Source organism: Spodoptera frugiperda, chromosome 29 (genome assembly GCF_023101765.2).
Source record: "Spodoptera frugiperda isolate SF20-4 chromosome 29, AGI-APGP_CSIRO_Sfru_2.0, whole genome shotgun sequence".
NCBI lineage: Eukaryota > Metazoa > Arthropoda > Insecta > Lepidoptera > Noctuidae > Spodoptera > Spodoptera frugiperda.
The window spans coordinates 5,952,235-6,017,004 of record NC_064240.1 but is presented as its reverse complement, the minus strand read 5'-3'; the positions used below and the strand labels follow the sequence as shown (position 1 = coordinate 6,017,004).

The 64,770-nt window shown below is 36.6% G+C and overlaps 6 protein-coding genes across 9 annotated transcripts; 3 read left to right on the top strand and 3 right to left on the bottom strand.

The window, feature by feature from the left end:
* The first annotated feature begins 139 nt into the window (after nucleotides 1–139).
* Nucleotides 140–2,005, top strand: LOC118268391 (NAD-dependent protein deacylase sirtuin-5, mitochondrial-like). The gene is made up of 4 exons (XM_035582862.2): nucleotides 140–592; nucleotides 895–1,089; nucleotides 1,461–1,620; nucleotides 1,797–2,005. The coding sequence occupies exons 1-4, from the start codon at nucleotides 353–355 to the stop codon at nucleotides 2,003–2,005; spliced, it is 804 nt and encodes a 267-aa protein (XP_035438755.2). The 5' UTR covers nucleotides 140–352.
* Nucleotides 2,006–4,393: 2,388 nt separating this feature from the next.
* Nucleotides 4,394–11,310, top strand: LOC118268117 (cell division cycle and apoptosis regulator protein 1). The gene is made up of 15 exons (XM_035582402.2): nucleotides 4,394–5,229; nucleotides 5,553–5,710; nucleotides 5,816–6,041; nucleotides 6,128–6,423; nucleotides 6,831–7,086; nucleotides 7,391–7,544; nucleotides 7,637–7,923; nucleotides 8,027–8,197; nucleotides 8,316–8,564; nucleotides 8,933–9,168; nucleotides 9,321–9,423; nucleotides 9,502–9,616; nucleotides 9,701–9,936; nucleotides 10,043–10,158; nucleotides 10,239–11,310. Exons 1-15 carry the CDS (start codon nucleotides 4,579–4,581, stop codon nucleotides 10,429–10,431), a joined length of 3,447 nt encoding a protein of 1,148 aa, XP_035438295.2. The 5' UTR covers nucleotides 4,394–4,578; the 3' UTR covers nucleotides 10,432–11,310.
* A 71-nt stretch (nucleotides 11,311–11,381) lies between these two features.
* Nucleotides 11,382–16,468, bottom strand: LOC118268118 (abl interactor 2). Its single transcript, XM_035582403.2, has 9 exons — nucleotides 16,297–16,468; nucleotides 15,698–16,140; nucleotides 13,741–13,929; nucleotides 13,456–13,580; nucleotides 13,118–13,193; nucleotides 12,956–13,023; nucleotides 12,250–12,375; nucleotides 12,069–12,165; nucleotides 11,382–11,991 (listed from the first exon to the last, which is right to left on the bottom strand). Exons 2-9 carry the CDS (start codon nucleotides 16,128–16,130, stop codon nucleotides 11,828–11,830), a joined length of 1,278 nt encoding a protein of 425 aa, XP_035438296.1. The 5' UTR covers nucleotides 16,131–16,140; nucleotides 16,297–16,468; the 3' UTR covers nucleotides 11,382–11,827.
* Nucleotides 16,469–17,072: 604 nt separating this feature from the next.
* Nucleotides 17,073–20,342, bottom strand: LOC118268236 (striatin-interacting protein 1). Its single transcript, XM_035582633.2, has one exon. The coding sequence runs from the start codon at nucleotides 20,175–20,177 to the stop codon at nucleotides 17,712–17,714; it is 2,466 nt and encodes an 821-aa protein (XP_035438526.1). The 5' UTR covers nucleotides 20,178–20,342; the 3' UTR covers nucleotides 17,073–17,711.
* A 242-nt stretch (nucleotides 20,343–20,584) lies between these two features.
* LOC118268431 (uncharacterized) lies at nucleotides 20,585–29,580 on the top strand. Of its 4 annotated transcripts, none has more exons than XM_050706372.1 (6): nucleotides 20,585–20,678; nucleotides 24,409–24,606; nucleotides 24,953–25,146; nucleotides 25,671–25,882; nucleotides 28,485–28,732; nucleotides 29,315–29,580. In XM_050706372.1, exons 2-6 carry the CDS (start codon nucleotides 24,413–24,415, stop codon nucleotides 29,433–29,435), a joined length of 969 nt encoding a protein of 322 aa, XP_050562329.1. In that variant the 5' UTR covers nucleotides 20,585–20,678; nucleotides 24,409–24,412; the 3' UTR covers nucleotides 29,436–29,580. The 4 variants fall into 4 exon arrangements, with proteins under 4 accessions (XP_050562329.1, XP_050562328.1, XP_050562327.1 ...); XM_050706371.1 differs by lacking the exon at nucleotides 20,585–20,678 and adding an exon at nucleotides 21,079–21,224; XM_050706370.1 differs by lacking the exon at nucleotides 20,585–20,678 and adding an exon at nucleotides 23,248–23,493 and having other exon boundaries at nucleotides 24,953–25,140.
* A 209-nt stretch (nucleotides 29,581–29,789) lies between these two features.
* LOC118268309 (homeobox protein engrailed-2-B) lies at nucleotides 29,790–37,695 on the bottom strand. The gene is made up of 3 exons (XM_035582751.2): nucleotides 37,003–37,695; nucleotides 35,150–35,263; nucleotides 29,790–31,323 (listed from the first exon to the last, which is right to left on the bottom strand). Exons 1-3 carry the CDS (start codon nucleotides 37,493–37,495, stop codon nucleotides 30,953–30,955), a joined length of 978 nt encoding a protein of 325 aa, XP_035438644.2. The 5' UTR covers nucleotides 37,496–37,695; the 3' UTR covers nucleotides 29,790–30,952.
* Between the last annotated feature and the right edge of the window lie 27,075 nt (nucleotides 37,696–64,770).

Below are 64,770 nucleotides of genomic sequence, written 5' to 3'. Positions count from 1 at the left end.
TAGAAAACAGAAAAAATTAGTAATGTAATAGGTACATACCTACTCAATAAAACTCTTTTTTAATTATTGAAGATTTTGGGTCTGTCTATGATTTTGGCTGAACTTCAATATTATAAATGTCAATAGAGGTACCTACGCACTTGTCATTTTTGGAAGTTGAGTTGTTTACTTTACAATATCGCCTACTTATAATGTAGATTTTCACAACAACGCCATAATATATTCGTACAACGAATCTAAGAGCCAACTAATTTTTGTCTCCTCAGCTCTTAGGCAATGATCCTCACAAAAAACACAATTTCTAGTCACAGAAAAACGTTGAAATTCTTTCCTAAATTCTTTTCATTAAAACATGGATGAGTTAGCGAAATTTAAACAGCTCTTGAAAGCGGCGAAACAAGTGGTTGTGTTGTCTGGAGCTGGCATTAGCGCGGAGTCAGGTATCCCAACATTTCGAGGCCCGGACGGATTGTGGAGGAAATTAGAACCTTCAATCCTGGCAAGCCCTGCATCTTTTAGGGATGATCCCGGCTTAGTTTGGGAATTCTATCACTATAGACGGGAACTGGTTTTAAAAGCAAAACCGAATGCGGTGCGTAGACATGAGATACAATAAACATTACGTAGGTACCTAAGGTTCCCTTTGTAAGCTTAAATCTTTAAAACTACGCAACGGATTTTGATGCGGTTTTTTTTTTAATAGATAGAGTTAGGTATTCAAGAGGAAAGTTTATATGTATAATACAACCATAATAGACCACCAATGCACCCATGCGAAGCTGTGGCGCTAATTAAATTATAATTCCAATTTGATATGATAGCTCAATTCTGAATAAACTGTAGTTAGGTACATTAAAAAAATGACAAATTACTATCCCCGATTCCTTCTTTTAGGGTCATATAGCAGTAGCCGAGTATGAAAAAAGGCATGCAAACGACAAATTAGTTACAGTTATCACCCAAAATGTGGATGGTTTGCACACTCGAGCTGGTACCAAGAATATAATAGAGCTTCATGGAAATATCTTCAAAACACGCTGTACTCAATGTAATGAGGTTCTGGAGAACACTGACAGTCCTATTTGTCCAGTAGGTTATTTAGATGTTAGGTATGAAATATATCTCATATTTGTTTTTATGTTTAATGTCACCCCTTTTTATCCCCGAAGGGATAGGCAGAGGTGCACATTACGGCACGTAATGCAGCTATACAATGTACACCCACTTTTCATCATTTGTGTTATAAGTCCCATGTAATAGGGGGTGAGCCTATTGCCATATACTGGGCACAGACTCCATGCTACTACTGAAAAACCGAAAAAACCCCAGCAATACTTTGCCCGATCCGGCAATCGAACCCGAGACCCCTTGTCCGGCAGTCGCACTCATATTTATTTTTGCTAATTATTTAACGATGGTCTGTGAGAAACAATGACTGTACTGACTTATTAAATACTTAGGCACTGGCTGGTACCGGTTCTCCGAAGTCTGATAAGCTGACTTCTGACATTAAAGAAAAAGATCTCCCACACTGCAAAAAGCCTGATTGTGGCGGCTTATTACGACCGCACGTAGTCTGGTTCGGTGAAACCATCGAATTTCAACTTTATGACAAACTGGGTAAATATTAAATGTGAGCTTATATCCTACTAAAGCTTATTACACATGATTGCCATGTAATTATGTTTAAGTAGCGTTTTAGCTGATTTATTTTTGTTGCAAAAATGTTCGCGTGTTTGGAAGTACGAATTGCATTAAGAAGTGCTAAATATCGCTTTTATCATTTTTCTTTCTAGATATCGCTATATCAAAGTGCAACGTGGCCCTTGTCATTGGAACATCGTCTATTGTTTACCCTGCAGCTGCGTTTCCAACTGTATTGTCAGCTTCGGGTTCAATCGTAGCAGAATTTAATATTGAAAAACAATCACCAAAGGCACGGAAATTCGACTTTTATTTTCAAGGACCCTCTGCTGTCACGTTACCACAAGCATTAAACGATTAAACTAAAGTACTTTCTGCTTTTTATTTATTTAAAATCCTCAAAGATCTAGAATTGGATGAAATGTACTAATTCGACTAAAGAATTTACGAATTGTACATACTAATGGGACGATCATAGGCACCTATTTAGATAGTCCTCTATACAGGGTGACTTTGAATTCGACGTATTCCTCTCGGGAGGTGATAATACAACTAATTTCCTACAAAATTAGCCCTGAAGTCCTTGGGCGGAAAGTGGCTAGTTTCTGAGATATTCAACATTTTTGGTTTTAGTAAAAAAATCCCGAATTGATTACAAAAACATCAATAAATAAAAAAATACTGGTTGGATTTTAGTAGTTTTAGTTTTAATCAGTTGCCAATACATCAGTTATCATTTATAAATACTAATAATGGCAGAAATATCATGCGTTTCAAAATAGCAAGTAATTTCTTATCAAATTTTGTTTTGTGTCACTAGTTCGGTCAATAGAAAACTGGATTTATTTAAAAAAAAATATATGACACTAAGCGTATAAACTACTAGAAAAACTTCCTTGGTTTATTAGCTACCCAGAAACGTAAAATTATTTACAAAATTCTCAAAAACAAATGAATTAATTGATGATAACTAGAGTGTAAAGAGAAAAGGGCAATTTCAAAAAAATCTTAATTTGCAAAATTTTCTTCAAAGTGATCTCCCTTACGACGAATACATGCCTGAACACACTTCCTTATCACTATGACGTTCACTTTTCGGCTGAATATGCGTCTTATTTCGTCATAATCTTCAAGTATGTTTCGGAGAAGAATTTCAATACCCGGCCAATTCCGTTAGTATAAACCAGGGACTTCATGAATAAATCAACCGGCGTTAGATTTTGGACACCGTGCTTGCCATGTAGTTGGACCCCCGTGCGGCTATAACGCCTGATAACCAAGGTATCCAACCATTGCCACACAGTAGTTCGACAGTGCGCTGGATAAACTATCACAATATTCATTATTAGCCCCAAAAAAGTCAAACAAATCCGAAAAAAGCAAAACCATCGGGTTCGCGCATACGGTTTTAATTCAAATGTTTGCATGGGTATCATAAATGATTACTTAATTGGACCCTACTTTCCATCCAATAATTTAAATGGTGAGAATTATGAAGAATCTTTAAGGAATGAGCTAGAGTCATTGTTTTAAATTTGAATTTAGAAACAATATGAATCAACTTATTCTACTTATTGAATTACATTGACGAATTTATTCCACACAACGATTGTCAAGTGCATTATCGAACTACTGTGCGGCAATGGTCGGATACATTGATTCTAAGGCATTGGATTAGAAGGGCTGTCCAACTACATGGCAAGCAAGGTGTCCAGAATCTAACGCCGGTTGATTTTTACATGAAGCCCCTTGTTTATGCAGAGGGAATGGGCCGTGCATCGAAATTCTTCTCCGAAACATATTTGAAGATAATGACGAAATAAGACGCATATTCAGCCCAAAAGTGAACGTCATAGTGATAAGGAAGTGTGTTCAGGCATGTATTAGTCGTAGGGGAGATCAGTTTGAACAAAATTTTACAAATTAAGATGTTTTTGAAATTGCCCTTTTCTCTTTACACTCTACTTATCATCAATTAATTCATTTGTTTTTGAGAATTTTGTAAATAATTTTACGTTTCTGGGTAGCTAATAAACCAAAGAAGTTTTTCTAATAGTTTATACGCTTAGTGTCATATATTTTTTTTGAAATAAATCCAGTTTTCCATTGACCAAATTAGTGACTCAAAACAAAATTTGATAAGAAATTACTTGCTATTTTAAAACGAATGATATTTCTGCCATTATTAGTATTTATAAATGATAACTGATGTATTGGCAACTGATTAAAACTAAAACTACTAAAATCCAACCAGTATTTTTTTATTTATTGATGTTTTTGTAATCAATTCGGGATTTTTTTACCAAAACCAAAAATGTTGAATATCTCAGAAACTAGCCACTTTCCGCCCAAGGTCCTCAGGGCTAATTTTGTAGGAAATTAGTTGTACTATCACCTCCCGAGAGGAATACGTCGAATTCAAAGTCACCCTGTATAATATATCCACCTATATACAAATGTGGTTTGTATATAATTCAAAAGCCACATCAAAAATTAAGAACTGTATTGACAACCAACGTTGAGTACTAAGATAAAAGTCGTAGGTAAAATCTGGGTAAACCTCATATAGGCTCTATTAGGTTCATACATGCAGTAATTATTAAGTAAAGTTTCAAACAAAACTAAATAATCATTTAATCATTGTACACTCAATCAAACCGTTAGTGTAGTCTTAACCTTATTCTAAAAGTTGGTATGGCAATCTTTATATTATTTTTACTCTGTGCTATTTTGCTTTATGATTTATGAGTTTTGATGGAATCTCTATGGTTTTGGCGTGTTTTTACGAGTGCGAATAGTGCGAATCTTTGTTGTACTTTTAGCTTTAAGTGTATTTGTAAAAAAGTATAATATACATTGTTAGAATAGTTATCTAAATATAGATAACGTAATTCAATCGTTGTGTTTATGTTGTGATCTACGTATAGTGATAATATGCAATCGGGAAGCGGTCCGAAAAATCCGCCATGGGCTCGGTCAAACGTGAACACCAACATGACCGGCATGAATCCGCAAATTATGGATCCAAATGCAATGATGACCCAACAGGGGATGATGCAGTTTCAGCAGACTCAGGCGGTTTTTAACCCAAGTATGATGCAAGCGCAAAGCGGCATGGCGATGCCAATGGCAGGACAAATGCCAATGAACCAAATGGCTCAAGGTCAAATGTATCCTGGTAATGTAGTGGCTTATCCTACGCCTCGAGCTATGAATCCAGGGATGTATCAAAACTCACAGTCGAATCAATCATCAAGCAATACTGAACAGCGTGTGTTTACCGGTACTGTCACTAAAACACATAATGACTTCGGTTTTGTTGATCACGATGTATTTTACCAAACATCAATATGTGCCAAGGGTATTATCCCTAAAGTGAATGACAGAGTACTTGTAGAAGCAACTTTCAACCCGAATATGCCTTTTAAATGGAATGCGACTAGAGTACAGGTGCTTCCAAAGACTGGACCTAATCAGAAGTCAAATCCTCCAAAGAATAACAATTACAATGCTGTGCCACCTCCTGCTAACAAAAAGTCAATGCCATCTCGCCGAGATGATCGTCCTCCTCGCAGAGATGATAGGGTATGTTCTTACACCTTATATTGTTACTATCAATATTTTTTACACAAATATAAAACAGTCAAGTTAAATAGTTTCCTCCTTTTGTAATCAATCCTCTTCAATCAGACTATTATAAATGTAATCAACACAACTAAAATATTGATCTATGCTGAAAAGCTATTTTTATACCTTTTTTATTAGTTTTTAATTTCATAGAATTCTTTCCCAGATCAACTTACTTAGAAAATTGTTTGGGATGCAATGACATGTAGACAAAAGCTGATTTATTTGACTATTTAATTACTTGAAAGAATAAAAAGTATAATCTTTTTCTTTATTTGTAGTTCACACAGAAAAGGTCACGGTCAAGAAGTCGCTCGCGATCCCGTGATCGCCGCGACAGTCGCAGTCGTCGAGACTCTCCTCCTCGCAAGCGTCCTGTTGTTCACCAACCATCACCTATCAAATATGTTGTTAGAGTGCCTAGGATACCACTTGACATGTAAGTTTAATGTTGAATACATACTTTTGTTTAATGTAATATAGTAAACGTCAACTCGTCAAATGTAAAAAAAATTTAAAATACATTTCCGTTTTTTTTTTCCAGACAAAAAATGGATGTGCCTGCCTTGTCACAAAGATATACAAACCTATATGTACCATCTGACTTCTTCAATGCACAAGTAAAATGGGGAGAAACATTCCCACCACAGACACCATTTTCCATCAACAACCCTTGTGCCTACCATATCATGAACAAAGAAATTGATAACCCAGTTGATAATGATGCAATTTTAGAACCACCCGATGCAGATTACAGATTTTCAGCTAAAGTAAGTTTTCTTATTTAATCTTTAGATGTTTAAAATGTTTTATATATGAATCTATTGTATTACTAAACTATAAATTTTATTTCTAGGTAATGTTAATCAGTATGCCAACATTGGAAGCTCTATATCAGAAATGTGGACTTACCAAAGTTGACGAGAAGGATAAACGCTCCAGTTCTAACAAAAATCCATTGCATCCTACCAGGCTCATCAAATTCCTTGTGGGACAGAAAGGGAAAGGTGGTGAAAATTTTGCTATAGGTGGACCTTGGAGCCCTTCATTAGATGGCGAAAATCCTCAGTCTGATCCAAAAGTTTTGGTAAAGACTGCAATACGCACATGTAAAGCTCTCACTGGCATAGACTTGTCTTCGTGTACTCAATGGTAAGTGTACTTATTGTCTTTTGTTTGGTCATCTTACTGTCCCGCTGTGCTGACATTTATGTAAGATCACATGGGTCAGGAGTTTCTTCTGGACATACTGTTGAAGCTGGTGCAGTATTTCAGAGTGAACATAGTGACTACTTGGTAAAGTCACCAACAGACAGAAGAAGCTTTAACCCCTTTTTTGTATTGGTCATGGTACACACATTCCTTAAGTGAGAGTTAAGTGGAGGCGTTAGTACATCTTGGATGGCGCAACTGATTGGATGCAGACTCGATGTACCACCTACCAAAACAGCAGTTTGTTTTACTCTCGTAGCGGATGTGTCGTGTCCATGTCTGCAGTCGGGTGGGCGACGCGCGCGTTGCGCTGTGAGTATACCACTATAACTGTATTACCCATGCAGGTACCGAATGGTGGAGTTTTACTACTGGCGGGAGGGCAGCGGCGGCAAGTCGCGGCTCGAGTGTGTGGTGTTGTTCCTGCCAGACGTGTGGTCGGCGCAACCGTCGCGTATCGACTGGACCAACGTACAGGAGCTGTATAAAGCGGCCTGCGAGGCCAGCATCAGAAAACTTGACGGCGAGGAACCGGAGTCCAGCAAGCCCGAGCAGCAAGTGACGGCAGCGGCCGACACTTCTGCGGCGGACAAATCGCAAATTGTTTGTTCCCAGTTTTGTTTAGTTACGTTTCCGGCCGCTCGCTACTAAAGTGGAAGAGCATCGTGCCAGTTCTGCCGACGACAAGCAGTCTTGTTGCCATGCTGACATCGCCTGGAAATAGATAATATTATTATAATCACTACCTTCTTACTCTTCACAGAATTACATTAAATATCCTCTTTTAATTTTCTAATCTAAATTCATATTTTAAAGTTTCTAAACTCAGCTTTAAATATTGACCTTGACCCTGAGTTCACAATTAAGAAACTGATGGAAATGCTCAATTTTATTGTAAAATTTTTAGGACAAAGATCTGGATAGTAGCACCATAACAATAGACGAAAATGATGATGATGAGGAAAAGCCAGAACCAACTCATTATTCAAAATTGGATCTCAGGACAATCAAAGTTGATCAGCTGCGACAGGAGCTGCGTGCTCGAAATGTTAGTTGTAAAGGTAAGATGGACACTAGACCTGCTTGATCTAAAATAATCTAAATAAATAATATTTATTATTTATGTTTACTAACATATTCAATATTTTAACAGGACTAAGAGCTCAGTTAGTATCTCGACTGTCCAAACTTTTAAAAACTGAAGAGTCAGAGGATAAGAAAGAGGGGGAAGATGTAATGGAACTAGAGGATGATGAACAGGACTCTGAGAAGAAGGCTGAGGTCACAGAAAAAGAGAATGTTGAAGCAAAAGAGGAGAAGGAAGAAGAAAAAAAGCCTGAAGTTAAAGTTGATAAGAAAGAGGAGGAGAAAAAAGAGGAAAAGGTTGAAAAAGAAGAAAAGAAATTAACTGAAAAGGAAATTGAGGAAGAGAAAAGAAAGGTATTTTCGTTTTGTATATCTAGTCCACTCATGAACTCTATCCATCTCTTTAAACATACAAAACCAAAAGTATTTCGTCTAATAATATTGTTTCTGTTTTCAGCTTGAAAAAGAGAAGTTGTTACGTAAAGCTCGCTACGAAATTCCGCCTACACCTCATATTTTGGTGCACCCATCAAACTCTGCAAAGGGTGGCAAGTTTAACTGCAGTGTTGCCACTTTATCATTGTTGTTAGATTATCGTATCACAGACAATAAAGAACACAGCTTTGAGGTTTGTATAATAATTAACTTTGTACTATGAATTTGTCTAGAAAATTGTTCTGATTACTTTTAATTACTCAAGGAAAACATCGCCTAACATTAAAATCTATAAAACTTATGTCACACAGTTGTTTGTCTTCGCCGAGTTGTTCAACGAGATGCTAATGCGGGATTTCGGTTTCTACATTTACAAGACGTTGTACACACTCCCTGAAAAGGCTGAGGAAGTCAAAGAGAAAAAAGAGGAAGAAAAAGTAGAAAAGAAAGTTGAAGAGAAAAAAGAGGACAAGAAAGAAGAAAAACGAGATGAAAAGAAGGAAGAGAAGAAAGATGATCGACGTGACGACAAAAGAGATTCGCGTAGAAGGGATAGGAAGGTAAGGCATTGTACAATAGATAATTTCGTCAATAGATGTTTACTTTACTTTACTTTTTATAATAACTATCGTGAGACTATTAACTAAAAATCATGGCTTTCGAACGCGGTGAAGTTGCGTAGCCTAGTAAGCTACGCGACGTCGCCGTGTCTGCGCAAACTGCTCATGATGAAGAGTCCCTCTCTGACTTGAAACTAGTAGAGCTTTTCTCCATTATGATTTTTAGTTGATAATTTTACTTTATTGATTTGGATTAAGATCAACAACCTATTCAAGACTTAATAAAGATTAAAATAGAGGAGACTTGAATAGATGTCATTACTTTTATTTGTGAAAATTTGAGAATGACAATAATTCCCTTTTTTCAGGAGAGTCCAAGTGACGACGAACGCAGTGGTTCTCCAAAACGTCGCAGTCGCGGTGTTGAACTGCCTCCCGACCCATACCTTCTCTTGTCTCTAGTCTACTTTGACACGTCCCGCGGTGGCAGTATGACTAAGAAAGATCTACAGAACTTATTCATGAGCTTAGGATTACAACTTTCTCGCTCACAGATCAGATCTGTGCTTGAGAAAGTATGTGTTAAAGAAATGTTTACTTACAAGTAAGTTTACTTAAGTTACATAAATCTTCTTACAATTTTTATTTTATGAATCCTGTATCAATTTACTTTAGAATCCAATTAAACGTGTTTTATATATATGAATAATATTATGAATGGTAAAATACTTATAAATGAAATTTTATTATGTTTAGGACATTGATCCAAACCATTCGAGATGTTTCATCTGGATCAACAGATGTAATGCAAGATATGCCACTTGATACTACGATTTCAAACAATGATGTGCCTACACATGTAAGTATAGAGCCATAATAATATAATTATTTGCCATCTTAACATAGTAAATAATAACTAATGAAAAAAAAAATACAGATTGCAGAATTAGAGGAAACAATAGCAGCAGGAAACCGCAACTTGCTTCCAATATTTAATGCAACAAGTGAGGATGGTGACAAATCTAGTGAAACAAAGGATGTCAGTGAATCTGGTAATATATCAATTTATTAACACCATTCAATATTGCTCAGGGTGTATACTGATTGTACTAATCGGCTTCTTTGTTTTATTACAGGTATGGTTATGTATAAGTCTAGATTGGTAGATGTGGGGGCGTTGGTAAAGGCTGAGGCTCGCAGCGCAGCGAGTCGCGCTCGTCTTGAGGGCGCGCTGGAAAGTACTCGAGCTGCACTGCGCGCGGCCCGGGCTGCTGCAGCCAGCACGCAACAAGCCGAGCGTGGAGCACAGACACAAGTTTCCGACCTTAGCGCCAGCCTTACCGCTGCACGAGCAAGGATAGCCTCACTTACGGTAATCATTATTTTCAATTCAAACATCTTTATTGAAATAGAGACCATAATTTAGTCTTACAATAATCTGTTGTTTTATGTTTATCAATTTATTTTCTGTCTTTTAGGCGAGCTCCAAAATATTCCATTCGGCTTTGAAGAGTATTCAAACTAAAGTAGAAGCTGTGGTCAACATCAAATATGAAGATGATGATGTTGTAGAAATTGTCAATGGACCCTCGCAGTAAGTTGACTTGTTATCGAGATCAAAATTGAAATGTTGTGAGAAACATGTTTGTAATTTTGTTTCTTTTTTTTTTGTAGAAATTCAAAGGATTCTAAAAAAGAAACCGTTAGTGAGAAACAAGAAAAGAAAGAAACTACATCTACTAGTAATGAGCCTGCACCAAAAACCGAGGAGAAAACTGAAGAGGTTAAAAAGCCTGCACCTAGCACTAAAACCCAAGATAGTGAGAATTCGACAGCAGAAAATATGGAACTAGATGATAAGGAATAGAAGTCTCAAATTAATGTTAAAACGCAGTTTTGACGGTTTTTAACATTTTTTATAATGTCGTTAATTTAATATTCAATAGAGTAAAGCATTAGTAGTAGTTATTATGTCTCATATTTAGAGTTATTCTACTCGTAAAAATCTGTAACTTCAAAAAGCAATAAACAGAAAATATTGATAAATTTCAATGAACTATTACAAATTCTTTACAAAAACTGTGTAGCCAGTATTTTCCAGTCTTCTTCCAAATATAATATTAACAAATTAGGCGCATAATTGCAATAATTAAACATATTTTTTGAGCTGCATTTACGATTATATACAATCATATTTATAAGAGGGTCAAATCGATTACTTAAAAGTTCGTCCAGATTTTATATACTGCTAGTATATCTGTTGTTCGAGCTATTAGTTGATTAATCCAGATATACATAGCTAGTGTTATAGAAAATTTTGGGGCCTAAAACTTAATTAGTTGTGTATGACCAATCGCAGGTTCAAAACCGTAAGATTTTCATTGATGAAACTAGTCAGAGTATACACAAATCAACATCTTTTGTCGCAAAGTAAACAATTGATTTCTGTAGTACTTTTATTCTTGGTGAATCTTCATGGGAACGTATTTATTTCGTTTACCAAATACAAACGATGTATCCAATTGATTTTTATTGTGCAGCAATTTATACTACATCTTTTGTTGAATAATTTTGTCCAATAACAAAGTACTTATCGTGAACTTATGTCAATATGGGGTGATTTTACAAATTATTTTGTATGTGTGTGACATTTCATATTGTGGTAGTGTATTCGAGAAAACTGTTTTTATTGGATTAGATGTAAGTATCTGTGCATTTAAATGCATCAATAAAAATTCGCAAATGACTAATGTTTGTTATTTATTTTGGTTGCCTTCTTATGTAGATGTGATAGGATATAAGTAATGAAATAAAAACTACAGTTAATCATTTAATGTTCCTTTAAAGATAAGGATAAGTTAACTACTAATAACATGATTAGTTTTATCATAATTTATATTAATTTCTTCTAAATAATATGCTGAAAATATCATTTTAAATAATACATTTGAACTTAAAAGTAGGTAGTTGAATACAAATCTTAATAGTATTGGAAATTTATTTGGAAGAAAATCTATACTAATTTATTGACATGATTTATAATCCTGAAAAGATATCTATAGGAATAGTTACAAAGCTTATTGTGTACAATTGATACAAACTTGTATTTATAACGATGGGATATTTACTGTTGAGTTACAATAACAGTACATTATGTGTAATCATAGCCTAGTTTACCCCAGAGGCCTCTATAGGTGAAAAACGTAGTTCAAAAGAACTTCCTTCTTTTTGGGAAGTCGGTTAAAACAGTTATATTACAATGATTACACACAAGGTTCCACATAGTTTCCTGGGAAGAGTCCCGTGACGCCGTCCATAACGCCCTCCCACCAACCATCGTCATTCTTCTTCAACACATAAATCACTGCACTCTCTTGGAATGATAATTCGTCTTCTTTATCAGCATAGTAATCGTAAATGGCGACAACTGGAACAACAGAATACAGGTACAACTTGTGTTCAATTGTATAGTAAATGAAGATTTGCTTTTTGTGAAAAATATACCTTTCTCAATGTAATTCTTGGGCACCCATCCAGGTAGGTCTTCTTCATCAGGTACTATAGCAGGTACCGCATTGGAGTAGGGAGCTCCCATCTTACTCTGGAAGAATAGAGAAGCAATTAATAGCACGCAAGTTTTACTGATAACTAGAAGTCTGCTGGAGTGCAACAGAAGGCAACTTACATTCATATGGTGAGGTCTGCCAAAGCCGTCATGCGCCAACTCATCGTCCATCGGTGGAGGTGGCAGTGGAGGAGACACTGATCCGCCCCTAATAGAACCTCCTCCCGCTGACGACGATGACGCACGCTGGAATTATTGCATTATTAGTACCTTATTCATTAATCATGTCTGCTTTGCGATATGCAAAATTACAAATAGTTTTGGAATACAAAATAAACTGAAGATGGCTATATTCAGATGTAGTTGAAGAACCAGGAGTAGTTGATGAAAAACCAACTAGGGGTAGGTAAGAATTAAGAAAATACTTATAACTCGATACTCATGTTGGGTTGACATGACAACAACAAGAATTAGGTCAACCACTGATACAATGACGATGGGTTGGCCATGCATTTATTGTGTGCAAAGTGCATAGAACATAATTGTAGCCAAATTATCCCAAAGTACAGTCACACTTCAGTTTGAACCATAACATTTACAAAATAAATGCAAACTGTACTAGAAGGAGGATCACTACAACAGTGCAATGGGGGTAATATTTCAACTCACGGCTTCCCTATTGCTGATGTTTGGCTATTGGATCTATTCAAAAGAAATTACAATAAATATAAAAGTTTCCTATCTTGCTATAAAAATTGTACTACTAATGTATAGTATGGTCACTAATATTTATTGCAAAATAGTCCCAAAGAGGAACAATACTAACCTGTCCAGGCAGGCTCATGGAATGTTGGCTGTGTTCACCATCAGACCCAATCAGAGGAGAGGGTGGTGCTGGAATCAGAAAAATAGTTTTGAATTCTTGGAACTTGGTACTTTTTTTTTCACTTTATATTCACAGGATATTTGTATTTAAATAAATACTTACGTGGCATACTGGAATGCAAATCTTGTTGAGAATAGTTGGAAGTAGCTTGATGTTGGTTTGGATGCACCATTCCGACCTAGAAAAAAAAACGATAAATATAAATAATTGTAAGAATATAAGTAGAAATGTATTGCTCTTCGATACAAAATATAAATACTTTGTCTGGGCTTCACAAGAAGATTAATCTTTGAGTAAAATTTTAAGAGAAAATAGCAAATCCATGTAGCTTGCGAAATAGTGATGTTTTACACATCACAACATGCAAACTTGTAGTAATCTTCAGTAGATACTGAAGATTATTTATTAGGGTCATTTTTCATTTTGAGAGTGTGACATACCTGTGGTTGTGCTACAGGCAAAGTAGAATAGCCTGGTGGGCGACGTGGGTAATTAGGTGCATAGTGCGAAGGCACTTGTGGCGGCGCCACAGCTGGCGGCGTGCGGTACTCGCGTGAAGATTTACCTGAATAAAAAAATTACTTGGTTTTTCTAGACATCCACATATTAATTTATTATACCTTTAAGTTAAAACATTATTAACATGTAACTGCATGAATCACTGAAATCACAACTGCATTCATACCTTTAACATCTGCAGAAGGGTACATTTATTAATGGCTTACCCAGTGTGCCACGGCCTAATGTCCCAGTATTAGCAGCCGCAGCAGCTCGCACAGCAGCAGGTGGTGTGGGTGGCTTAGTGGTGGGTGCAGGCAATGTTGCTGCACTGGGAGTAGACCCTGATCGCCGACCTCTGGGTGTACCACTCGTAGCTCCATTCCAGCGAGCACCATGGCCAATGTCATCCAAAGCTAGTAATAAAAAGTAAAATGGAATATGATGATCTGACACTTCTTTCCTGTTGTTATTGTTGCTGGTAAAATATTAATGTTATTTTATTCTCTCATCTATACATATAATAAAATCGTAGAAAAGTGCTGTCTGTACATTGAAAATAAAAATAAAAAAAATAGCAGGGGTTATTGTTATGTCGATGTCGAACCCAAAAATGTAATTAACTTTTTTTTTGTCTGTTTGTCTGTTTGTCTGTTTGTCTGTTTGTCTGTTTGTCTGTTTGTCTGTTCGTCTGTGCGCGCTAATCTCAGAAACGGCTGATCCGAGTTGGATGCGGTTTTCACGAATATATTGTGGGATGCTTAAATTTACATTTAGTGTTTGTTTCATGTCAATCGGTTCATAAATAAAAAAGTTATGTCAAATTAAAGAATCACGTCGAATATTCTATGCTTATACCATTAATCTCCGCAACTATTTGACGGATTTGGTTGAAATTTGGTACAGATATAGTTTAGAACCTTAGAAAGGACATATATATATTTTTATTTCAAAAATCAAAAAATAAAAATAAGAAATAAATTATTTATAAATAATTCTATGTCGATCGTTACACGACTTCGGTTCATGTTATTGTTTTAATTCATCGAAAAAAAGTAAATAAATAGTAAAAAGGTATGAAAAAAATAATATCAATATAATAAAACATTTAGTACAAAGAAAATGCTCTAACGGAGTATAGATAATTCTATGTCGATCGTTACACGACTTCGGTTCATGTTATTGTTTTAATTCATCGAAAAAAAGTAAATAAATAGTAAAAAGGTATGAAAAAAATAATATCAATATAATTAAACTTTTAGTACAAAGAAAATGCCCGAACGGAGTATAAATAAATAATCCAAGTTGTCTTTATCCTCGATAGATGGCGTTGGGATCGAAATAGATCGCGCTATGGTTTCGTTACATTCATTTGGTTGGGTATCGGCCGAGCGCTTCGGTACTATCGTAGAAAAAGTGTATTATCAGTCGTATGATTATTTGTCTGTAGTGGTCCTGCTGTTTCGTATATTCTAAATTGGTTTCGTTGTATTTGTCAATTAATAAGTTTATTTGTTGGGTTTTCCTGGTTTTTTGGTTAAACTATTTAACGTAGGTTTAGTTTGATATCGATTATTAGTAGTTACTGTAGTTATTTTGTTTAATAAAATTGTAAGTCTAATTTATAAATTAATTAGATTAGATTTAAGTCGTTTCTTTTAAATTATTTAGTTTAAGCTTGGTTATTATAGCATAGAGGATAGGTTGTAATATAGTTTCTTTTTTAATTGTTATAAATTAGTAATTCGTAGCTTTCTTTAGTTTTAAGTTAGTTTAAGTCCGTTTTTAAACTATTTTTTCAATGCCCTAAGTGAGTATACATCTATTAAATTCAAACGCAGAGCTCATTATGTTGATTTTTGAAGAGTTCCCTGGAATATCTTCCACATCTCATTTTTGAAGAGATCCCGCGAGATCGGGAACTATGTGGTTAAAACCAAAAATATGCCGGAAGTCACTATTCCACGCGAACGAAGTCGCGGGCAAAAGCTATGACAGAATAAACTACATTTTGGAATGAGCAAATAGCTTAATGAAGATACCTTCTCTCTCAATCCATAGGGATCATAAGCCTATTTGGTGCACTAAATTTAAAGAAATTATTGAACTTTGATGAATGGTAAATGATTTTATTATTCTTATAAGACATACATACCTAACTCTATAATCAATGTCTCCACATACCTGTATAATCAATGCTCTTCCTCACATATTTGATGGGTTTCTCAGGGTTTGCAGGAGCAATGATTTTGTACTGCCTGTTAGTCACTTTATTTGCAGTCAACACTCCAATCTCTCGCCTAGCAACCTTCTCCTTGTGAATAGCCACAGTTTGGGCAATATGGTTCATTTGACCTTCCATCTCAGCCAACTGCATTGTTTGCAATTCAAGCAGTTGCAGGAAGTTGTATGCAAGAGTATTTATTTGATATGCAACACTAGCTAGTGATTGTGTTGTGTAGTTTTTGGTGCTCTCCAGAGCCAGCCTTTTATTTTCCGACTGGAAATAATTCGCCTCGCAGTAATCAGCCACACGTTCTAGATTTGTGTGGCTGTCTGTTAGATGGCTGCGCCCCTCAGGGATCTCAGTTTGCAGTAATGCTGCTAATTCAGCCATTTTGTTGATCCTAAAATGATTTTCAGTTAATTGATACTATAATTACTATGTACAAAGTACATTAAATATAATTGAAGTGTTCAGCAGATATTACAAATTGAGGAAACGATAAATACGACAGGATTGCGACCCACAGGAAGTTAGGGAAAGGCTTACAAATATTTACCTTATTTAATCTCTGTAAACTGAAAACTGATTTAGTACATTGTCACAAAACACAAATTCTTTCTAAATCTACTTGATAATCAGCAGATTAACAATAATAGAAAAGAAAACATAAAATACAGTCAAGTTTTGGGTGGGACGTTGCGTTACTCAAAGTGACAGGAATGTCAGAGTTACCATTCTACATAAATAAATCATAAACAAATAATTTTTGCATTGGTTTCGATATACCATTAAAATTGAGGGTACAGAATAACGGAGCTAAAAGTTAAAATTACTCGTTACCGCGATTGTAATAATTATTGAATAGTTAGACGATTATTACGTATTTTAAATATGTTTTTTTGTGGATATTAATCATTGAGTAGCAGTCTATTGTAGCGACATCTAAATCGTAAATATGAAAAGATAATAAAATTAAGTTCCAACATATTAATAGATGGCACTACTAGCTCAATCCGAATTATTTATTGGTATAATATTTTTTCCCAAAAGGGCTTTTTCAGTCCTATTAGGGAGTGAGTTTATTGTGATTATTTCCCTACATTAGAATTCTAAGCTTTCAAAAAAAACTGAAACTTAAACAAATCGAGAATCGAAACCCTTTCGAATGACCAATCCAATGAAAAATTACTTAATATTAGATTTTTTTAAATCCTTTACTATAAATAAAAATAACTGCCTCGCGCAGTTGGGTAAAAAGACCAATCCACCACCACCACCACTGTTACAGGTGTTTCCATTCAGTAGACAAAAGGATTAGAAAAGTAATACCACTTTGTAAATGTATACGTTTATTTTAGTAATATTCCATTGAGGGTGTATACAGATCCAAAACACCAAATATTTTTAAGGTTTTTTATTTAAATGTCGGTTTTTAATTATATTTTATATTACGTACGTAGGTAGAAGCTTGTTGAAGATTCTAATATGTTAACAAATCCTCCAATTTCATTATGAGAGACATGAGACATTGTATTTTAAAAGAAAATGTTATGTTCAGTTCTGTTCTATATTGATCTAGTTACTATTTAAATACAAACGATTTATTATATTTCATTATCCACAAGCTCTAAATATTAAACTACATTAAAATACACACATTTCACGTCTAATTTGACTAAAACAATGCATATTCATAATTTAACTTTGAGTTAATACTATAATGTAATTTACTTTATATAATATGAGTCTGTCATGATAGTTTTATTTTAAATATAAAAAAACAATGTGTAACTTAATTAAGTAACTACTAAGTAGACAGATTTATAAGAAAAAAAGTTAATAAAGTTATTATACGAAATTTATCTATTCAATAAAATATTTCTGAATGAAATAATGGATATTTAAAATTATAAACTAACTGTACAAAAACTCAAATTGGTTGGCATGAATTTGAATGAGTTTTATAAAACTTCATGCAGTCAATAAAACATCCCAGTTTATTTCATTATTATAAACCTCTTGCTCGAGCCATAATTCATAGTTATGTTTAAACTCCTCATCAAGTTCAATGTTGGTTTCCAGTACACTGTTTATGTCTGTCTCAAGAGGTGTCAAATCTATTTCTTGGTCTCCACCACTGCCATACCTCCTAGTATTAAAACGATCCACACATACTCTCAGAGCACACTCCTCGTCTTGGAACTCCCATGGTCTTGCATCAACATCATTGCCAAAAGCCCAGTCATCATTCAATCTATGACGAACTTTAGAGTATATTGCACTGATTGTTTTCATGTTTGTTTTTCTCCATTGACGGCCCAAGTACTTAGTCTGCATTTTCAGTAATTTCAAAACATAAAATTGCATCAATGCATGTCTTACTTTCAATGTGCGTTTTAGAATAGGTGCACTTTTGAAAACAACAAGCATCATAATTCTTGCATTTTTCCATTTAGTTAACTTATTTAAAATTCTCAATAAATTAATGCATGAAAAAACATTCCTCCATGAGTATGGAACAGTAGAATCCCCAATATCTAAACATTCTTTAGTCAATTCTGGCTGTTCTCCAATCACACAAGCAGGAAAATCAAATATAGGTATAGTATTCTTAGCCCCAACATATGACAAAATGTTTTGATTGAAGAATTTTAGCACTAAAGGCATGCAATTAGCATAAACAAGATGCTGAGACATGAACTCAAATTGGTATACATGATTTAATTTAAAATGTTTCAGCAGCAATAACAATATTGCAGTGACTGCTTTTACTATAATTTCCTTATGCCTGTTCACATCAATACCAAGTTTGAGTGATTGAAGTACAGTCATGGGCATCTCCTCAGGCAATAAATCAGCCATTATGTTGATAGAATATGTTTTAGCAGTTGATGTAGGTGCTGCAGCTAGAAGGATTTTCAGCAGTGCAATCATGTACTGTGGCAAATTGGGATACATAGCTCTGTACAGTATTTCAACTTCTGTGTCTTCAACATCTTTTTCTCCTTTAGTAAGAGGACTGCGAGCAATTTCAAGTTCTCTTTCTGCTTGCAATTCTGAAAGACTAGTGTAAACATGTTTTTTGAGGATGTCTATTCCTTCATGAATGGGCTGTGGCAGTCCAGCGGTAGTTTGCCTATCCCCAGGAAGGGAGTATCCAACAAACTTTATCCGTACATTGTCAAGGAACGTGTCAATGTCTTTTTGACGCACTTTTGATTGCCAAGGAAGACTTCTAGGTAGTGGCGGTGGCGGAGGCGGACTGTCAAACTGTTTGAAATACATGTAATAAGGACAGTTAGGGTTGTTTTCAGTTTGACCACCCTCATTTGGTATAGACTGAAATTCCATAGAGTAATCTTCTGAGCCATTACCGGTTTCTTCCTTGTCCACAAAGATTTGCTCATCAGACTCGTCTAGTGAAGTTTGTTTCATAAAAAGGTGTCTGCGAATTTTGCCCTCTCTTTCATTTTCTTTTAGCAACTTTCTCTGACCTGGATTTTGGTTTTCCAACATATCAGCTGCACTCGGAGGAGGAGAACTGGCTCTCATACCTTTAACTATCTCTATAGTGTCTTCTGATGAAGGCGGAAGATTGTATTTCTCCCTAAGTCGAGCCTTTCTTTCTTTTAACTCCTTAGAGCCTCCTAAATAAACAAGTAAAACTTTCCAAAGAAGAAGTAACACTTTTTTCATAGGAAAGTGTGGAGTGGTTCCTGCACAAAGATGTGTCACCATGCTTAGGAGTTTTACAGGTAGCAATTCTTCACCAAATGGGGAACCCAGCTCTTCTTTAAAGTTTTTAACCAAATGTTGGAACTCAGATTCAGGATTGTCCTTCTCAGTTCTCATGTATTCTGTGATGAGGTATAGAACAGACAAGATAACTCGTAAGTTAGTAGAGTCCGCCAGAGATTCTGCTAGTTTCCTGGAAGCTATTGCAGAACTACTGCGAACTATTTCGAGATTCAATAACTCAACAAAGGCAGAAAACGTGCCCATGTCGTACAGCATCATCACGTTCATGCGGGCCCAGTGAGCCTGCTCAGCATCAGACTGCATCTCCGCCCAGCATCCCTGAGCTAAATACAGTATACAACGGGTTGCACGCATACGTATCTCACTGACAGCCACATCCAAGTGCTCCAACAACTTCATTATCACAGTACGTTGCTGTTTATTTGTCAATCTTTGCCAGCTCGGAGGAAAATTGAAGTCTTCCATGATGTCTTCAAATGCCTTGACGTTCAGTTGATACTCTGGATGTTCTGTGTAGCTGTATAATTCAGCTATCTCGTTGGCTTGAGTATCACAATCATCATAAACGAAGTCAAGTTCGGGGCTCTCCATGTCGTTAACACAATCCCCTTCTTCCATAGGGCGGCGAACATCAGGTATTTTCGTTCCTCCGCGGCGACCATTGCCGTTAGTGCCCATTTTTGACTGATTGTAGAAATATTGTAAATTAATAATATGATTTCACATCTCAAAATATCAGTTATCACTGAATTTGTGGTATTTTTTCGTAAAAAAAGATTTTTTTATAGATTTCTCGTTTCGTCTTTAGATGGGACCACAGACTATACAGAAATGTTGAACTACGAAGCATAGACAATTTTACGACAGATCTTTTTAGTAAAGCTGGTACAGACTATGCATTCACATTTACTATTCATCCTGTTTTTACTATTAAAAACAAATAAATCTTTATAATTATTATTTTAGTATAATTTCTACATAAAGTGTATATAATTTCAACAAAAAGATTTACAACATAAGCAATATTTCTACTTTCCGCTGTCTGTCCATACATGCTTCGATCTGATTACGAGCCACACTATGATGTGTGTTTTTTAATAGAGTGATTCAAAGAGATGGTATAATAATATTATGTATACATAATTTTCAACCCCGAATTTAACGAGTGAGATATTGTGGGTAAAAAAGCTTTCAATTTATTATTGGTCTAAAGTCTATCGCGATAAAATTAATAGGGATGATGATAGGGTATGAAAACTAAAAATCTATTTAATCCGTCAGTTGGGTAATGAAAAATTAAGATTTTCTTCTTCTACAAGACGGACATTATAATAAAAATTAGTCATATTATTATACAAATTAGATAGAACTTTTTTCGTAGTAGTTAACGGCTTTCAATGACTTCACGCGATATTTCAAATTAATATATCTTCGAAAGTATTGATATTTCCGTAAGAAAATAAAAAATACATGTGTAATGTTTTAAAATTATTATTTCTTCTTTTTTTTTTTAAAAAAAAAACGTTGCTCCACAATAAGATTTTCTTCTTCTACAAGACGGACATTATAATAAAAAAATTAGTCATATACAATTTATTTTTGCTGCCTTGTTGGTCGAGTGGTCGCAAGTGCGACTGTGGGGTTTGCCCCGCAGTCGTATTACTGGGCTTTTTTTGTTTTTTCGAAAATTTCTCAGTAGTAACTCGGAGTCTGGAACTGCGCCCAGTAAGTATATGGCAATAGGCTCACCTGACACCTCCTATTACAGGGGACTTATATCACAAATTGTGTACACTGTACATTGTATAGCGGCATTTAACATTATATTACGTGCCGTAATGTGCACCTCTTCAACAATATACCTATGCAAAAATGTATCTATTTTGTTAGTCCAGGATCTTGTACTCGATACCCTCGTAGCTGACTTGTCAGGTTATCAGATTGTTAACTTACATACTTACCACTACCAGGCATGCAGGTTGCAGCCGTATAATTTCCAGTTCCTGAGAATAGCTTTGATCGATCACGACACACATCGATCGAGGCCTTTAGAATTAATTGTAAATTCATAAGTACATTACCTACACTACACCTATAATATTCTACACACTATTTATTATTTAAGTTATTATTGAAAATCAAATTAATTATACCAACCCAAAATTCGGGCAATTCGTAGCATCAATTGCACATAATTTGCGGTTTTCAACGTTACTTAAAAATTATACATAGGTACCTAATATCTACCAGTCTGTCTTCCTACTACAGATTTTTTAAATAATAGAGTCAGTCACTTCCACACAAATAACCACATTATAACAAGACCAATTTATTCTTTGATCAATTAATTATTGTCCGCTAAAATCTATTTTTACCCTTACCAGATAAAAAGCTTTTTAATGCTGAGGCAATATGGTTTGTTCCCACGTCAAACGTCGCTAATATGACATCCGAACATTTGTAATACAACAATGGATCCTCTTACCTCAGAGGGGTATTTAAGAGCAGCGGGGGGTTGAAGGGGCGTTTGTAAATAGAGTAGATAGGAACCCAAGTGTCTACGAGTTAGTGCCGATGAAAAATGAGGCAATTAGGTAGATAATATTTATTTGGTAGTTAAATACAACAGTTGGTAGGTACCTAGTTACTATTTCTGTATTGTTTTAAATTCTTTTAATTTAAGTAATTTTTTTGGATGATAATTTTGTGAACAAGATGTTAGTTCAAAGAGTACCAGTAAGTCTAATTATGTGGTCATTAATTCATTACTTTTGGTTACCTAATGTAAAAGTTTAGCGCAACCATATATTCACATCGACTTACATGCCGAGGGGCTTCGGGCCAGCGAGTTCCATTCTAGCAATAATGTATTTAAATATTACTAGCAAACCTGGCGAACTCCGTTTCGCCACCATGTCTTTTTTCCTATTTTTTTTTTGCTATAAACCGCACGGAACTCGAGACCTTTCCAACGAATGCAAAACCATGGAAATCGGTTCATGCGTTCTGGAGTTATAGTGTCAGGAAGGAAAACCCGACTTATTTTTATATTATACTAGCAAACCAGGCGAACTCCGTTTCGCCACTAATCATTTTCCCTGTTTTCCTGCTTTTCTCTGAAATTTTTCCTAAATTTTCTTTGCTATAAACCTCATGGAGCCCGTGACCTTTCCAACGAATGCAAAACCGTGGAAATCGGTTCGTGCGTTCTGGAGTTATATCGTCAGGAAGGAAAACCCGACTTATTTTTATATAATAGATTACCTATTCGTTTCAAAAATTCTCATTAATTGCATGAAGTTTGGAATGGGCCTTTTTGAGGAGGGAAAATCATCCAATGAATTCTCCCGTCTCCCGTCTTGGGTAAGTATCAAACTCTTACTGACTAAAAGCCACCTGTTATTTACTTCTGCTTCAAGCCGGAGCCCTAGAATTCTGTTACGTTGTCCATAAGTTCGGATCGATATCGGCCCTACTTATCATACCATCATACCTTCTGGGTCTTTGATTTGAATAACATTACAGCAACATATAATAAATATAAGATGTCATTCACACCTAAGTACCCTACCATAATTATGTAGGTACTTAAGTATGTGACTTTATTTACGGTTATGAACATTGATGATATCTAAACTTTAACGTTTCTCCGACTATTATCCGCTTTATAACTCGGATAATACACTTGTCCAACTTACGTTTGTCTTGTGACATTTGCTAGCAAACTCTTCGTCTAGTAACACATGAACTTTAGTACCAATATGTTTAGAATATACATTTTCTTTGCAATACAATATTTGTTAGTGTCAGCGAAAATGTTTGAAAGTGATTTAAACGTGAATGATATCCTCCGATCGGATCTGATGCCGACTTTCTTTATGGTGGGCAGTGAGAATCAAAGTGTCGATAGTTTTAATAGTACTGTCGATAAGAGTGTCGACCAATCGATCAATGGTTCTATTGATGCTGCGTTATCTACTTTGGGTTTCCATAGGTAAAGTATTTTTTTGCTCATTTAGACTGCTATGCTAATGAGTATCATAGTTTCTTCTCTGTCGTTTCTCTATCATTTTATTATCCTGGAACTATCCCATAGCAAGGGTTTCTTCTCACGCGGAGTATTAGATAGAGATTTTTTTTAACGTTGCCCCACACTAAGATTTCTCCTGTGTCGTGGGTGCGTTTAAAAAACATACAAAGTCAAAGTCAAAGTCAAAGCATTTATTTCAATTAATCCTTAATTAGGCACTTTTGAAACGTCATTGAATTGTCCGTCAGTCTGTCTGTCAGTGAAGCTAGGCGCTCGTTCCAAAGTGTTGCTTCGAATGGAGAAGAACGAGCAAGAAACTCCATTGTTACTCTTTTCAAAAAATGTTTTTTACAATATCTCTGATACATTATTTGATCATTTATGTATATATATGTAGGAACAATGTAACGACAATACGACGTCAAAACTATGGGACAATAAAACCATTTGTAAAGAATATAAATTAAAAAGCGGGTTGTTTCAAACATAGTGCCCACATATGTACACTTATAATTTTGAAATAATGCTTCTATACAAATAAAAAATAATCTTTAATTTAATTTTTCAAATAAACATAAATAAATAACTGCTTGATGCCACAGGATGTACAAATTCATATACACGTTACACCCAGATCCGAAACAACATATAGTTGCCCAGCCACCGCGCCAACCGTGCAGTCTAAATACCTACTTAGATACTTAATCAGAATTAATGACGAGTTAGGAAATTCAAGTTCGATTCCCAGTTAACCAGATTTTTATTATACACCATGATCTACTGTACCTATCATTACATTTTAACTAACAAAAATATTAAATCTTATGCTCGACTAGCTCGATGCATCTAATCTTGACGATACTACTCGATTTTTTACAGAAAAATGATGAACGAGTACCATTGCCGGAATTACGTAGCTGATCAAATTTTGGAGGAGATGGGGAAAAGTGTGTTACAGAACAGGCTAGGGAAACCGTTCAGTGAGGTGAAAGACAATGTGTTGTCTCGGAGACAAGACATAAGAAGTAATGTAATGTTCGATGTTGGGTCCTCTAATTATCAAGAGTGGCTGGCCAAGTAAGTTTCCATTTCTCAACGAATCTGTAATTGATTGTTATTACTCTTAACGGTTCATGTTATTTAAATGAAACTGGCAATATTTATTACTTCAGTACTATACATAGGTTGTAAAATACCATTGACAGATGTAATGTTCTTAGCAAAGAGGTAAACATAAGTATAGGGAAACGGATTCGGGTTCTTTACGGAATACTGAATTATGGTTCATAGTGATGAAAACGGAGTCTGAATGTATCCACACATGGAACAAGTTTCAAACTTCTCTAACTAGTAGGTGAAAAATTAATCTTGAAGGAATTCCTACTCTGCTTACCTACACAACATAATGATCTTTATTTTTCAGGGTGGCAGCTCTCAACGATGTACACAATACAAATATTGGTATAAACAACACTACACTTGCAGGCGATCCGTCGGCACCGCAGTCACCAACATTACAAACTAGAGAAGGTTATGAAGTGTATGAGAGTGGCAAGGAGTTCACAGGGTACGCAGCTCCTGATGTAGCGGCACAAGATATCGCTAAGTATAGTAAGGGTAAAGAAATTTATTTAAATATTATACTTATCACCTTATTTGACTTATGTGTCTTATGGATTAACTGAGTAGGTTTCTCTTCACCGTGTCAAAATCAATAGATTGTTCACTTTAAACGATATCGAAAAATTATTCAGAGTGAAAATAAAACCAATATAATAATCTAAAAATATCTATGGTGTAGTTCTGGGAGCTTTTTTCAATCTTAATTTTGTATTAGGGCTTTTTTCCTAATAGAAACATGTCAACCCCATTACATAATACAAAATATATACATAAGTACACAAAAATGAAGCAGCTAAACTGTTTACATGTTTAGCTTGCCTTTAGACTTAAAAATTAAATGATACATAGATCTAAGCTCAGAGGAGTATTGGGAGATAGGTAGTAAAACTTCCACCGCCAAAGATTCAAGATTAAATACAATCTTAGTTGCCTTTGGGGTTTTCTAATATTTTCAATTAAAACTTTTATGTAGGATTTACTTTTACCTACCTTATCTTTTACTTTATTCTCTATTCCAGGTGGTGGCTACGAGTACTCGATGCCACCACCGCCGCCACCTCTATACCACCATCCAGCAGCCGTGCCGCAGACTCACGTGGTAGAAGAGTACACCGTCGAAAGAGACAGCCACAGCCTTGGCTTGGCTGATCTCTTCGATATATCGCTGACTGGCATCGCCTTTCTGTCCTTTGGCATGTTCATTCTACAAGTGCTTATGTGTATTACTATGGTAAGTGTGTGTTGGATTGATCAGAATGATACCAATTCTTCTTTACTTATGTATGAGAAATCAACCAGATTCTTTATAATATTACTTGTATGACTCGTGTGAGAGTTCCAAAATCGAAAATATAAAGAAGTCATTAAAAATAGTACTTTCCTACCTGGTTTTTTGTATCTGTGTAAACCGTTACCGAGATTTTCCACAACATAATTATTTTTATCCCTATATTTCATGCTCGGCTGCTTTTTTTTTTTTTTTTTTTTTTTTTCAGGGGGAAAATCATCCAATGACTTCTCTCGCCAGGGCAAAGCGAGAGGGAGTGTCAGACTCTTACTGACTAAAAACCACCCCGTTCCTACTCCTGCTTGTCGAGCCGGAGCCCCGGTAAACCCGCTAGGTTGTCCGCAGCTCCGGATTAAGCATCAGCCCTATTGGGCCCCATCTGTGGTGGTCTGATGGCTCTTTGAGGCGCGCGCGGAACGCAACGCGCCGCACGCACGGGTCTGGTTCTGGTCGGGCGGCGAGCTACCCTTGCTCGCCGTCCGCAGACCCGCACTTACGGTGGCCGGAGATCGTCACGCGATCCCCGACGCCCGGAGTGTCTTTCGCGTCGGCTGGGGCGTGAGGAAGTTCGTTCCCTCACGCGTCCCGCCTCCTCCTTAACTAGCATAACTGCTTCGCAGAAGGAGGAGACGGCATCCCAGTCCCCCTCGCTCCGCACCATGGCCTGAACCAAAGCCGGACGCGAGAGGTCGCCGTCGCCGATCACTTCCCTGAGGGCACGGCGGTGTTCAGCCCACGCAGGGCAGACCGCAACCGTGTGTTCCACCGTGTCCTCCGGGCGGTCTTCGCAGTGATGACACCCGGGCGTTTCCTCCCGCCCAATCAAAAACAGGAACCTACCGAAACTCCCATGTCCGGTAAGCACCTGCGTCAGGCGGTAGGTGAGGACGCCATGGCGCCTCTCTAGCCACTCCTCAAAGAGGGGACTTACCGCTGCAATGACAGCGAGCCCAGCCCTCGGTTGCGACAGTCGTTGCTGCCAATCCGCCATGAGATCGCGCCGGAGCTCGTCCCGCCACGCACTAATCTGGCGCGGCAGCGGAGTTTCGCCCCGGCGACGCGCGTCGGCGCGCAGACTATAGACGCGCGCGAGCACTTTCGCCTCCAAATCCCACGGCGGTAATCCGGCAAGGAGGTTCGCCGCCTCCCCGGAGATCGTGCGATATCCACGGATCACCCGGATGGCCATGACCCTCTGGGACGTGAGCAGCGTCCGAGTTGGCCGCCGCATCAAGTTCGGCGCCCACACTGGGGCGCCGTAGAGGGCCATGGACCGCACGATCCCCGCATACAACCTCCGGCAGGAGGCATTTGGCCCCCGAGGTTGGGCAGGAGCCGCTTAAGCGCAGCCCCCGTCCGTTCCAACTTAGGAGCCAAACGTCGGAAGTGTTCCACGAAGTTCCATCGACTGTCGAGGACGAGTCCTAGGTACTTCATCGTCGTCTCGACGCCGACGGTAACCCCTCCTGCCGTTATTTGGGACCCACCTGGAGGTGGCGCGTTCCCGCGGCCATGAAAGCACATGGCCTCGGACTTGTGGAGCGCCACCTCGAGTCCCAATTGCCGGATCCTTGCAACGACTATCGCAACCGCTCTCGCCATTAAAATGGCCGCCGCCTGGTGCGACCTCCCGTGCGCTAGCACCAGCGTGTCGTCGGCGTAGCAGATTACGCTGACGCCATTCGGGAGGTCGGTGCGCAACACCCAGTCGTAACCGATGTTCCACAGGAGCGGCCCCAAAACCGAACCCTGTGGAACACCGCGCGACATTTCTCGCCGGTTCCACTCGCCCTGGTGACCGGGGAACGTAACATACCTGTCTGACAGGTAGGCCTCGATTACACGACGAAGGTAGGTAGGCACCCGGTGGTACCGAAGTGCCCCCAGTATGCAGCTCCAGGGAAGGGAGTTAAAGGCGTTGGCGATGTCTAGAGACAATGCCACGACGACCTTACCCCTGGACACTGCAGTCCCCGTCGTGAGGTCCCTTACGCGCATGATGGCGTCCACCGTAGAGCGCCCTCTGCGGAAGCCGAACTGGCCATCCGCGAGGTCCGGCCCAAATTCGGACAAGTGCGCGACGAGGCGGTTCGAAATGATCCTTTCGAAGACTTTTCCCACCTCGTCGAGCAGCACAATGGGCCGGTACGCGGACGGAGAGTCCGCAGGGCGCCCTGGTTTCTTCACGAGGACCAGTTTCCCCGTCTTCCACTGAAGTGGAAACTGGCCCCTCTCCAAACATGCGCTGTAGAGACCTATTAATCGAGGCCCGAGAGCCTCCGAGGCCAGGACCCACGCCTTGCCATGCAGGCCATCGGGTCCTGGGGCGGTGTTCTTGGCGCCCATTCGGCGCACCGCCGCTCTCAGTTCTGCCTCGGTCACCTCCGGAACGATGTCGTCGTCGTCGTCGCTGTGGCCCACATTGGGCACCGCAGGATGCTCGGCTGCTAGCTTGCGCGTATCATTGCCGGGACAAAAGCGACTTCTACCACTCGACTATTGCCATCAAACCTAAAAATAACATTTAATATTTTCACATCTATAGAATCCACAACAGCCTCAAGTAATGCAAATGGTGGACAACAGTGGTGATACAGTTAACGTTGACGATGTGTTTCGCGTAAAGCGGGATGCACAAGAGAGGTCCATTCCTGCCGTGAACATGATGGCGCGGTATGCGTTGTTGGCGCTGCGACCACGCTCCACGCCCTGTCTGTACCGAGCCTTATGTGTAGGGAACAAACGAGCCCGGGAGATACGTGGTGGAAACTGGTACTGGTTGCCAGTATGGCAGTAAGTATCTGGTGACTTGAGACACCTATTTTTTAATATTAATTGTTATGTTATCGGTTTACTCATACACGATGTGGCGATTGTCACGGAATTCTCCTCATGAATATCAGCCTCTAGCATGGCTTGAAACTAGTCGAGTTCCTTGTCAAACAGTTACGTAAATAAGCCGATAACATAATAATTAACTTAGTATGTCTCACGAAAGTTATAATAAAACCCTATTTTTTACTTTTACTAGAATACTAAACAAAATACTCTTTTACTGATTATTTAACAGGGAGTCAAGATTCAGGTACAGGTTTATTAAGTTTCTTTAGTAGGTAGGTCTATTCAGTAAATATATCAATATCTATTCGGAAATTATACCCAAAAATCATAGATTCAACCCTTTTCTATATAACAAAAACAAATGGAAACTATACAAGCGACCCGATACAATCATGAACGTTGTCCGACGGCCGACGGCTAATATAACAGACGCGAATATTTTTCAGAACAATTAACATACTCGTACATAGATAGTTACTTTGTATTTAACAAATCATTTCATAGACTGGGTTTTAAAAGGTCTTTAAACAACAGTGCAGGTGTGGCATGGACTCGTGGTGGAGCATTGGGGGCTCTTCGAGCTGCAGCCCTGGGCCTCGGAGGCGCTGACTGCGACCTCCACTACCCCCGAGCACAATGCACTAAAAATTCTTGAAAATTGCAACAATATTATTATGATATAAGTTTTTAAACTGACATGGTCACTAACATTAACATTAGAACTTAAGACGGGATATTTACCATGTTTATTAATGTCTATGAGTTTTCGATATTTCGGCACTGTTGCAAGCGCCATGATCACGGATGAACATAATAATTATCATAGACATTCATAAACATGGTATCCCGTCTTAAGTTCTAACGTTAATATTATTATGTTATACCACTCTATTATTAATAAAAATATTTATTGTGAACTGTTTAATAAAATTGGGTATTTAAATTATTTAATAAAACTTACAGATAAATTAGAAGTAACATTTTTATTGAATACGATATTGCTCTTTAACTTATTTCTAATAAAAGTAGCTTACGACTTAAATCTCAATGATATGTACATTTCAATTTACATTTTGGACAATGATATCTAAATAATTTATCGATTTTAAAACTAGAGTAAATATAGAATTACCTTATTAATACAACAATAGAAAATAATACAATAATCTATGTAGTGGTTTAAAGTGTAATGGGATCTTACAAAACGAATGTATTATATAAAAACTGGAATTTTCACACGAGTTTTTACATAAGTACACAAGCACATAAGTACATAGATTCCCTATAATAGGCGGTTACAACTACAGATATGTGTTGTTATTGATAATATAATTAACAAAAATCTAAAAGTCCTAGTAATATTTCGCCTATCCGAAAACCGAAACATTTTCTAGACCCCTTGCTCAGCAATCGCAATCGGGTTTGCGACGCAATGACGCTGCGAATCAACACTGATCCGGTCTAAAATCCATTTCTATAACCACAAGATTGTATGCACCTATATTCGAAAAGTGGGAAAGAAAACAAATGTCGAAACTCGTGCTAGACTCCCTGAACGTATCCCATGCGTGTTACATTTGACACCTTCGAATTAGGACGATACGTACGAACGAAGTGACAAAAGTAGCAAGTTAAGTAATTATGTACTGTTCACGGAGCAATTAAAATACTTAACACATTAATGAAATAGAACAAACCTAGTGCTGCAATGACGAAATACCATAAAGCTATTAAAACAAGAATCAACTGTTTTTACAGTCGCCGCGAATACGTTTGGAATTATCAATGAGATTATTCTACAGCAACCGACACTTGAATGAGAATATAACATACTGATGTTATTTTAAATACCATTAATAACATAATGCTTATATTTATTAAATACGCAGTAACCAGGTTTTTTCCAAAGCCAATTATGATGGTACAAGCGTAGAGACCAAACCGTTAACACTTAACAGAAGCAATCTAGTTTAATTCCTTTCCAATGTGTTTGTTCTTTTATATGTGTGAGATCGACCACTTTGCTTATAATTTAAAACTGGTATGATATTCAATACCTACTAGGTGAAATCTACATTACCCATCTTTCGACACGATCGAGTTAACTTTCTTATTTGTGCAACCTGTAAGATGCTTATCATTTACATACATCTAGGTTCCTAAATTATGTAACTACGGTGGCGAAGAAGGTAAAGTTACCGGTGTAAAAACGCAGCTAAGCGGTGTATAAGCATATGGGTTCAGCAGTGAGTATGCTGGTGGAGCGTGCCCAAAGATTTGTCCCGGGAACAATCCTTGTCGCTGTGCTATCTTCAACCGAGATGTCAACTGCTTCTTCCATTTCGTCCGTCTGTTTTGAAACCACGTCTTTATTTGTACCTCTGTAAGTCCTAAAGCCTTGGACAGTTCCATTCTCTTTGATACGCTGAGATATTTGTCAATCTTGAACTCTGCTTCCAGTCGCTCAAGTTGTTTAGCACTATACGCTTGCCGTGGCTTTCTCTCCGGTCCCGCACGCCGTGGTCTTCTATTATTCTTGTCATCTACAAAGAAAAGAGCATGATAAGCAACTTTTAATTCGGTGCGTTTCGTAAGTGTGAATAAAAAACAGCAAGTTCATAGTTTTGAGGTTTTGAAAGCATCTCCTTCATTTACAAAGTAGCTGCTCTCGCTAAAACAAATACGTAGTAAAGTTTTTTCGAACACTAATCGGAATTGTCACAGGTTCTCGTTAAGTGGCTATAAACACAATCAGTCTGTTTGTGTTTCGCCTGCGCAGTTTGTCATCTCGCGTGTCAACACCGCATTGTGGTTGGTGTATGTGCGCCGGTCGTGCTAATCGACTGCTAACTATTTACGTAACCGTTTTATGATCCTCCAGACTCTTCAGCCATTTTAAAACTTATTATAACATAAAGGAAAATGGTGTTGTTAAGTTACACTCAATTGAGTATTGATTTACACTTGAATCTTGAGTTTTGTACCGTTAGTTTAAAAAATGTAGGTTATTTAAGTTTATCCCAATTGAAGTGTTCTGACTACTTATGTAATTACTTGATGTAAATAAATTGAAACTGCATTATGTACTTAATCCTTTTTGCCGTCTATTACTTTGTTACTTTCATTTATATTGTGACTATCTCTATGTGCATTATTTTTATAATGTTTTGTAAGTTATTTGCACCAACTTTTGCAATATTCAAGGTTCTTTAAAGAAATAGTGTCAGGGTGAGTTCGTAGTAACTTTTTGTGGCTTCTTTTAATTTGTAGAACAGTCTTGCCACAGTCAGGTCAAAAGTCGTGACTCACATATTCGATTATTTAGTACATATAACTTGTGTAACTTTTTTTACCTTTGGGGAACTTGATAACAGCTTACGAAAAGATTATTATTTATTTGCCCTTTCTCCTTGAGACAGGCATTTAATCGTAATTAACCATATTCGATAAGAAATAATATTAGCATTTCATAAAATTATTATGGAATACGGTTCCTGAATACACTGAGTGCTACTGTGTCAATACGTGATACTACTGCCAGTACTGACCATTAGTTTTCGTACGGTAACTCAAAATTCAGACTCTGTTTTACCCTAAATTTTGTATTGCCCTAAGTTTCGGTCTAATGTTCACTTTTTTATCTTGAAGTGTATGAGAGTATAGAAGAAAAGCATACGAGAGCATGATCTGTACATAGTAAATACAGAGAACAGACAGTGTCAAATATTTAAAATAATCTCATTGTAACTAGACAAATTCTTAAGTCATGCACGTGCATCTAAATACGAAGTTCCATAACAAAATTCCTATAAAAATTAACGTTGTTGACAAAGCCTATTTCTCGGTACGTAGTGCATAGAGGCATGGTGTAAACTCAGTTTCTGGATAGAATTCGATCACAGCGGGGTTCGTGTTAAGGCGATGCACAAACACGAGAGCTTTGTTGGTAATTATCGTCGCGGCAGCTGTTTGCCGACACCTCGGTGCGAAGTCGCGACCACCGACCGACGGCTGGGGACATTTCGTCGAATGTGCGCTCGTACTAATCGCGCGAACCATAACGCTATGTGTAACCAACCTGTTGGGCGTTACAATTAGTTACAACGGTCAACAAACCAACTTAACACCAGTTTTACAAGGTACCTACGGCTGCGTGTGTCACTGAATTTAATATTTTCACAGATTCACAGATGGTTTGGTTATCTCCTTTATTGCCCATTTCCTGTCGTGAAGAACTTGCAAAATCCTTCTATTGTCGAAGATTAGTGTACAAATAATTATTTTAGAAAACTGATAAGTGGTCGGTTTGTGGTTTCATCGAATTAATTTGCACAATTTATTTGCAAGAACACAGTTCGGTCACGAACTTTAACAGTTAAGATCGTCTTCAAGACTTTTGTCCAATACGGAAAGAGAATGGACGCTGACGGAAAATATACGTTTAAAAATAAGTATTTTTGAATTCAATTGTTATTAATTTTTATTGCTCTTCAGCTACTCTAATCAACTTAACACGAAGTTAAAGAATGTCAAATGTCAACGTTGTTGTGTCACAAGTTGACATAGAAAGCTTGGGTTTGGACCCCCGGGCTATTCCCGGACGTTACACACTCACACTAATTTTATAGCCACCGAAATTCCACCTCGCTGCCGGGCCAAGAAATGTGACAAATCTGATGATAAATATACAGATTGACTTCATGTTTACCTGTGTTTCGAGTTAAGGAATGATTCACCTTTATTACCTACTGGTAAAGACCGTTTATGGATTTTTCCGTACTTAAGTGAGTTTTTACATTTTGTTTTTCGTTTGGTTCTTTACCTACGGAATAACATGTTCTAGCATGAATTGTTTTTCTTAAGGTATTTAGTTATTTTTGTTGGTTCAATGTTTTGTCGCTAGGTGTTCTAGGTACCCGTGCGTACGGCGCGTCGTGTTCCACGCGCGCCTCAAAGAGCCATCAGACCACCACAGACGGGGCCCAGTAGGGCTGATGCCTGATCCGGAGCTGCGGACTACCTAGCGGGGTTACTTCAGCTCGAAAAGCAGGAATAGGAATGGAGTGGTTTTTAGTCAGTAAGAACCTGACACTCCCTCTCGCCTCGCTCAAGACGGGAGAAGTCATTGGATGATTTTCCCCCTTAAAAAAGTGTTCTAGGTAAAGACGAATTAATTTTGAATCAAACAAAAATGTTTTTTAAGTCTTGTTTGATATTTAGCGGCAACTTTTGACTAGAAGCAAATATTGTGATTCCGACGTATTATTATGTAGAATACTGTCACTGCCGGGCAAGGGGTTTTGGGTTTGATTGCCGGGTCGGTAAAGTATTACAGGGCTTATTTCGGTTTTTCGAAAAAAATCTCAGTAGCAGCACGGCGTCTGGAATTGTGCCCAGTATATGCCAATAGGCTCACCCCCTATTACATGGGACTTATAAAAAACAAACGGTATAAAGTGGGTATACATTGTACAGTGGCATTACATGCCATAATGTGCACCACTGCCTACCCCTTCATAAATGGCGGGATAAAAGGTGTGACAATACGAATACTGTTGAAGTCATGAGAAAGAAGAAACGATAGGTATGTACTTTTTTTACATTTGATGGGTCGACATTTGGCCGCTATCTCGCCTGATGGTAAGTGATGATGCGGCTTACTATGGAGCACGTCTGCCTATAAGCAACCTATTCACTCGGGCTTTGAATATACCCAGATTACATTGATAACTTAGAAGCACCTAAGCACAAAAACTTTTGTATAACATGGCATGATACGAAAAACAATGATATGTTCATTTCACTCATATGATACAAGTAATGATGAATATAAATACTATAAACAATTAGATGCTGTGTGAGAGGGATGATTGCGTGCGAATTAGGCGTGCGAAGTTTCACACCGGGTTGAGTAGCACGCGATTGTAACACGCATGCAGGATACTTGTGTTATTTTATTAATGGTTATGGTGTTTAATGGGCTCCTGGTTTATCATGGGTGTTAGTTTTAAATCGTTAAATATTAACAGATACAAATATTGGTTACTGTTTAAGTAAAATGCAGAGTAGAGGATATTTTTTATTATAGAAACTTAAAGCAATCTTTAAAGTAATTGGAGGAATATCTTATTGCAGCTATATTTTCCTCAAAAATGTATTTTGGTCAGGCCAACCATTGTCCGATTAGGTTTATACATATTTTTTCGTTTGAGTCAACATTAGTTTAATATTAATTTTAGGTACTTATGCAGAATTCATAATTTTAAACTAAGTAGGTATATTATAAAATGTTAAAATTACTTATTAGACTTAAATTATGTAACAACTTATAAAGTAATGTAATAAACTAAATATTTGATGCAATATTACCATAAAGAGCAGCGGAGGGTTGATGCGTAGCAAGCCAATGCGCGTACGCATGTCCCGCGAGTAACCCTGCGTCATTCAACGCGCTCAGCTCCGGGCACGTCGATGTTGATGATACTGCGGGAATAAAATAGGAAAAATAGTTTATGATGTAATATTTAAAAAAAAACATGGTAATAAAATATAATCGTATTGATATGATAACCGCGAAAGTTTGTGAAGCTGTTTTTTGTGGGGGAAATTCATCCTATGACCATCCCGCCTTGAGCGAGGCGAGAGGGAGTATAAGTACTAACTAAAAACCACCCCGTTCCTACTCCTGCTTTTCGAAACGGAGCCCCGGTAGCCCGCTATTTAGTTGGCAGCTCCGGATTTTGTGAGGATATATGGATGTATGTTCGTTAGGTACTCTTTCATGTAACAATTACAAGACGAATTAGGATGAAATTTGGTACAGAGATAAATTATAATCTGGAGTAACTTTTATGCCTGGGACATGGGCGAAACTGCTGGCAGACGCTAGCATTAAAATAAAAGACTACTGACGGAAATTTGCTTCGTCTTCTCAGTAAGAATTGACTCTTGGAAATAAGCTTCTTCACCGGTTGATCAATGGACGGACAATAATAATTCTACGTAGAGTAGACCGTTTGAAACATATCTGGATACGGATCATATGATGATACTGACCTGTAACTACTAACATTTTGAAGAGGAAAGATTATTTATTATGCAGTTCTTTCAGAAAAATGTATGTATGTTTTTATTTATTTTTTTAAACACTCTTTACTTATAGGGTGTAGGAGAGCGAGGTATAGGAGAAAAAAATCCTATGCTGAGAGGCAGTACTATTTATTTATTTTTTTAAATAAATGGGACAATTAATTAAAAATATTTTTTATACTACGAGTATTGTGTAGAGATAAAAATCATATTTTCACACAACATAGTAATATTTTCCCTTATGTCTTTAAAATTTTCCTACATGGATTTCTTAGCTGACTCGCTAAGAAGACTGCTTTCGACAGGGTTTTTAGGCACAAGTAAAGAAAGGTTTATACATATTTATATTTTTATAACTTGGAATTAATGGATCACTTAAATGTCTTTTTTTATCTTCAAATATAAAAGAAAAGTAAGTAGGTATGCAAGTACTATAATTAATACGCTTTTGACGAAATAAAGTTGAAAACCAGGTTAAAAGAACGTTTTTAATAAACTATTCAAATTAACATTTTTTGAACAGGAGAAAAAGGATTAGAGAAACTGTAGAGTTTATTAGTCGCTGTCATTTGAATCTAAATTTTATAACGAAAAAACAAGGTATGCGTATTATTGAAGGAGAAATAGGTTTGTATATCGGCTTTCATAAAATTTTTGTATTTTTCTTTTATTTTCCTTTTTTGGTGAATACAATTATTAAAAAAATATTAGTTACAAAAATATTAGTATCACCTGAAAAAATACTATAGTGTTGTAGAGTCATCTTACATCTAAAACAGACTGACGGCATAGTGTACACTACTTTAATAAGATTTCTATTTTAAATGAATGTAATTATGTGTATAGAAAATTACCCATAAATTAGAATTACATATTATAAATTGCAGATCTGAAATCAAAATTTATTTTCCTTATGTTACAATAAGAAGAGTCTTTTACATGTGATAACTGCAAAAAATCTGACTGCCTTGTCTGATATCCACAGATTATATTATTGTAAAATAGTTTTTGTAAGAAACTTTCTAGATTTTCTAATATGTATTTGTCGTAATTCATAATCAGGCTAATTTTTAGTAATCATTTAAAATATAATTAATAAAGATATAATTAAAAATATATTAAAATATCCTTACCGTTATGTTCATCCGTACTTTCTTCAACGTTGTCGACATCGTCCAGATTTTTATTACTAACGAGTTTAGAACTGTTACTTTTATTGTTACCTAAAATACTGTCTATAAGAAAAGTTTTACTTTTACCATGAATCACACTGTTCACAGAATCTTTCGCACTATTATGAGATGATTCACTTCCATTGCGGAGATTTCTAAAATTGTCAAATGTCTTTGTTGGAAATATTACTCGATTTTGTTCAAAAAAGCACAACTTATCAGCATTCAGTATAGGATTTATTACGTTTTTTATGGTTTTATTTTCCACGTTTCGATGATTGGACTGTTCACTGTTATCACAAATATCTATAGTTTCATTTTCACTATCATATTCCGTTTCTGATTCACAATCGTAACTTGAGTCTCTTTCAGCACTGCACAACACGCCATTATTATCTGCGTTACGAACAAACTCGTTTTCACAAGTACTAGAAATATCGTCTGTCGTATCCATGATTGCTAAGATAACTTTAATATTTATTACTTCATGTTCTTAAATAGGCTCCCCACTTAAAACATTACACCTATCTACATTGGCACTTCGCTCAACATTCAAACATTTGCCGCCGAGATTAAAACCGACACTAAATTTCTTTGCCTCGAGTTTGCCGGAAACTGATAATTGCATCCGAAAATAGGTGGTGCCAAGCAATTGTCCGCGGAGGCTGTAGGTATGAACGAGATGAGATTCTCTAACGCTAGTGGCTGCTTGGTAGGTGGAGGGGATGGCGCCATCTTAAGTAGGTGGGGCTTCGATAACCGCCTGTGAAAATTCACACCTTTCTTTTATTTGATAACACGTTATGTCAGAGCTCTTTAGCTCACAAAGGATCTCTAAAAGCTTATGATGAGGTGAGGATCCAATTTCTACCGGTTATTGTTTGATTAATGTCGCAGATTTAAGTGATTTATTGTAAACGATCCGGATGCTTAATGCGGTGTTATTGAAGGGAAAACCTGCTCGGATTTTTTTAATCCTTAGTGTTGTGGATTTTGGAAAAGGTTTTATGCTTCTTGTAAGTATGTTTTATGTGTAATTTCGCACACAAGCACATTAATTTTTAATAGTTTCGCCAAGACTTAGTTTTTTTTCATGAAGTCAAAAAGCAAAAGTTGTTGTTAAAGTTTTTTTTATTGGAAAATTTCGGCAATCGAAAAGACGACTCACTACCAGAGGCGTTGGTATTTCGGGTGTCCATGGGCGGCGGCGATTGCTTACCATCAAGTGCATTGCCGGACTTTAGGGTTAGGAATTTATTGCTTGTTCGGGAATCAGAGTTTGGGAAGATTGGGAATGGGGTATAATTGGGCTTCCGGTAACCTCACTCACACAACGTAACAACGCAAGCATTGTGTCACGTCGGTTTTCTGTGAGACCGTGGTATTACTCCGGTCGAGCCGGCTCATTCGTGCCGAAGCATGGCACTCCCAAACTTAAAAGATGTGAGTAATACGGCCCTGCAAGGTTGTTATTGTATTTAAAGTAACTTTGTATAAAATTAATTTACTCAGATAGGCCAAAGTCTTAACTTTATAACTAGAAGTATGGGTATATATTTATATCATGCAGGCTACGCTGGCATATGAAGGAGTAGAGTTCCTAGAGAAACTTCGCACGAAGAGTTTCGTTTCAAGGTAAGTTGAAAAAGGATTGTCCGAGAAAACAGGGTCTTGAAGAAGGAGGTCCTCCATCGTTAACGTAGCTAAAACGCCGGCCTAAAAATTACAACAAAAACAATCGAACCGGACTCTCCACGTAGAACAGTTATGCCACTTGACCAACAAAGTAATTTTAACATCTCGAAATACCAAAGTATTGGATTCGATTAGTTTTAACCGATAATAGTGAAGTCACCGTTAGGATTGTTCATTGCATCGACGTGGATCAATCTGTAGTAGATATTATAAAGCGGATAATATATTTTAAAGCGGTGAGATTGGATGGATTGATTTGCAAAAAATTTACATGGCATAGGCTCCAAAAATACTGAACTCGTATCAGGGAGGTTAATTTTTATCCCAATATTAAAAGATTAGGAAATTTTCTAGAAAAATCTTTAAGAAGTCGTGGAAAGCTAATACACATAATTCAATTAATGTGTATTTTCTGAAGACCAAGTAATAATTCCTAGCCCATATAACTAATAGTCAAATACCATGTAAAATAGCTTTGTAATAAATCCCATCTGAACTAAATGTTGATCATTTTGCAGCGCTCTCTACATGATTTCAAAGAAAATTTCAGCAAGAGAACAATTCTTCTCAGTGAACAGTTCCAACTTGAAACAGTTTCCTGTTTATGAAAATGTTTTTCCAATGACTCAGCTTTCTGCCGCTAGATGTCGCTGTGACGATGAATGAAGGAGCGCTATTTCACGACAGATAGCGTTGCTTTCTACAAGGGTTCTCTTTTAGAAGCTCTCCGCTGCGCTTTCCTGGAGTTTCTGGCAATTCAAAATAGATGCCGCTAGTTGGCTATCGCTTATAGTTTGTTGGTTTTGCGCGGGAATCCTTTATGTGAATGTTTTAGGATTGAAACTTTTATAAATATTGTTTATTTCTTAGTTCTAGAAACTTTTCGAGTTAAGTACTTAGGTTTCATTATTGGTTGAGCTATTATTGAATATCTGATTTCCACATTTCAATGTCCTGTAATATTATAATAGGACTAAAACTTTGTTCTTAAATAAATATGTTCTCGCCCTGATACTACCTATCTAGTGGTGTTATAATGACATGGTGTAAAGATTTACTACAAAATGTAGTAACATGGTTTGTATAGTAATAGAAATGTGTAGAATCACTAATATATGTATGGTAAAATAATAAATAATACAATAGTATGTTGAGTCTACGCCAATAAAAAGTAAAATAAGCCAATAACTCTATGTAAATGTGGGTGCTTACCAACATTGAAAGTATTTACTACGTTTTCATGTTTATACTAAAGTCGAATTATTTCCCGTTTACGCAAAACCACCATGTAGTAAAAACGAGATCGGAATCTTTGTAATCAACTGACGAAAACAAAATAAACTCTCTGAACATTTTACGTCATACGTGTTTTAATTTAATTACTGTTTTCAACTGAAAGAAATGGATCAAAATAGTGTCTGGTTAATATTCGGATGAGTTAACTGTAATAGTGTTAACTTTTATATAATTATTATGTTTGAAAAAGAAAATATTCCTATTTAGTTTCAGCATTTTATGGGTAGTTGTACCTAAATTAAGATAAGTAGGTAGTTAGTAGGTTAAATCTCCGACTCAATGACAAACATTTTGTATTAAGTGATAATGACCGGTTTCAAACTGTGGCTACCGCGAGCTGTCGGCGTGCTTACGGTGCGTCGCCCGCGAGGTGCAAGCTCCCGATGCGACGATGTTTCTCATGCGGCTGACGGGCGGGTCGCTGCCGCTCGGCTTGCTGTCGGCGAGTAGGAAGCACATGGCCCGCGCGCTTCGAGCGTGCGGTCTGTGCGCTGGAAGCACACGAACGCCTCAACTACAAACTGTATCGTATTTCAAATAGCTTTTATCATATTATTATTTCATCATCATCATCATCATTTCCAAAGGCCTAAGTATGAGTGATAACTGCTGAGCAAAGGCCTCTTCTCAAAAGAAGAAGTGATTCCAAATCACTACTTATAACAAATATATTTTTCAGTGTACATCCTCTATAAACCTTTTTATTATTTACTTTGGATACCGTATCTAGTAATTCGTCTTTGACGGGGTCGAAAATTGTGTTTGTTATGAAGGTGTCAGACAAAAACGGTATTAACTCGACTGAACCCGCAAAAGGTTGAGCCGCGGGTGAGGCCACGGAGCGGAAAACTAGTCGTTAACATAATATAGAGGTACATTGGAGGTAGCTGCCAACTGCCAACAAGTTTTTGTTTCATTCGAAATCTCTTTTCATAAAAGCTTTTTGTGGAAGTATTTGTTTTTTATATTACTATGGTTTTCATTTTATTTTAATCCTTATAGAGTAGTCATCTGGACTTAAATAAAATTGGAGTGTCTGTTTGTAATATTGAAATAACCGTTTATTACTACATGCATATCAATTTTAATACGTACACCAAAATAATATTCTTCACAGTTTTTGTCTGTAAACCGATTTTAATGGGAACTTTATTGGCAGTTAGCTGATGTACTAAGGAGTAATTTAAGATACTTTTATTTAAAAATATTTTAGCAAATAATTAACAATCTTTTGTCAGTTGCGGGCAAGATCTGGTCATTAATATACAGTAGAAGCTCCTTATTCGCGCTTCCTTCATTCGCGTTTTCACTATTCGCGGATTGAAAAAATGCGACCCAATTCCCATATTCGCGGTTTAGATTTCTTTATTCGCGGATCGAATCGAAATATCGGTGCGTAACCTAAAAAAATACATTCGCTATCCTTTGTCAACGCGTCAGTAGAAGGATTAAAAAATAAAATAGACCTTATTACAACTACGTCTAGATTGTGACTTCTGCCTAAACCTAGTGTGACCTAAACCTGATGATAATAATATTATCATCAGGCAATCTGTATGATCAGAAAGTTCAATTAAACATTTTTTTTATCAACAATTTGCTTCTTTATTTCGTCTTCTAGGAACGTATCCCCTATAACCCCATACAAATTACCATTCCATATTCACGGTTTCTGTATTCGCGGCATATTTACGGAACGCATACCCCGCGAATAAGGAGCTTCTACTGTAATTATCATTTTTTGTTAGTAGTAGCATATAATATATAATGTCTAGAATTGTGCTTAGTAGTTAGTAAGTAATACCTAAAAAGCTCAATCCCAGACGGATCACCTGATAGTAAGCAATCAGCACCACTTATGGGCACATGGACAAGTATAATATTCCTTATCCAACGCTAGAAAAATAGCGTGATATAAACAAAATAGATAAATAAAAATCATGCTCATAAATCAAAAACTAGAATTAACGAGTATCTCACAAATCAAAATAAAGGTAGAATCTCTATTTACATTTAACACAATAATATTTTAAATTATAAAGACAGGTACTTAAATGAGGCTATTTCTCAAGACTAATTAAAGACGAGATAAGTAAGATAAAGCTGTCCGAAAAAAATGTACAAAAATGTTGTAAATCTTATTGAAATTGTTATTAAAACAGTAGCTTTTGCCCGTGGTTTCGCTTGCTTTAAATAGTGGAATAGTCGCTGGGCATCGATGAATTTATATACCAACGAATATACCTGGTTGAATCAATTAGAAGTGACTGATAGTCCAATAACGAATTTTCACGAGTTTTTGATGATAACAAAAGTATTAATGTATAATGTAGGGAAGTACTTACATACCCGTACATTTTTTTGTCTTCACCAAACTGTCAATTTTACAAAAAAAAAAAAAAATTAGAGTAGGCATACTTACATGACATTGTCACATTCGTAACTGTGGACGCAGCTTTAGTATTTGTCGAAGTATGGACGAGACGTCGGAAATGTCGAGTCGAACGTCCCTATGTTACTCGTACGCTTGCATGTATGTAATATATACTATGTTATGTTGTAACGCTACGGACTCACCCCTAAGGAATCTTGATACTCCAACCTTAGATGCAGATACTTCGCTCGCGTGCATATCTTAACTCATATCGGATAAATATTTTCTACTAAGGTATTTTATATAAGGTCGAATTTTAAAGCAACTTCTGTTACAATTCTGCTTTAAAATATACATTGAAAATAGGTATTTCAACAAATGAATTTGGACTCAATTCTAGTTTTAGAATGTTCTTAATTAAAATTAAATTTCGGTTCGACTTGAAGTATTCTGTTTTGCTGTTTCGTTTCGTATCTATCTTGTTTATCAATGTTACTTTTTAATAATAAGGATTTTCTAGATATTTTAATACAAAACAAATACTAGATATTGTTTTTATTAAGTACTTACCTATTTGTTACCACACCTGAACAGGTTTAATTAATGGTCAGATACCTATGAGTTATGAGGTTTTATTAATGTTCAGTATTGACACGAATGTCAACATTTATGACACTAACATATGGCTATTTATTCGTTTGTTTACATAACATAACAATACGAACATAATGCCTATTTGTTTTTAAATACCTATTTATTAATCTATATCACTTGACAAAGTGAGACTAACCAATAGATTATATTCCAGACTCCGTGTTATTTACCTATACAGATGTTTTCTAAATTATTTTATTCATTGTAAAAACTATTTTGCCACTCAATCAACAAGCTAGTCTTACACACATTAATAACACGATTTCTCTCTAACAGACCTTTCAACCTTTGCAAATCACAATTAAGTACCCTAATAAGTTATGTTTAAGAAAAATCCCAGGAGAATAATTCTTTACACTACCTCCACGCTCTTATTTGTAACATAAAGTGATCCCTCACAGAGGGCTTAGTTCGATTTTGTTTCTAGGTTTAATGAAATTGAAACATTCCCGCATTCGGCGCTCTGATTGGCCTGCTACAATGGCACAACCAATCAGAGCGGTGAATCTCGTTAAACGTAAAACAAACTCGTACTAAGCCCTCAGATCATTTGTATCCCAAAATACGTGACGTAATACTCGTATGGCATCTATAAATATATCAATGTGGTTTAAACGAATGAATATGCGAGATCCGTTTTCACTTTCTCCACTGATAACGCTGCGAAGAAAAGAAAATGTGATACCATTTTGTGATGTCTCCTCTCCACATATTTGTACGCGGTTTTGATGATATCCTTTTTTAAAGAAACTGTTCTATGTGCAAATATTCTGTCAATGTCTTCTTTGATTTCGAATAGTTTTTGATGAAATGATTTCTTTACTAAATAAAACTTGTTTAAGGGTGCTCTTCCACCAGAGATGTGTTATGTGGACTACTGGACTACCTTGCGGGTTTACGGAGGCTCCGGCTCGAAAATTAGGAGTAGGAACGGGGTGGTTTTTAGTCAGTAAGAGTCTGACACTCTCGCCTCGCCCAAAGCGGTAGAAGTCATTGGATGATTTTCCCCCTTAAAAAAAAGCTATGCTACGAGAATGTAATAGCTAAGCTGTGAAACTATGTAATCATTTCCACTGATACTATGATATGTAGCGGTGCGAGTAAGATGTGTCGCGAAGATGTGCCGCCGCAAAGTAACTGCACGAGGAAGATGCGCACCTCGTGTATGCGATGTATCTATAGTAGAGAAACCATCCATTGCACACAACCGTGAAGAACGAAAAAGAAAAACAAATATAAAATATTTTTTCAAATTCACTACGTAGATATCTAGTTGAAGTTAGTTAAGTTTATTTTACTAGTACATACTATAAATTGAAACGACTGACAAAAAGAATAATTAATGTCTCTATTAATATTTGTGCTATTCTGTGTATTTACAATTTCATGTTCACTGTTACCAAATACGAAATGAAATACAAAATGTCTGTAATAATTATGTTTCACTAAAATTGTTGTATACCTCTATTTGTTAACTACCGTACCTGTTATAATTTATATGGACAAGGGGGGCAGCAAAGCTCAATTTTCATTGTTCAATACTGAGCAATTTTTTTTATTGAGGGGCGACAATCATCCTATTTCTTCTCCCGCCTTGGGCGAGGTGAGAAGAAATGTCAGACTCTTACTGCCTAAAAACCACCCCGTTCCTACTCCTGCTTTCCGAACCGAAGCCCCGGTAAACACGTTAGGTAGTCCGCATACACTGGGTAGTAAGATTTGGCATAATCTCCCTTGACTCCTCTTGACTAGTGGGTTGGAGATACAAGTTTACCAAGGATTGCTACTACTCAGTCTATTTTAATTGTGTAGTCCCTTAGTCGCTGCCTTACCTCGCCATTATATAAATAATCCATATATTTCTAACTGATTTCGTTTTGCTTTAAAAACTTAGACTGAGCTTACTTTATACATGAAAAAAAGGGATTTAAATGTATCTAGCTACATGCTTCCCATCGAGAAATAAACCGTGATGGTACAAACGTAAAACAAGTTGATAGAAGAGAAAACCTACGCAATTTGGTAAGCTACTAGTTCAGTGGTACTGACAAATTATTTCACTAAATAATACTACGAATAATGACTTGGAACAGTCCCTCATGTATAAATAATGATCCTACAAAGCCCCTTGTTGTTGAGAACTAAATTAGTTACTCGCCGAATAAATATTACAAACTTATTAAACATCATTTCGGAACAATTGTTTGTTTTACTAGCATTTCCTAAATACTTACATAAAATGTGATTTAAATTAAACAGAGATTCGGGTTTTCCTACTACTGCTAAATGCGCATTCTTCAGTTCGAACTTGGAATTTAAGTAATATAACAGTTAGTGGTATAACAAATTTGTTACATTATCTATTTACTGCCGTAGTCTGAGATATTTAATTATTTATTACTTAAACTATGCCTTAGTAAAGATTTTGTTACGAAAACAATTACTAAGGACTGAGTTAAGTAGGTAACCATTAAATAACTCAGAGTACGGCAGATAGTAAGTATTTATAGTTTATTATCTCAGATCCATTTTTGAATTGCATTTCCTTACAATAAATACCTACAATAAGCAACCATCTTCATTTTATTACCACCCAGCCAGTGTGAACTAATCTTAAAACAGTGTGAGGTATCTACAAGTAAGTAGCGAACGTTTTTATACTGTGGATCTGCGTGACAAGGGTCGCATTGTCGTCGTATTGGACGTGTTCTCAAACAGAGTTGGTTTGCCCATTGAAATCACTTCACGTCACTGATACCGCTTGATGTGACTGATATTCTATTGTTGTTACTTTAGTGTTGTTGTATGGGACTAATAACAATCTGTATTTATCAACTTCATAGTTAATAGTTTTCTACCAGTAGCTTCATCTGTTTTCAAAAGAAAATATTTTTTTTTGTAATAAGTGGTCGTAGCTTGCCTACCGGTTCGACTTGTAGAAAACATAGGTACTTAGTTACATTTAGATTTTGACCGCCGCCCATGGACACCTGAAACACCAGAGGCGTTACAAGTGCGTTGCTGGCCTATTGGGGGTTAGTAATTTAAGGTTTGTTGGAAAATCGGGCATCGGGAAGATTGGGGATTGGTCATTAGGCCTCCGGTAACTTCACTCACACAACGAAATACAACGCCACCGTTGTTTCACGTCGATTTTCGGTGAGGCCGGAGCATGGCTCTTCCACATCTAAGTTATTATTTTTGTACCAATCAGTCGTTATTTTCCTACATGCCGTACGTATTCCCGTACTTTCTTGTGTATAATAAGGACCCACAATTATATAATCAGCTTTTTAATAATTTAATTAATATTTATTACTCGAAAATCACGGGCTCTTTACAAATCTTTTATAGCACAAAATCTTGGGTCGCAGAACCTTACAACCGTACTTGTTAAACAAAGTTTGAAATTTCTATTTGCATATTTATAACATTCTAGGTACCTATGCTATTTTCGGAGGTCTAAGTAAGTGTGTAGTCAAGAGTGCGTGAGGGGAACCTCATTTGGATTTGTATGGCCCTTGCCCGCAACATGGTCTGTGTTAGGGGATAAAAAGGACATGGGTAGTATGGATATTTTGAAAAGAGGTGGCACTAGGGTAGCTCTTAGTATTTGGCCTCGTTATGTCACTATGTTGTTTATGTTCACTTGTCCAGGAGTTAGTTTATTGCCGTATATCTATCTAGGTGATTGCCAGACTTGAAACTTTGGTATAGAAATAGTTTCTTTTAAAAATAAGTTCTGTAGGTATACTAAAATAATCACAAAGAGATGTAGGTTGACTTACGTATAACTTACAGTTCGCCTATTTTGTATTTGATATTACGAAGAATTGATATATGTCGACATGAGGAATATCAATGTTCATCGATTCGTACAATATCTGTTAACCTAATACTTCCAATACAATATCCTTTTACACATTATTTTCTTTTTAAATAAATAACTAAATATTGTTGTGGTGTAAAAAATATAGAGAGGAATTTAACGGATATTCACATACTAGCTTCTGCCAGCGGCTTCGTCTGCGTTCCCGTGAGATAAAAAGTAGCATACGTGTTATTCTAGACCATAATCTACTACTGTTCCAAATTTCATCCGGATCCCTTCAGCCGTTTTGACGTGATTGACACACAAACTTTCACATTTATAATATTACTAAGATTTAAAAATGTTTAGGTATATTAAAGCAAGCACAGTTGATGCTTTTAGTTATTTTTTACACAAAGCAACTACAGCTGAAGTACTTCAGTAAAAGTCAGCAAAAGAAGCAGTATTGGCGGCAACACAGCCATGTTTGGCAAATACTTACATTCAGTGAAAATTTGTCCTCTTATTTTCCTTCCACATTTTCGATATTTGTCGGGTATTCATATAAAGACTATAAACAACACTATTGCAGAATATTACCAAAGGAAAATTGAAAAAAAATGCGAAACCTGCCATGTTCGGATCGAACTCATGCATGAATATAATTTCTGAGTAACGTTACGTACCATCTTTTCTTGCAGTTATCGTCATATTTTTATTTTCTATTACTAACTAAGGATAGTTCAGTATCCAGGTTGCGTAAATTATTGCTGTAGCTTTAAGACAACAATACTTAAATACCTAAATGTCTATAATCGTATACAGGATATAGCCCTGGACATCTAATCTAATCTAAGACGTCGATGTAAACAGCAATAGGCTTATTATAATGGGTCCAATGTCATATCTGTACCCTTATTCGTTTCAATAGCGCGATCGCTCGCTCTGATTGGTTAGTTCATTGGAGCCGGTCAATCAGAGCGACGAACGCGGTCTCGTTTTAACCTTGTTAAACACCAAATTCGTATTAAACCCTGCGGTAAGAAATAATTATAATATGAAAAACTGTTCAGAACTGTAACTGCCATTAACAATTTTGACGCATCTCGCAATAAGTAGCTGTTTATAATGATGATTTATGAATACTCATATCAACACCCATAAAACACAATACCTGTTCAAATAGTAATTTAGTAACTTAAAAGGAGAGTACATACACGCACAAAAGTTTAGAAAGATTGATTGTGCCAAGCCACGCGTCCTTGGCTCATTTTTTACACAAGAAAACTTTTCGAAAACCTGTCTGTGAGCATTTTAGACCTTTTTGAGATAAAATACTGACTCTTTTGATACCTCGGGTTAGGTAATTATAGAGATCTTAAAGTCATTGGACTGGGAAATGTGGTTACCTAATAAAATTTTGGATTTAGTCGTCCAGCGGTCGATGCTTTAAACTCGAATAACAGGTCACTTGTAGAGTATAAAGGTAGTTAAAGGAAGGATTGTAGAAATTATAGTAAAATTACTTTTCCAATAGTTTAGTGAAAAACATATCAAACATTTTATCTATCTTTTTCTTTTTTAGTAAACGTTGCCCCATCCTAGGTTTCTACACGTTGCACGGCCGCCAGTTGTCCAGTCGTGCGCCGACAGTGCAGTCGAACACTGGATTCCATTATTAACTTCGTATTATTAAATCTATAATTTCCGACAGAAAACTGTTGTGGGAAATGCGTTTATCGCATTCATAATAAAAATTATTAAATACAGGTAATAATCAACAGAATCTCAAATCATGTGCTTAGTAAATCGCTTGAAACTACAACCACAAAACAACGAAACGGTCAAAAGTAAAATTCACGAGTGATCATTATTTTCAACTCAACGATAAATAGATTGTACCCGACGCCCGGCGGTCCCTAAAATACAAACACGACGAAGAACGAAAGGCTCAAAACCCGAGTTTTAAATACACATCCCAAGAGGATAATTGTGGGTCTCGCAAAGGAATCAAAATACTCCTTTAAATATGCGGTGTACCGACATTACTTTACACCTGCTACGTTTTTGGTTAACGTTGTTTTGCGAGTCTTGTTCATTAATTTAAATTATTTGCTTTGTAAATAGAGTAACCACATAGGGTACGATACGTTAAAATGTATTGCGCTACGCTGTTACGTTAACGAAAGCTTGTGAAAAAAACAATAATATGGTACCTAATTGCTATTTCATTATAAAAATCTACTACTAGAACTATGACATTTTACTTATACAATAAATATGAGATTTGTCCGATTTGTTTAGATTCACTCCTAACGATTAACATAAACAGTTAATAGTATAAAAATTACTATTCTACACCTTATTAAAAGAAAGCCACAGAAATCGATGACTATGAAAAATCAACACTAGTACATTCAGATAAAGTAGAGCAGTCGACTTCACGTCATTGGTATTCAGTGTAATCCAAACTCGTTACTACTGCTCGTCTCAAGAGGAATGTTAGTGCTTTTACTGTCGGAGACAAAAGCGAGAGTGACGCGATGCAAGCTGTGGAGATAGATAAACATACATGCATATACGTAGGTATGTTTCGAATGGAGAACACTTTTGTGTCTATTACGGCCACTACGCTAGCCAGAGATAGAAGCACTGCTTAAATAGAAAGCTATTACGGTTACCAAAAAGTGGTATGTAGAGGTTGTATACCGGTTTTACAAAGAGCACAAATATTTCACATTCTACACAAACTTAGAATATAAGTGACCACATCACTGTAAACGCAGAAAAAAATTACAAACGATCGAATAATAGGTACTTCGATTCGATCAGCGAACAAAATAAGTCGAAGCGAAACAGCCCACTTATGTATGTATTTCAAACTAATTTCATAATTTTGGTGATCTTTAAAATATAATAAAACTTATAACGTACGACTGCACGGTTGGCGTGGTGACTGGGCAACTAGCGGTTTCGATTCCCGCACGGAGCAACTCGCACGGAGCAATTCCCGCACGGAGCACGGAGAAATTCCCGCACGGCGCAATTCCCGCACGGTGCAATTCCCGCACGGAGCAATTCCCGCACGGTGCAATTCCCTGCGCAATGCAATTCCCGCACGGAGCAATTCCTGCACGGCGCAATTCCCGCACGGAGCAATTCCCGCACGGTGCAATTCCCGCACGGAGCAATTCCCGCACGGCGCAATTCCCGCACGGAGCAATTCCCGCACGGCGCAATTCCCGCACGGACCCGAAACAACTGCTTCAATTTTACGATAACTTCTTGTTTTAGGGTTTTTTTTGTTTTTATATTTTAAATAAAGAAACGCAGTCGGGTTTTTTAGTTTTTTAAATTACCTTTTTTATTTTATTTAAGTTTTATTATTTTTATATTTTAATATATCTAGTGTCACTTTCCCAGTAAATACGAACGAACGACACCTCTCAAGCCAAAATCCATCAAGCCGTTTAGGTTGTAGAGCGTGCTAAACCATTATACAAACATACATACATACTCTCGAAAAACATAACCCTCCTTCTGGCGCAGTCGGGTAATTAAAATAACACCCTCATCAATTTTAAAAGGAGATAATTTTTTAATTACGCAATTAAGTGATCAGCCTGTAATAAAAAAAAAGAACAAACAATATTCGGTTTGAAAAATATTTCAAATAAAAAATACTTACAATTCAATAATTACCTTGTGAAAGTCCGTCGTCCTCGACTCGTCCCTGCTGTCACCGAGCCGCCACAACTCGATAAGGGTGAAATGACAACCTTGGTTGGGACTGTCAATAAACTTTCGGTTTCTGGGACTGTCTACCCATAACTGTCATAGATTTTCGTATGACGGTAACCGATAGCAACGTATTCTCAAAGGAATAATAGAAATCATTGACCACTACCAAACTTCAGAGCTTACCTAGTTTAGGAGGCAGTTTTCGTTATACTTATATGTATCTACTTATCTAGTTTATCTCCTACTCCATAATCGATTTTCTATTACAAATAAAGTGGTGCATAAAATTATAAATAGACGTCCTTGCATTTTGCTCTACTTCTTGCGTCATTATTCCCAACTGTTGCACGTGTCAGGCGTGGTATCAATTGACACATTTCTACCCCTGTTAGGGCTGAACGGTAGTTTCTGTTAGGTATAAATAAAGCGTTCACGGAGAATGATCAACAAGTGCCACATTAGGGACCATTTCGCTCGGTCGGCATGCCATTGTGTTCGTGACAATGTATGTAGATTGTACAACTCGTGACGGCTGTAAACGTTTTGTTATTATCTGATACTTACGGTTCAGGAGGTTCGATTTTATGCTACAGAACGAGATTATTAGCTATTGCTATGTCGTGGTCTTTATTTATTCTAGCAAATAATGGCGATTATCTTGGTTATTTGATGGTAATAAGCAAAGGTCTCGGTCTCGGACCCGATCCCCGGAATGAGTAAAGTATTATTATTAGGTTCAAAGTCAAAATCATTTATTTCAAATAGACCAGGAAGGCACTTTTGAACGTCAAAGCAAATATAATAATATTAATAACGTCTGTCTGTCGGTCAGTCCTCTAGTGAAGCTATTTGCTCGTTCCAAAGTGTAGATTCCTATGGAAAAGAACGAGCAAGAAACTCCATAGGTTACTCTTTTTCAATCAGATTTACAATACAATTCTTGGTTATAAATTAGGTTAGGTTATAAATTTGTACCAATAAAACTGTCACATTTTATTCGAACGTTTGGTATTAAGCATTCTAAGTTCTTCAAAGAAACTAAGGGATTTATTTGCTTGTAGTTTAGGGATCACTTGAGTTTCAAATCAATTGCAAATTAAATTAGAAACATTAACTAAGTAAGTGTTGGAGTAAGCCAAGTCAGTCAAAAGTCCTAAAACTGCGAACAGCGACTGAGAAAAGGTACCACTATTACTGTGATCCCCAAGCCCTGTCAAGTCCGGAGCTGCGTACTACCCAGCGGGTTTACCGGGGCTCCGGCTAAGGAAAAGTAGGAGTAGGAACGGGGTGGTTTTTGGTCAGTAAAAGTCTGACACTCCCTCTCGCCTCGCCCAAGGCGGGAGAAGTCAATGAATGATTTTCCCCCTAAAAAATAAATGTCCTGTCAAGTGGGGAACCTGTCTTCGAGAGTGACGAATAACGAACCAAGTTGTCTTTCATGTTGATCATAACATAACATAAACATACTCAGAAAGTACAGCCATTTGATTAATTTAGCTCAGACCTCAACGTCAAGGTATTCCTGAGGATATTTTATAGGTATCCAACGAGACAAAAACGGTTCAAAGGAGGCCTAAGTTACAAGCGGATGGGCCTCCTTTAGTTAGTAGGTGCTCCAAGTTTATCAGTAACAATTATACTGGCAGATTTTTTACAGTACCTATAAAATTATAGCTGCTCTATTCAATTGAGTCTGTAGTTTGATTTAACTTAATGTTTGATTTTTTTAAGATATTTTAATGTAATATTTATTTTCATTGCCCTAAATTTATTAAACTCCTTTTTTCGCATATTTTTCATTGCGGTGAAGTTGAGGGTGTCCAATAGTGTCCATAGATGTCACTGATCACTTACCATCCGGTGTTCCATCTGCTCGTTTGTAGTAATAATAAAAAAATTGAAAGTCACAAGTCCAGTTCTTTAACAGAATCCTAATAAACTGTAAATGATACTGTCTCTACTCGTAACTACAAATATAATACTTATGAGGATTTCAAACCAGTGAATCAAAACAATGCATAGACCCTAACTGTAAAGTCGGAATGAATATCCCAAAACTTGTTGAAAAGGCTTATTGTAACGAAAAGATAAAATTACATTATTATTTAGGTGCTTTGAACTTTGTACGTACTTGGGCGAGTGAAGGCAATTAATTGAGTTAGTGAGAAACGCTACTGGTATAAGTAAATACACATTATACATACATGCTTAATGTTTAAGTTGATGACGAGGTTATGAGTTACGGGTTTGGTATTCTGAATATAACGTCTCGGTTTTTATTTTGGAATGGATTAGCAAAGGATTTTTACTAGGCTTAAATGGAAGTAGGCTTTTCCAGACTGAGGAATCGAATCAAAAATACAAAAAAAAATGTAGCTCCACTTTAACTATGCACGTAGATAGATGGTTCTGTACCCTAAGTACGAATTTGCTTTACGTTGAACGAAAACGAAACGAGAGTACGTTTGGCGCTCTGATTGGCCGGCGAGAATGAACCACCAGAGTGTCGAACGCACTCTCGTTTCGATCTCGTTAAACGTAATACAAACTCGTACTATAAGCCCTCTGATACGAAATACCTTTGTAGTTTTTTATTCATTGACGTTGACACAAATGTAAACTGACAGGTTGCACATGTGATGTTTTAAGCCCTGAAATTGTTCGCTCTTTTCTGTATCAAACTACACAACGTCACATCACACCTTCAATTCCTCGAAGGGTTAAGCAGAGGCGTGCACGTGTTAAACTGTCCTTCCGCTCTTTGTCAGATGTATTATGACTACGAATTCCATATTCCTAATAGGAGAAGGGCCATACTGGGCCGACAACAAGCAGTTTCAAACCGAAACGACCATAAAATTCAAGAAAAGAGCGTATTCCTTTTTAAAAGACCGGCAACGCGCCTGTTACTTCTGTTGCCAGTGTCCATCGGCGGCGCTGATCGCTTACCATCAGGTGACCCGTCTGCTCGTTTACCCTCTATTTCATAAACAAGTAGATAGATTAGTGATTTTAAACGTCTTAAGTAAATATTGCTTTGTCACTTTACCTGTACCCAACCTTTATTTTCGTTCTACACAGGGATCTAGAGGTAGGTTCAGTTTTGCATAACGGTAACTCACATTCTATGTACACTGAGTCCCTCTGGACTGGTCCCCATAGAATTGGACAGAGCAAGGAAAGCCGCAAGAAAAAAAATACAGACTAATATGGGTTTGAGTGTTGAAATTTTTATTTAATCGCTTCACATGTATCGTACACTCTAATTCCTAGCATACCTGTTGGTAAATTTTAAAAAGTTTTATATTTTCGAAGCTCCATTCCATTTTGGATTCTAGGAATAAATTTTACGCTGATCGGATTAAACTCCCAGGTATATTTAGACACGTTTTAAAAACTAGGATTTATCTAAAATGTCGCTAACATCTAACCGTCGTTAACCATTAAATATTGACTCCTAATCCCACAATTCTATTAGGTATTAGCTAAAGCAATTTGGTACAGCGTCATAAATATTTCGGTCTCTGGCGACATTGCGTAATTTTTGAGGTTTACACGTATTGCGATGTTGCACTCCGCTTACGCTACAAAATTTAGCTGAGCCAGACTCCGTACTCGATACAGCTGTCCCCTGAGAGGGTGTCGCAAATATACCCGTCACGCAGGATCACGACGTGAAATATTCCTTGCCTGTTTTATATGATACTACTTCTATATGCACGATTCTTCGGGTCACGAATATTAGGACAGAAACTCTTACTTACTTCTTTCTATCGCTTCCCTCACCCACAATATTACAACCACCTTAATGAAAAATACTACGCCTAAGATAAAGATGAAATTTAAAAAGAGAATTTTCTTGCCTTTTCTCAGCCTTTGAAATTTTGCGTACCTGCCTCGGTTCTTATTTCTTATATCCCATTAATTAGATAAATCGTTGATGTTAATATACTGACTGACGTAATTAATGTAGGTTCACGAAAATTGTATTAGACTTTACTTTTATGGATGAAATTAAAATATGTTCTTTCGTTCCCCTTTCGCTTCTACTTTTTTCACTTTTTCGTAGTGTTGGTGGAACTAATTATGAAGTCTTGCAAAACATTCCTCTGTACGTACCTGCATATTATTTATGTGAGCTGTGTCCCTTTTTATTACGTTGACAAAATGAAAACACGTAGGATGTTCACTACCGCTTTGTTAAACAAAATTGAATATTAGGTACTGCAGAAGCGAAGTAGATAAATAAACACGTAGAGGAAACAGATTGAAAGATTTCGTACCTCACCTATCATTCTTGATACAGACCAAACGCGAGTCCTACATCGACATTCACACAACACCTATCATATTCACCTTCGTTATATTTTGAAATCGAGTAAACATTTACATCGGGAACATATCAATATTATCGCGATTTGTTTACTAGAACAGAAATCATGCAATTTTATGAGTGTCGGCATACCATTATCCTAGTTTCGGGAGTTTGGCGAACGTTCCCGGCTCAAATGCCTAGTGTGGAGGGTAAACAAACTATTTGTACGTGGTTAATGATGCGATTATTGGAACAGCCGATTATAGGGACGTGCACACTTCGCTTTGTCTACAAACCTATTACTAGTTCACGGAAAATACTCCAGCTCTATATAGTTATACGTAGCTCAGTATAATTACTAAATAACGTATTAAAACATGCTAGCTGTAGCATTATCGCCAGAAAATGAGGATTACTAATCAATTATTCATTTTCGTATTAATTATTCATAAAATGTGTTATTAACTGTCTATACGTAAGGAGTCTTTCATTGCTTAGCTTTAATTAACAACTAAGTAAATATAAATGTAAACAAAGAAGATATAAAGTTCTTTGACCCTCAAATTCAGGTCTAACTATGAAATAGTAATATGAGTTACCGAGTATTTAAAGTGTGTTGTAGGGATTTCAAGCTCAGTATTAATAATCTTACATTTATCCAACAGATGATACAAAAATTGAAATAATTGTAAGATACACAGTGAAATGTGCACATGAAGTATGCAATTGGACAATATTATGTGCAATATCGAGTGAGTGTGGTTATTTGTGAACAGAGGCCTTTACCTGACCGTCTTTTGAGAGTCTACAGCTTAAATATTTATTTTTAATACCCCAGTATTGACAAACCGTTTATCTTTATGCGAAATTCTTTTCTTAGTCGTCTGTGCACAAAGAAGTAGGTTTATATTAAAGCTTGGGGGGTCTTTTGTACCAAAGCGGGTACCAATACGAGAATCGTAGCTACCTACTCGAGCGCGCGTCTCACCAAATTGACAATATGAGAACGTTCCACGACGGATTTCGGTAACTTTATCAATCTTAATTCAAAGTACTTTGTATCTCAGATGACATACTCGAATGTTACTAACAAATTGCGTCAGTATATTGCTTTATATGGTTTCTACGTTATTAGTAAGTTCAGACGTAAATATTTACAACTAGGTATGATGGCAAATAAAGAATATTTATGAGCTGCTGAACAAATAACATGCTTTAAAATTCCGCGGAAACTTGTCGTTGTCGCCAGAAAACCCACTTGAAATGGCATTTCGTGTCTTTTTACATTCCGTATTCCAAGAAATGGGGTGCTGGTATATTATTGCTTTATTATCCATACATAATCAGCATATAATGTTTTCCTGCCACCGTTGGGATTAAATCGTTCATCTTTGTAAGTGGAGATCGTACGACTAAGTATAACGCCATAAAGAAATACATACACAGGATGAGTACATAATATTAAATAGGTATAATGTACTTTCAACTTCAAAGTGCACCTACTTCAACATTATAACCGATTTCCCTTGAGCAATCTTGCAAAGTCCGCGCAATACCTACCGAACAGATTTTTTCCGGTATTTTCTGAAGCTTAAAACAAAACAAAGAACAAATTTAATCAATGTAATTAGTTTTAAACGAACAAAACCATTAGTAAATCAAACCTTCGAGTAAATAACGATACAATTGCTAATGTTTAACCCGTCTATCCGTCCATCTAATCCGGGTCCGTGGGCTCGTTTGTTACGTGTGTTAATTATTCGTATAAACAAGCTCACCTCGTGAAGGTTATTTAATTAATTTCAACGTATTCGTATCCTTAGTGTTTGGTGTGTTTCGGTCCGTTTATCTGACTTGTGTACTTGGTTGGGTAGATGACAATGGTCGTAGAGTCACGCGGGCCGCGGCGCACGGCATTTGTTTATTTTTACTATTATTGTCGCAAAGCTTTCAGCGTTCCGTTACAACGTAGTGTTGCTCGTTGTCCATTGTTCTTGTAAGATGGGAGCCACATTTATTTGCAACAGCCGCGTATGTGTGTTCTTATCATTTTTTAATTCCACTAACTTTGTGCATTTGTTTGCTGTATGTGTTCTGTGTGTGATTTTGTTTTTATGTAGAGCAAGTAGACACTGAGTAATGTAGAGAGTAATTTTGATGTGACTTTTGTTAGCCATTTTCCGTGTTTAGTTACTAAAATAAGACATAAGGTAGACGCTGGTAGCTAATACATACAGAGGAATGTACATAAAATCGATTTTCTAAATCCCATTGTAATAAGTACCGTACTTCATATCTGTGGAATACAATACACTTACCTTTTACTTATTGAATAATACAGGAATCTTTAGTACGTAAATCAATACCACACAAATTAAGTTTTCGAAGAAATGTCGTTCGCCTTACACAAGGCTACGCTACTCTTGATTCGGATCCCGCATCTTTTACTTACCGAGAGTATTCTCTACATAATATAACAGTGGATTTGATCACGAAAAAAGACATGAAAGGAACGTCAAGTTATCATTGTTATCGGTTAGTACAGCAGATTTTGTGGAAGAGAAAATGTCGAATAACTGACATTTTTCAGTGAATATAAGCCGAAACTTTTCCGTCGCGATGTCTAAGTCTCGTCATTCCACAAATTGTGACTCCGCTCGTTAAGTATGTAACATTGCAAAAATGTTCAAACTTTATAATTCCTTCGTCAAACGAGCGCAGTATGCGACGTGGTCGGTTTCAGCACGTTCTTGCAATAATTGGCTAATGTGCTTCTGTTAATTGATGCGATTAGCGGCTTTATGGCGAGTTTAATAGGGGTTATAACTGCAGCGCAGTGTCTCCGGCACGAGATTGCTGTTGACAGCTCGAAATATGTAAGATATTAGCAATATTCAGGAATTGCAATATCTGTTATTTGGAATCTGGAATGGAGAATACAACGAAAATAGTCGACATACTACGAGTAATGGAACTGGCTGTTGGGATTCGAATGATATTAATAAATTAACGTAGGATACATGGTATTATATGTAATTGTAATAGTTTGTTGATATATTATTATTTTCTATAACTCTTCTAAAACTTCATTCTTTTTTTCTCAATCAGGTTTGTGCCGAAACAGCGTCGCTGTTGTAGAATTAATATTATTATTATTTTTTACTTTACATCTTTCCTTGCACGATTAATACAGACATACACAAACAATAGATATATTAAAACGTGAAACAAAATAAGCCTAAAAAGGTCCCAAAAGCGGGGCTCGTATCTGTTCCCTGTAACGTAGACACGTCGGTAATTCACCACTGGGCCCACTGCGACTCGGTAGAACTCTATACACCAAGCGTGTCTAGTATCTTTAATGGATGCATTAATATTATCACGGGAATGTTGTTTTCTGAGCAGCACATTTACTTTACAAATTGCCTTTATACAACTGCTATTCTGTACGAGTTTAAGATGCTTATTATTCTTCTGTTCTTAGTATGAACAGCTGTGGTTATTCTACGGTCTTGTAATATTTGAATTGCATTATGCTATTTAGTATTTGTGTTTTATTAAGAGTTATATTTTACTAATGAATTGTTAAGATCTTTAGAATCTACTAACACATTCGATCAAACTTAACTTACTTGACTTAATGTCTTATGTCCCATAGTTGAGGCAGAAGGCGTCCATAGAAGTCCTCAATCGCGACCGGTCTGCTTCCCGTTTCAGCTCACTCCATGTCATTCCGATGCCCGCAGCTTTTTTCAACACTGTTTGGCGCCAGGTTTGACGGGGTCGGCCACGCTTATATTCGATCAAAGACAAAACTAAATTTTTTATTGTAATTACATCAAAAACTTTAGTACGAGTTTGCTTTACGTTTAAAGTAATCGAAACGAGAGCGCATTCGCCGCTGATTGGCTGGCACGAATAAACCAACCAACCACAGCGCCGAACGCGCTCTTGTTTTGATTACTTTACGTAATCGTAACGTACGTAAGGGTACAGATCATCCTCTCTTTATTCTGAAACAACAAATACCCAAGCTTTATTTTCTTTGTACACACATAGGTAAAAATAACCATTAAACCACCAACATAGAGTACACGACAAAAGTATTCGGTATCTATCCTAAGTATCTGCGAAGTATTAAGATCACGTTCTTGTTGAAGATTTTCTCAGCACATTCGAGGTTCAAGTGTGATAACAACTTAACGCGCTCACATCGCAATGGATTACCGGATTACAGTTACAAAGCTCCCATTCACTGATGGCCAAGTGGTTAATTTTATAAGTGTATCTGCTTTCTCTTTGGTATTATTTTACATTTTGTCATTATAAACCAATAATATACTCACGTCCTTAGACCAAAATTCTAGAGCTCCATCTAGTAAGTATACCCCTTCTTGCTAGAAGCTAGTGTAGCTCACCGCCCGACCAGAACCAGACCCGTGCATGCGGTGTTTCGCGCGCCTCAAAGAGCCATCAGACCACCACAGATGGGGCCCAGTAGGGTTGATGCCTGATCCGGAACTGAATACGTAGCGGGTTTACCGGGGTTCCGGCTCGAAAAGCAGAAGTAGAAACGGGGTGGTTTTCAGTCTGGCACTCCTCTCGTCTCGCCCAAGGCGAGAGAAGTCATTGATGTTTTTCACCCCTTAAAAAAACCCCTTCTTTAACTTCCATAACATTTTTCATCATTCCATAACATATTCCATAACATTAACTTCCATAAAATACCATAACGGAGAGGTATTCCTCTCCGATGAAGTCAGCTCATCTAACAGTAGTAGCAAAGTTCTTATCAAATACAGAACCAAATAAAACAGTAAAAGAGACACAAACAAAGATATTCTACAAGACTAGAAAGTCACAATTACTTCCTGGAATTTTCTAGAAAAATCTCGGTGGGGTTGTTAGGAATGCAACGTATCCGTACGTAATCGTTGGAAAAAAATGGCATTCGTAGAAAAAGCAATTTCCAACCTCCTTGCAAGCGGAAGACAGAGAGATTAAACGAGAATTGAACTACTCAGAACAGATGGTAATATTAGCTGGCGTGAGTGTGAAATATTTCTTATTAGGATTTTGCTGAAGCTAATTAGAGAAATGGCTAGTTAATTCGTCTGTGCAAAAAATTTTGTGATACATATATTATTATAAACTAGTGGTCGCCTAGTGGTTGAAATTCAACCATATACGATTTAATTTACAATACCACTTAACATACGTTCAAGGATAATTTTTATTTAACTCAAACTCAAACAAACTCTTTTATAAAACTCTATTCATATGAGACGTCAATATCATCGCAATGTCTATCGATTTTGACGTTTTGTCAAATACGATCAGATACTATGCATGTGTGTGTAATGTTTTATTTATTAATTTAATGTACTTTATAAGCATTATTTTTGAAAAATATTAGCGTCCTGCACTTCTCCTACACATAAACTATAAGTGTACTAAATTTTATGCTCCTACGTCCGCGCAATTTTCGTAAAAAGCGGTCCAAAGTTTTTGCATCACGTATTAATATATATGTGAGTTACAAGAGAACTCAAGATGTTAGAATTGATTATGACACCTTGAAACAGATGCGTCTTGCAATCTATACAGATTGTAATCAAAGAATAAATAATAATATACTATATTCCTACTAAGTATCAGAGTATATTATTTTAATGGGATCCACTATATTAGTAGTTCCACACGAAAGTTCTAATATGAATAAAAAATTGTAATTCCTTTTTTTAAAGTACTAAATGAAATTATTATTATTTCATGTCCCGTGTAATATTGTGTTCATATTGCATTAAAATATTAATGGAAACTGATTTTCAGCACAGACATAAAGCTTTTAAATTTTGCAAAAATGTACACGTTGGTGGGCCCAAAGCAAATGAATTTGTTCCCATGTTTTAATTTAGAAATAAACGGGTTAAAACGTTAAGGCATTCTCCATTAGCAACATTCAAAACTTTGACGAGGATCGTTCGTTGATTTCAGTCGTGTCGAATTGTTGTTCAATTCCTCACGAACCATTTTGAATTTTCAAAGTCCAAGTTATCTTTTGTTTTTAATTCAGTTTACATGACTGTTTGGTTGACTTTGAGAGTGATCTTATGGATTTTACTAGAAAATATCATGAAGTGTCGTTGTTATTTGTATTAAAAAAAATATGTAGGATGACATTAATATAAATCAAAGTTTTAATAAATCACGGGAGAGTAGAAGATGAGCACAAAAAATACTACTTTTCACCCAATTATCAAGTGAAAGTGCATTACAAGTAAATTACCTTAGTGAAGTGAATTACTCGAAATAAAAAAAAAATACTACTTCAAAATTTTCACCTCATCAACAGAAGATTGGAAAGGGATACTCAAGAATATTGTAAAAGGCAATACTTCTAGAGTCCAAGAAGATGCTAAAAGTTAAGCGTAATATTTATGACTAGTACCTCTTCGTATTATTCGGACTTTATGGTCCATCCCTGAATTCTCGTTTTTCAATGATTGTCCTCCGTATAACATGAAAGTTAACGGCTCGGAATATTTGGTGTGACAAGTTTGATATTTATCACGATTCACGCCATCCAGCTTCCGTCTGTCGTCAGACCTTCGTCAAACCAAATGCACACCTTTTTATCTTATACGGAACTGCAGAACTCTTGTGATATTTCGTCTGTTTTATTGTCACAAATAAGAGTGGTTACCTTACTCAATGGTCTCAGGCGCCTCGGATCGGGTAGTAGTCTTATCAATTTTTAGGGAACAGAGAGCAAAGTTTCCTAACAAAAGGAGGATACTCCGACCAGGCGAGGTGATCATGCCTGGCGGACTTTCTGCCCAACTGTTGTTCGTTGGGATTTTCTATCCATGTTTATTCGCACGTAAACTTCACATGTGCGATGCAGGATATTTATGACGTCATCCGTTGATTTGCTCGTCGATAGTCTATGTGCAACTTCTGTCATCTGTCACTTGTCAGGTGTCGCCACAGATTTATTGATTTGGAAACTCTCATTCATTGAATCAGTGTTTTTTTTTTTCTACGACTCGTGGCAGACCGACTACGGTCATCAATCAGGAACAGTTTGTGTGACATGTTCTATTGTTGAAGCTAGGCTTATCAGATCGCAGCCTTTCTCGTGCAAGCAATTTTTGGTGCTAGCAGACACACTGCTTATCGCTTCGTGGATTAAAGGTACGATGTAATTAGTAATCCAAGTCTTAGTACCAACATATTGTACTAGGTACGAAGCCATACAGGTACACAGTTACCGTTAATATTCATTGGATGCTTTGGGATTATGTTAATCCTTATTGTATGGGTATTAAACGAGGCTGAAACTGCGGATGAGAAGCAACCGAGATCTTCTGATAATAAATTTTACTTATATTCTGACGTGGCGCGATCACTGATCGCATCATATGGTTAATTAACTATGCCAGTCAAATGTAAAGTTTAATAAAACTGTTATTTATACTAATATCATATTGGAAAAATGTTTAAGTGATAAGTACTCGTACAATGGTTTACCTACCTGTTTGATTTGGTCATGTGTCTATATTCAGCTAGAATTCAAGAGTTTCGTCCTTATACATGGTAACTTAGAGAACTAATAGAGGATACCAATCGTAAAAATAACGTTTCTGATAAATAAAAAAAAACTACAGCACTTCTTTTCACAACTTCACTTATTCTAGTATTAAATGTCTTTAAGCTCATTTGCCTTAATCTCTCATTAGCAGAAAAGCATATAAACTAAAATGGCAAAGAAATCTTATAACGTATTTACACGATATGACATCCATGCCTAAAAACCACGCACACAGGCTAAACTAGTTGTAGGCACAGATATTGTTAGTGAACCTCCGATAGAGGCATAAAACAAAAACAAAAGCGCATTGTGATCGGTTTATTTGCTTACATTTTTGCCTGTGGCTTCGCTTCATAGTCAATCCCAATTTTAAACAAGCCTTGCCACTAGTTCAAAAGCTGTCTGTGCAAAAGTCACGTTCCTTTTTTTAGTGTACCCTGCTGCATAAAATACACGCCTACTACCATCTATGTATTTTTTTTTACTTTGGAAAGTCATGTGAGATTTTCCTTCTATTCTGTTAATACACATTATAACTTGTAATGGTTTATGTACATGAAATGTCTACTAAGTTGTATATTATTATAGTTTCCACATGTTAATATGTACCCAAATACAGGTCCAGTCACTGCTTTCTGACTCTCCTTAATCCAATTAAACGCCAATCAGACTCGTGACACGACTGAGAAAGGTCAGGCACAGGACCAATCACTTTACGTGCTTTCTGAGGTTAATCCAACCATCATATGGTTGAAATATCACCTACCTTTGATTACCTAATTAATTAAAGATATTTTTAAAAGTAATATCATGTAGCAATCATTGTACTAAAAAGGTAGTCTATATGTAATCTTGTTAAGTAAATAGTTTTAGAAGTAATCACATCTGGCGAATGTTCTCAAAAAGATTGATGAATAAGGAAAAAGTGAGGGTTTTGGATACTCGTGCCGCTCCATTGTCTTTGCTTAGCTGTGTTGGAGATAAATAATATGTGAATATGTTATGGCTTTTTTAAGGCGGAATATCATCCAATGACTTCGCCCACACTCTTAGTGACTAAAACCACCCTGTTCCTACTCCTGCTTTTCGAGCTGGAGCCCCGGTAAACCCATTAGGTAGTCCGCAGCTCCGGATTAGGCATCAGCCCTACTGGGCCCCATCTGTAGTATTGTGGTGACTCTTAGAGGCGAGCGCGGAACACGATGCGTCACTTTGATTACAATTAATAGGTGATTTCATATTAATTGTAATCAAAGCTAATAAAAGAAATCTGTACTAAAGCTCAAATCTTCTTTTGTAAGAATATTCTACTCAATTTCAATATTTTGGTGTCACGTTTTCCAATCATATTATGTTTACGTTCTCTATAAAATAAAATAAAATAAATATAAAAATAAAAGAAGATAAATATAAAAGAAAACTTAATCTTTCAATACCTTAGTGCTGAAAATAAAATTCTAGTCTAACAAACAAACCATTGGGTCCAGTTTCGGTCTAAAAATAAGTCGTTTCATATTATAAAAAAAATCTGTTTTCCTTTTCACTTACCGTCTATAAAAGTTGTCAGAATATCGCCACGTTTATTTGCCTCTGATTGGTTGAAATTGAATATTTTGACATCGATGTATTTCCCAAGTAATGACAATTCGATTGAAGGTCTTCAAATCTGTTTTTGTGAGCGAGAAAAATCTGGATAATACCTAAGTTACCAAAATAGATTTGAATTAACTGTTGATCAGTATTGTGGTGGATATATTGTACACCTAGGTATGATTATGTCTATATTTCATTAGCTAAAGGTATGACTGTACAACCATATATAAATGTGTACTCTAATTATAATAAATCAGTATTTACTCAACAGACGTGTCGTTATCATTTTCAACGCCATCCTCACATGGCGACCGTGACAGCGAGTTTTGTTTAAAATTCCATTACCATATATGTAAACCGTACGAGTCACAATGCATCTAAAGTACATCAGTTTCGTCTCGTACTTAGCGAATCTAACTTTGGCCGTGGTTTTGTGTTATAATTTTCCATTAACTCTACAAGATGGGATATAACCAAAGCAAAGAGGAAAGCAAAGAGGAAATCATAGTCGCAGAAACCGCTTCTGGAGGCAACAACAATGCAGGAATCCAGCAGTTCATATGTGTTCATATGTTGCATACTTATGAAACCGAAGAAAGTGTTATTTGTACATCCCGATTGAGCGAAGGCGTCTTTATAGCTAGCGCATTAGTTAA

Bases quoted from the DNA above. Each gene is read 5' to 3' on its own strand.
- LOC118268431 (XM_050706369.1), top strand. From the start codon at position 23,261: ATGTTTAGAATATACATTTTCTTTGCAATACAATATTTGTTAGTGTCA. The intron at 24,607-24,952 runs GTAAGTTTCCAT...TTTATTTTTCAG, and splicing joins TATCAAGAGTGGCTGGCCAA to GGTGGCAGCTCTCAACGATG. The intron at 25,147-25,670 runs GTAAAGAAATTT...TCTCTATTCCAG, and splicing joins TATCGCTAAGTATAGTAAGG to GTGGTGGCTACGAGTACTCG.
- LOC118268391 (XM_035582862.2), top strand. From the start codon at position 353: ATGGATGAGTTAGCGAAATTTAAACAGCTCTTGAAAGCGGCGAAACAA. The intron at 593-894 runs GTGCGTAGACAT...TCCTTCTTTTAG, and splicing joins TAAAAGCAAAACCGAATGCG to GGTCATATAGCAGTAGCCGA. The intron at 1,621-1,796 runs GTAAATATTAAA...TTTTCTTTCTAG, and splicing joins TCAACTTTATGACAAACTGG to ATATCGCTATATCAAAGTGC.
- LOC118268117 (XM_035582402.2), top strand. From the start codon at position 4,579: ATGCAATCGGGAAGCGGTCCGAAAAATCCGCCATGGGCTCGGTCAAAC. The intron at 9,169-9,320 runs GTAAGTTTACTT...TATTATGTTTAG, and splicing joins AAAGAAATGTTTACTTACAA to GACATTGATCCAAACCATTC. The intron at 9,424-9,501 runs GTAAGTATAGAG...AAAAAAATACAG, and splicing joins ACAATGATGTGCCTACACAT to ATTGCAGAATTAGAGGAAAC.
- LOC118268309 (XM_035582751.2), bottom strand. From the start codon at position 37,495: ATGGATACGACAGACGATATTTCTAGTACTTGTGAAAACGAGTTTGTT. The intron at 35,264-37,002 runs GTAAGGATATTT...TTATTCCCGCAG, and splicing joins AAGTACGGATGAACATAACG to TATCATCAACATCGACGTGC. The intron at 31,324-35,149 runs GTAATATTGCAT...TTTTCTTTGTAG, and splicing joins ACCCTCCGCTGCTCTTTATG to ATGACAAGAATAATAGAAGA.
- LOC118268118 (XM_035582403.2), bottom strand. From the start codon at position 16,130: ATGGCTGAATTAGCAGCATTACTGCAAACTGAGATCCCTGAGGGGCGC. The intron at 13,024-13,117 runs GTAAGTATTTAT...TTCTGATTCCAG, and splicing joins TTTGCATTCCAGTATGCCAC to CACCACCCTCTCCTCTGATT. The intron at 12,166-12,249 runs GTAAGTTGCCTT...CTATTCTTCCAG, and splicing joins GCAGACCTCACCATATGAAT to AGTAAGATGGGAGCTCCCTA.
- LOC118268236 (XM_035582633.2), bottom strand. From the start codon at position 20,177: ATGGGCACTAACGGCAATGGTCGCCGCGGAGGAACGAAAATACCTGAT.